This window comes from Castanea sativa, chromosome 2 (assembly GCF_040712315.1).
Source record: "Castanea sativa cultivar Marrone di Chiusa Pesio chromosome 2, ASM4071231v1".
Classification (NCBI taxonomy): Eukaryota; Viridiplantae; Streptophyta; class Magnoliopsida; order Fagales; family Fagaceae; genus Castanea; species Castanea sativa.
The window spans coordinates 4,742,587-4,814,675 of record NC_134014.1 but is presented as its reverse complement, the minus strand read 5'-3'; the positions used below and the strand labels follow the sequence as shown (position 1 = coordinate 4,814,675).

Sequence of the window (72,089 nt, the reverse complement as noted above, 5' to 3'; positions counted from 1 at the left end):
TTTTGTGCTAATGTCTTGCATGAAAACCATGATGTTGTCTAACTTCTCATCATAAGAGTGTGAGCTAGAGCTTGTATCACCTTAAGGAGCATTACTCTCTTGCTTGGCATTTTTTCGGCTATGGCCTATTATAGCATTGAGAGTGGTAATGTTGATTGGTCTTTGCTTTGATTGAGGATACTCATCTTCCATAGTGGGTACTACTTTTAGCTTCAATATCTTTGTGATGAGGCAACAAAATGGAAGGTAGTTCCTAGACGCAGTCCTCTCAGCAATTTTGACCAAAATGTGAAAGATATAAGAACATATATTAATTTTTTCATCAGTAATCAAGTCATGAAGAAATAGAGTCCGACCAAGATTCATATGTCTGGTGCTTAAGAGAGGACAGAGATTATGGAACATTATTGTTGTGAGTAACCTTAACTTAGGAGATAACGATGATAGACCAATTCATTTCCCATTTGAAGACACATCCAAGTTTTCTTCGAAAGCGTTCCGAAGAATGTCAAGATTCGGTTCCATCTCATCATACACCGATGGATTTGTAAACACTAGTCAGTTGATGTTCAGAATGAGAGCAAGATATGAAGGCGTTATAGTCAAGTCCTTTCCTCTCACCCAACATCATAGCTCTTTCCCATCAAAGATATCATTTGCATAAAACTCTTTCATAAGCTTTTCATAAGGATCTTCAAGATTCGATAGAAGGTAGTTCCAATCCTTAAAAGCAATCCATTTAGGAATGTTCGTATCAAGAAGAGTAGCTTGCTCAACAACCCGTTCAATTACCATGGGGGCATTCTGGAAGTAGCTGAAATATGCTTGAAACGCGGTATAGGATCTGAATCAAGTGTCATCGAAAACTCCAACTAAAGATCGAGTTTTCTTTGACTTAGGGGAGAAACTACTGAGGTCAATGATTGGTTCCTACCCTTTGCTGCTGCTTCCTTTCACTGCTAACTTTTTGAAAGGAGACATCTTCAAGAAAATATCATGAAATAGCAAAGAGTAAGATGAAAACAAACGGCAACAAACTTGATTAGCTACAAGTTAGTACTAAAAACATACACTACGAATTAAACCCTAAAAATTGAAATTTAAAGAGCAATTCAAAAATAACTTGACATGTGAAGATGCTAAACATCAACGCATGATATAATCATGGCATTAGACATACAACATGTCAAAGATTGTGTGTGTGTGCATCATATGAAAAAGTGTGCATATAAGGCATGAAAACATGCAAGGGGCAAAGTGTGAAAGCACATAATCATTAGTTGTTCCAAACATGGAAACATGATTGTCCCCAAATTTTGTACTCAACGGAGTCCAAAGATACACACAAAAACATCTAAATAGACATTTTATCAATAGAATGGTATGCACAGCACAACACAAAACATAGTATAATGCATGAGCATGTAATAAAAACATGTAAAACAAGCATTATACTATCATTCTCAACAAAACCCATATATCAATTTCATCAAAAACAACAAAAACCCATGTTCATCAACCATATCTCAATATCTCAACACAAACAACAAATCCATGAAAAAAAAATGCTTTAAACTTGAAACAAAGTAAAATGGAGTGAAAACCCATACCTCTTCTAGGATTTTGAGTGAAGATTGAAGATGAAAATGGAGGTTTTTGGATTGAAAATGGCGGTTTTGAGAGAGGGAGAGGAGGAGAAGACAAAGAGAAAAACACATGATGCGAGGAAAACTAAAAAGTCTTGAAAAACTATCTGAGTTTTAACCCTATTTTTGCAAAACACATGTTTTTCGTGACTCAATTGACTCGCAAGTGAGTCACCAAACTAAGTCACCAAAATCGCTTGAACCCAAATTTTGATAAATTTCTCTCAGTCTTTTTCGCTACTGGGACTCTCACTCGCCAGTAAGTCACGAACGCCTCTGGATGGACTCACTACTCACGAATGAGTTGCCAAAATGAGTCGCCACAAAGTCTCCCAGATTTTGAAAAAATTTCTTAGTCTTTTTCGCAACTTGACCTTTTACTCACCAATGAGTCTCAAAGCATTCTAGGTAAACTCGTGACTAGAGCTTTGAAAACTCGCGACTCGCAAGTGAGTTTCCAAAAGGTAGAGTTGAAAATTTTTGGATTTTTGTGACAATTTGCAAAACAAAATACTTTCCAAAAACAACTAAAATACTCAAAAATCTTTTTGGGTTTGATCAATAGATGCTTGAGTATGTACATCACATTTAATCCAATACAATCACACAAATGAATAAGGCATTCATTGAATATAACATGTATGATGTGGGTGGGTATCAAATATGAGATAGTTTTTAGTTTAACGTGAAGCTTCAATGATCAATTCAACCAATTCATACACAATTAGTACTAAATAGAATGACCTATCTCAATTGTAGAAATGAACATATATGACCTCCCACATAAACTTGATTACATATCTTTGAAGCTTTTCATTTGGGAACCTTGTGTCCTCTTTCCCTTTTGTTGCTGACCATGAAGGACCAATTTCCAGCTAAAGAGTTTGGTTAGACTGAGAGTAGTGGGTCCGAGGTCAGTATTGGTCCCTTTATTGAAGATTCTTAAGCTGCCTCCCAGGCCAGTGAAGACAGTGAAACTCCTTTTGCTCGGCATGGCCCTGTTCTTGAAGCTGATTCTAAAAATATCAACATGCAAAGGGATTTCTGGGGTCAGTTTGCCATTGGGTTCATCTTAGACTATAGGAAGCTCTCTGTTCATCATCTATAGCTGATAATCAATTTTGCATGGCGAATCAGAGGTGTATTTTCAGTAGTAGGAAAAGATTCCTTCTTTTATCTAATCCATTTTGAGCTCCTAGAGGATCTTACTCACTTTTGCTCGAAAGGACCATGGGCAATGGATGGAGCTTTCCTAGTATTGGAGAAATGGAGACCAAATTTAGTCCTGAACATATTGCAACTAAACTACGTCTCTTTGTGGATCCAATTGCACAGGTTACCCCTAGAGTACCAGTACCCAGAACTGACAGAATGTATGGGTCAGATTATGGGTATCTTTGAAAGGGTTGATTGGGAGGATCAAATACCCAGATATATAAGATTCATGCACAACAGAGTTCGAATTGACCCATGGATGCCACTTACTGCAAGTTTCATGCTGTGTCTTGATGATGGTTCTCAGACTTGGGTGTAATGCAGATATGAGAGGGTTCATAAACTTTATGTCAGTTGCGGATTGATTGGTCATACAAAGCCAATGTAGTAAAAGAATGGATGAGATTGAAAGGATGCTTATCCATCAACGACATTGAATTCAATGCATTCACTGAGTTAAGTTTGGATTTGATTCATTGGAGCCACATTTTCACAATGAACTCAGAGCCTTCTACAACAAAAGATGCCGCTGGACAACCAAAGTAAGGTATGGGAATCTGCAACCTTCTCACCATACACATACTCACATCCCCCATGTCCACCCTAACCAATATCAGCATCACTCCAACTCTTCTTCTCACTCCCAAGAAGATGGTCACCAAGCTTTTCCAAATTCCGAAACAACTAATATCCCTAAGCCTAATAGTCTTCCCCCTCCCCATCCTCTCCCTCCTACCTCCCAGTCTGAAAATGAACATGCAACCCTAAACTCTGCAACATTTTCCCTATCCTTAAGCAATCCCTCAATCCCACCCACTCCCTTTAACTCCCCAGGTTCATCCTTTGGCCATATCCATAACTCTAACCTCCCCCCAATCCCACCCTTGATCAGGTACCTCTTAATTCCACTAACCATTCACATAACCCTAATACCACTTTAAACAAATTCTTCTCTCCAATGGACTTGGGTTGTAGAAAATGGTCTTTTTATGACTAATGGTGTTTTGAGAGAAAATTCGAGGTCTGGTTCTGAAACAAATAGTGATGACACAGTGGTCTTGTTCAATTTAGATAGGCTTAATAAGGAGCGCCCTAAATGGGTACGTAGGGATGCATGGAGTAAAGGACAGATTCCTAAGGCTCCAGAACCCTTTATTGAATTTTTGGTCCAAAGGGTTGATAGAGACAGATTTAGGTTTGAAGTGGGTAGTCCCAGTGATGGGCCTCAAATTAGAAGATCTCAAGCTATGGGCTAAGATCATACATGGACTCAATAATTGGTAGAACCTGAACCAGAGGAGGAAACTACACATAGCCACACTATTAGCTTGGATACTGGGCTTAACAATATCATAACCATAGACCCTACTAACTTTGGCCCAAGCCCACCTTCCCCAATTTCAGTTTCTTCAGACCCAGGGATTTTAACTAGCCTGCATTGTGAGGAATGGCTTGAAGGAGGTCATGTGCCCTCTAAGAAGAGAATCAAATAAGAACTTGGGAGGGTAGGAAGAAACATTCTCCAGAAACTCCTCTGTGGCTTCTTCTCAAAGGAAGGTAGCAACTTCAAAAACTCTTGTTAACTTAATGCAATTTGTGACTATTATCTTGCTGGGAAGCTAACCCAAATCAGCATCTTCTGCAACCATGAGGATCCTAAGTTGGAACTACAGACGTTTAGGCAAACCCTCTGCAATTCTTCAATGCCAACAAAAAGCCCAAGAGTTTAAACCTGATTTTATGTTCCTTATGGAAACAAAGCTAGTACAAGGTAAAGGTAAGGAAGTTTGGACTAGGTGTGGTTTTACTGATGGATAGGAGGCCCCTAGAGTGAGTCTTTAGTGGGGGTCTACTTCTAGCCTGGATGCCTAGACAAAGTCTTAAGGTTACTTTTGATTCTACTCACCTTATTCACATAGACCTCTTGGATAACAGGGGTAAACCTATCTCAATCACCTTTGTGTATGGTCACCCTGATCAAGCTAAGAGGGAGGAGGTGTGGCAACAACTTTCCTCCCTCAAAGCCACTACTCATCCCAATTGGCTTTGCATTGGGGATTTCAACCAAATATTGTTAAGGGATGAGAAATTTTCTTTCACACAAGGTAGTATTGCTGGTGCCAACCTATTTCAACAAGTCATTTTAGATCTACATTTGTGTGATCTCACTGCCACAGGGCAAAGGTTTACCTGGATGAATAATAGAGAGGAGAATGGTTTGGTTATGGAAAGACTTGATAGGGCTTTTGCCAATGTTGAGTGGATTAACATGTATCCCTCATACTCTCTTAGAAATCTTCCCATCATCAGGTTGGATTATGGTCCAGTTATTTTAGATTTTGACTACCAAACCCCATTTAGGAAAAGGCCTTTTAGATTTGAACATATGTGGACTACCCATCCATCATGTAAAGATATGGTCCAACAGGCCTGGGTTTTTAATTCACATGGTTCTAGAGTAGAACAATTAAGAAAAAAACTCTTAAGTGTCAAAAGGAAAGCTTTGGAATGGAATAAAAATGTGTTTGGGAAAGTTGAGGGAGATATTAAATTGAAGCAAGCTCAGCTGCAACAAATCCAAAACTCCATCAACTCTATTCAGGATGTTATAAAGGATAGAACTCTTAGAAATGAATTAGAGGACCTTCTGAATAGGGAAGAATTAATGTGGGCTCAAAAAGCTAGAACTAGATGGATTCTCCAAGGAGATAGAAATACCAAATACTTTCAAACAGTTGTAAGATAGAGAAGAGCTAGAAGTAGAATCCTTCAAATTAAGGATAACCAAGGGAATATTACAGAAAATCTAGGGGAAATTGAGATCATCCTGGCAGACCATTTCAAGACCTGTTTTGAGAGTAAGAACCAATCAAGTTTTGATAGTATAGTTCAAGAACTTTAGTCCTTACCCATTCCTATACTATCTGCTCGCCATCATAGCTCTCTCAATAGACCCACTACAGCTTCAGAGATTGAATAAACTATTTTTCAAATGGGCTCTCACAAAGCTCCAGGACCTGATGGAATTCCTGCCTTTTTCTTTCAAGAATTTTGGAGCACAATTAAATCAGATGTCATTAGCACAGTCCTATCTTTCTTCCATTATGGGTCTCTTTTTAAACCTCTCAATCATACCTTCATAACCCTCATTCCAAGAACCCCTTTCCCTAACAAGGTCTCACATTTTAGACCTATTAGTCTTTGTAATGTAATATACAAAGTCATATCTAAGATCCTAGTTAATAGGCTGAAACCTCTGATGGAGAGCATCATAACCCCTTATCAGAATGTTTTCATCAAAGGGAGGAACATTACTGATAATATCCTTATTGCTCATGAGATCCCTTAGGAAGAAGAAAGGTAGGAAAGCTAGCTTTGGAGTGCTTGAGATTGACATGAGTAAGGCCTATGACAGGGTTAACTAGACCTTCCTTAAGGCTGTTTTAACAGTAATGAAGTTTGAGGCAAAGTGGATTAAGTGGATAATGGAATATGTCCCTTCTATTAGCTACACTCTGCTTATGAATAGGAATCTAACATCTACATTAAAGCCCTCCCAAGGATTAAGATAGGGGGACCCCTTATCACCCTACCTCTTCCTTTTCTGTGCTAACATCCTTTCCATTTCCTTATCACATGATGAAAATCATAAACAAATTCAAGGGGTGAGGGTTGGAAGAAATGGTTTCTCTTTCTCCCATCTTTTGTTTGTTGATGATTCACTCCTCTTCTTCAAAAAGGATGACAAATCAATTGAAAACATCCAACTCATCCTGGAATGATACTACTCGATCTCAAGACAAAAAATAAACCTAACCAAATCTGATCTATATTGTTCACCTAATATGCCTACTGTTGTTCAGGAAGCCCTTGCCCAAGCCTTCCATGTTAACTCAGTTTAAAATCCTACCAAGTACCTTCGAATAAATTTCAAGCTTAGAGGTAACAGATGTGTTGAATTTCAGTTCTTGGTTGATAAACTCCAATCCAAACTCCAAGGATGGAAAGCCAAATTGCTATCCCAAGCTAGCAGAACCACCCTTATATCCTCTGTTCTCCAATCTGCTCCCCTTTATACCTTCTCTTGTTTCAAGGTACCTAATGACATTTGTAACAAAATGGACTCTATAATCTGGTCCTTTTGGTGGGGGCTTGATCAAGGGGAGAGGAAACTGCACCTATTGAGTTGGGACAAAGTTTGTCAACCAAAAAGGTTAGGAGGACTAGGCCTAAAGAAGTTCAAAACCATGAATCAAGCAATGTTATCCAAACAATTTTGGAAAATAAACCACAATCCCCAATCCCTCCTGGCTAAAACTTATAAAGCCAAATATTTTCCTAAATACTTCATTCAGGATTGTTGCCCCAAGCAACACCATTCCTGGTACTAGAAGAATATCATCAAACAAGACAATCCAACCTTGAGGGAAGGAAAATGGTGGATTGGTGATGGTTTTGATATCTCTCTTCAACACAATTACTGATTCCAATGCTTATCCCTAAACCTGGAGGACCCTAGGGTGCCAACTAGCACAGTTAGGGACCTAATTGACCACAACACTTCCTCTTGGAAATCTGATCTAAACAATACCCTTTACCCTCCTCCTCAAGCTAGTGATATCCTACAAATCCCTATCCCAAAAACAAACCCAGTCTAAGACAAATTAGTGTGGAAACATTCCAATAATGGGGAATACCAAGTCAAAACTGCCTATGAGCTTCTTAACAATGGGACTTTGAACATATCTAGGCACCCTCATCTAAATCAAGAAACTCAGAACAAGGTTTAGAAAGTGAAGGTTCCTCTTAAAATAAACAATTTTTTTGGGAAGTTTGCTTACTCACTACCAAGTGCAGGAAATCGTAGCAAAATAATTCTCAAAGTTCCAAGGTTGAACCACAAGGAGCAAGATAGATTCAAAGACAATATAATTAAACAACTGTAAGGACACAATTTGCACTTAAGCCGAATTATAGAAAGGGTATATGCCCAAAGAGCCCAATACAATAAATTTGTAGAGAGTGTGTTCGAAATCTATTTTCTTATGAGCTTAGATAGCAACAGTAGTGGCCCAAGATCACAAAATGATAATGATGGACTAGTTTGTATGGTGAAAAATTGTCCTCGGACTCAAGCCGAGGAGCTGGTTCTTTTATTTCTTCTTTCTTAAAAACAGATTACAAATATTTAGTCTACAGTGTTTTCTCTTCTTCTTTTTTTCTCTGATCCGCTTTTTCTCAGGGACCTCTCTCTATTTTATACCTCTTTCTTGTTCTCATTCCCTTCCTCCACGTGTAGGTCTAGATTGCTAGTGTTGATATTTGTCCCATCAGCGGCTTCCAGAAGTCTTTGGGTAGTAGCTATAAGGTTGAAAATCACTGTTCAGACATCACTTCCTCATGAATGCAGCTAGAGTTTTGGATGCAAAGCATTCAATGCGGTGGTAGCAGCTTTCTCTTAGATATTTTATAACTGTTCATTTACTCTGTGCTTCCATGAAACATATCTTCATCAATGGGACATTCTCGAAAATTGTTTTGGACAAAAGGTAGTAACATCTAGCTGTTGCTTTGTTTAGCCTAGGAGACACCCTTCCTCATATGTCCTCGGAAAAAGCCCATGGCCCAATATGCGTTTTTGGGCCTTTTACCCCTACAACAACAATTTGGGTGAAGAAGAAAAATACTTTTGCTTGGTGATTGTTAACAAGAATAATAATTAAAACTTATTTAAATCAATAATGTAAATACCAAGGCATCGGGTTGTTTCCTTATATCGATATCAAATTCTTTGTGATCGAAGAAATTATATATTTCATAATTGATTGTTCTTTTACAATTAAATACTTATGATTCAATTAAACTGAGACAATTCAAAAACGCATGATAACCTAGATTAATAATGCGAATAAAAACGTTTTCAGAAAAACTCATTCACTTTAAAACCTGATTTCTATTTGAAACTATTAGAAATTCATCTAAACAATAAGAAAAACATGATTAAACTTATTGAAAGTATGGAAGAACTAATACATCAAAAGAAATCTAATTGAACAATCAAATATGTTGTTGATAAAACCGTAGTAAGAATCACATTGAATATTCATACCGTATAGAAGAAACATAATCCCTAGCCCTAGCAAAGAGTTTAGGCTGCCATTAGAGAAATGAAAATACAAGGTTTTCTCTACCAAATTCATTCTACACAACCTCCCTTCAAAACCCTAACGTAAAAAAGTGTCCAAAGAAAATAAACCTTTTACTATTTTAATTTCCGTCCAAGTTTTTTTTAGTAACTTGTGAGTTAATTTCGGCCTTCAAAAGTTGAGAATTTCGAAAAATTCAAAACTGGAAAGTTGTAGATATTTAAGTCATGGTTCCAACTCATCTAGTCTTGCATCAATTGGATTTTTGAGAAAAGAGATACACCCAAAATACTGATCAGTACTCAAACTTGATTTTTTTGTTTTCAGATTCTGCCTCTTTGATTTCTTTCCTTATTGAAGCTTCCAAACATGGTAGACAACCCAAGCACTCCAGCTACACCTCCTTAAACATTTAAGCATGGTCCTTTAGCTCCTCTTTAATTCTCGTTTGGCCTCCATTCTCTCACAGACTCTTGTAAACTCATCTTTTTCACATAATTTCTTGGAAGTAGAAAATTACACGGAATGAGTGACATCTTATTTAAGAAATTATGTAAAGATAAATAATAGGGATCAATGCAAATCATAGCTTAATTATACAAATTAAGCATAGTAATAAGGAGATAACACTCACATAAATATATAACAAGTATATATTTGAAGTCATTATCACACCCCCCCCCCCCCCAAAACTTAAATCTTCCCAACTTAAATCTTGCTAGTCCCTAGCAATCCACAAAGCACCCATGTCTACTGAAAGTGAAAAATTAAAACTAAAACACAAGCCACTTTCGTAGGCTACACAAATGCACTTCCCATGTGCAGCAAGTCTTTGAACCCCTAGGTCATCCCTAGTGGACAAGTTTACTCTCGTGAGGGTTTGTAGTGACTCTACCCACAAAAGTCAAAGGTTTCCTGAAAATTCCTCTAGCAAATGTTAGTCTGCTTTATCATTATATCATACAAATGAACTTTCAATTTTTGAGTTGGGATACTATTCTTCATATTAAAGAGTTTTCACTTGCTTCACTTTTGGAGTGTGTGTGCATAGTCCATCCAATCAAACTGGCTTATCCAAACATGCATAGACCAAGAATAATCTAGATTAGAGCCTCTACTCCAAAACCTCTCTAAAGTCATCAACACTCTAAAAGAACACATAGAAGTAATGGCTATTTTTTCTCTCTTCAAATCACACTTGAACAAAAAGGAAAGAAGAAGTTTTAAGAATATCACATGTGTATACAAAAACAGCCGCTAAAACTACGGAAAAAGATCTCTTGGAAAGGATGTTGAAATCCTGGAAACATGAGGTTAACACCATTCTCATCCCTAATTTTTATCCCAAACACATACCAGTTATGCACTTTTAGGATCAAGTAAGACTTTAAGCTCAGTGGTAGTATAATCTTATGGTTAGGTAAAGGCAAAACTGCTATCTTTGAAATATGAGATATATGAATCAAATGCAGAAAATTCAAGCCAAACCCAACTCATAACAATAACAACCAACTTGAATCAAAATAACCTTTACTCAGCCATATTACCCCTCTAAAATACATGAAAGATGTGTAAGACACCAATGATTTATTGATTGATTATGTATGTCTCCTCTTTCTTTTTCTTTCTTTTTTTTTATCTTTCTTTTCTCTTTTTTTTTTTCTTTCTTCTTCTTTTTGATTTTTTTTTTTTTTTTTTTGAAGAAAAGAGAGACAATGGTGGTATCTGAACACATCAATTGCTCAAAACTTGAACCCCCAAGAGAATACCCATAAATAAAAATGTTTTCTGATATTGTAGAAGCATTTCTCATGGCTCAAATGATGGTGACGATGGTTAGTATAAAGGTAGGCTGAATATTTGTTTAGCTAGTGACAAAAAATTGGTGGTCTTAGGCACTCATCTCCTAAAATTCCACATAAACCAGCATGCCTAAGGACAAAAATAAGTAGGATCATGGTATATCTCCCCATAATGTTTCCAATAGTCAACCAAAAAATATAGAGATCTTTTACAAAAATTGAAGCATTGAGAGAAATTTAAGAGTTCAAACAAAGATAAACTCTCACAAAGAAAAAAAAGGCTCAAGAACTCTCCATATGGGTTGAGTTTTAGCTTATATCTAGCTTGTTCACGATCCATGCATATCCAACATCCTACCATCTGCTAACCCAACTATTGTGGTCAAAAGTTTCCAATTGTGCTCCTCATGAAAGAGTCTTAATATAGCAAATAATATAACCAACTTAGCATTATTCATTCCATCACATGATATAAAAATAAAGCTTATAACTCTTCTGCATTCAAATTCAAGTTTTTTTTTTTTAGAATTGAAAAGTTGCAACCAAAAAGAAAGAAAAAAAAAAGTCATGCAAGGTGCAGCAAAATGCGCAGACCTCTCCCCCCAACTAAAATATTGCATTGTTCTCAATGTATCAAAGCCAAAATAAATTCAAGTATAAAGGGAAGAAGTTACCTTAAGCATTTAAATTGTTTTTTTTTTCCTGAAATTTCTTTCACGCCTGCAAATGTTAGCTCACAAAAAAAATGATAACAAAAAACAAAAACAAAAGGCAAAAAAAAAACAGAAAGAAAAGAAAATTAAAACAAATATGGTACTTCATAAGGCTCTTTCGAAGTTCACGTAGCATCCTAATAGGCAAGGATCTCTAGTGACATAGTCTCCTCCTCTGGTATAACTTCCCTTAAGAATGGTTTTAACATTTGTTCATTTACTTTCAAAATCCTACCATCCCTAGGGTCCTCAACTACTACAGCTTCATGGTTAATCACTTCCCTTACAATGAAAGGGTCATCACACCTATGTTTTACCTTACCTGGGCCCAAATATGCATATTTAAGACCACCAGGCAGCAGCTTAAGCTCTAGCTGTGGTGCCTCTTCACTTGAATGCACGAGCTTTTTTTCATTCTCTAGTAGCTCCTCAAAGCAAGGTTTCCAGCCTTCATTAATTACCATCATCTGTTGCTCTTCCAAAACCTATGAGGAATCCAACAAAGAAAAATTTTTAGATACATGACTATCACATTCTAAATCATAAGAACCGACAGAATTATTAAGAAGAGTTTCAAAATGATCAAAAAAATAATTCTCATTCAACTCTTCTTGAACCACCGCCCCAATGAGGTTCACATAAGCATAGTCATCATCCTCATGTGGTTGTTTCACCACATGAAATATGTTTAGCTCCAAAGTCATGGAACCAAAAGTGAGTTGCATCCTTCCATTCTTGCAATTAATTAAAATATTAGTTGTGGCAAGAAAAGGTCTACCCAAAATAATAGGGGTATGAGCACTAGGATGTAAAACAAGTTGGTAATCTAGGACAATAAAATCAACTAGATAATAAAAGTGTTCAATTTTTACCAACACATTCTCAACCATCCCCCTCGGCTTCCTTACAAAGCGGTCAGCCAACTATAAAGTTACTGAAGTAGGTTTTAACTCACCAAGTCCAAATTTTTGATATACACTGAAAGGGATCAAATTAACACTGCCCCAAGATCTAGCAATGCATGCTCCATGATGTAATCTCCAATAGTACAAGAGATTATAGGACAACCTGGATCCTTATACTTTGGTGGGGTCTTATGTTGGATAACTGCACTTACCTGTTCTATTAGGAATGCAGTCTTCTTCACATGATGTTTTCTCTTGATGGTGCATAGGTCCTTAATTACCTTGGCATATGCAGGCACTTGCTTGATAACATGCAATAATGGCAAATTTATCTTAACTTGATGCAAATGCTCTAATAGCTCAGATGTGGTGTCCAATTTCCTAGGTAATTTTAAGGCTTGTGAACATGGTGGAGGGATTGGGAATTGTTCAATGTCATCAAGCCCAAGTGACTCAGTTTCATCCTTCTCTTCTTCAACTGGGGTCCCCTTAAATTTCTTAGTTATTAAAGGAGCACTTTTATCAATCTCTTTACCACTTCTCAAAGTGGTCACAGCTTTTACTTCATCAAGTTTATCCTTAGAGCCAATTTTTAAATTTTGGTTCATGGGATTGGGTTGAGTTTGGGAAGGAAACTTCCCTCTCTCTGTCCCACTCAATGAATTTGTAAGCCTAGTTATATGACTCTTGGTCTCTCTCACCTCTTCATCTAGCCTAGTGAACATGGATTCAAACTTTTGATTTTGCTCACTTTGTCTTTGAATGAAAGTACTAAGTGCATCCTCCAAGGAAGGTCTAGATGATGATGATGCATGTGGTGAATTAAAATTCCTTGGAGCAGGAGGATTCAACATATGTCACTCTTATAACTCAAATATGGATGGTTTTGCATATTTGGGTTATAATTGTTATAATTGTTAGAATATGAAAAATTATTTGGCTTATATGAATTAAATGCATGTACTTGTTTTTCTGGCACATTTAAGAATGATGAAAGTGATGCACATTCATTTGTAGCATGGTTTATCTCATAACAGATTTTACATACCTCTATTGGGTCCTCTCTAAAGGTAGCATTAATACTCTTACTTCCTTTCATTTTGAGTGCCTCAATTTCTTTAGTTAATATGCTGATTTTTGCACTCATGTTATCATCTCCCCTTAACTTGAAAAAACTTCCACTAGAAGTGGTAGTGTTAGTTCTAGTCCTATCAGTGGAGCCCATAGGGCTAGGTCCAATCCATGTGTTAGAGTTTTTAGCTATCTCATCAAGACAATCCATTGCATCTTTGGGTTCTTTTTGTAAAAAGTCCCCTCCACATGAGAGTTGAACAAACTGTTGGTCCCTAGGTGTAAGTTCTTCATAAAAATAGCTAACCAACCTCCAATCTTCATACTCATGAGTTGGGCAGAAATTGAAAAGATCTTTGTACCTATCCCAAGCTTGGTATAAGGTCTCATTTTCTCCTTGGAGAAAACTAGCTATTCTTCTTTTTACTTGCTGGACTTTGTTTGGAGGAAAATTTTTCTTAAAAAACTCTTGGGCCATCTCCCCCTAACTACCTATAGACCTAGGTTTCAAGGTGTAAAGCCAACTTCTTGCTTTATCCTTAAGAGAAAGAGGAAAGAAACGTAACTTAGCAGTCTCAATAACATTTTGTGCAAAGAAACTACTTATTACCTCTTCAAAAGCTTTACCATGAACATAAGGATTTTCATTTTCTTGTCCTCTAAAGTCAAGAAGTATTGTTAATAAACCTTGTTTCAGTTCTACATGAGGTGCATTAGGTGGAAACATGATGCATAAAGGAACAGAATTTTGTGTGGGATGCAACAGTTCATACATAGTTCTTTTATTCTCCTCATGATTATTAAGTATTTCATCACAAATGATTGACGAAGAAGGTGAAGGTGATGGTGTGTCAAAAAGATTACCAAAGTAAGCTTCAAAATTTTCTAATCTGCTTTTCTTGTTTCTAACCCAAATGTTCATGCAACAATGAATGCATAATAAAATAAAATAAAAACAAAATAAGGGAAAAAATGGAATGAAGTTACCAATAGAAGAATTTCCACTAGATATGCTTTGCTCCAAATAAAATTGCCTCTGAATACACAGTAGCTCCCCAGCATCGGCGGCAAAATTGATTGCTTACTCCCAAGTGTAAGAGATTGTAGCAATATAATTCTCAGAGTACCGAGGTCGAGCCACAAGGAGCAGGATAGATTCAAAGACAATATAATTAAATAACAATTTAGGTGAAGAAGAAAAGTACTTTTGCTTGATGATTGTTAAGAAGAATAATAATTAAAACTAATTTAAATCAATAATGTAAATACCAAGGCATCGAGGTGTTTTCCTATATCAATATGAAATTCTTTGTGATCTAAGAAATTATATATTTCATAATTGATTGTTCTTTTACAATTAAATACTTATGATTTGGTTGAACTAAGACAATTCAAGAACTCATGATAACCTAGATAAATAATGTGGTTAGAAAAGTTTTCAAAAAAACTCATTCACTTTAAAACCTGATTTCTATTTGAAACTATTAGAAGTTCATCTAAACAATAAGAAAAACATGATTGAACTTATTGAAAGCATGAAAGAACTAATACATCAAAAGAAATCTAATTGAACAATAAAATATGTTGTTGATAAAATCCTAGAAAGACTCACATTGAATATTCATACCATATAGAAGAAACATAATCCCTAGCCCTAGCAAAGAGTTTTGGCTGCCATTAGAGAAAGGAAAATACAAGGTTTTCTCTACCAAATTGGTTCTACACAGCCTCCCTTCAAAACCCTAACATAAAAAAGTGTCCAAAGAAAATAAAAATTTTACTATTTTAATTTCTGTCCAGGTTTACAGCAGTAACTTGTGAGTTAATTTCGGCCTTCAAAAGCTAAGAATTTTGAAAAAAAATAAAAACTGGAAAGTTGTAGATATTTAAGTCATGATTCCAACCCATCCATCTTTGTATCAATTGGATTTTTGAAGAGAGAGATACTCCCAAATTACTGATCAGTGCTCAAATCTGATTTTTCCTTTTCAAATTCTGCCTCTTTGATTTCTTTCCTTATTTGAAGCTTCCAAACATGGTAGACAACCCAAGCACTCCAACTGCACCTCCTTAGACATTTAAGCATGGTCCCTTAGCTCATCTTTAATTCTAGTTTGACCTCCATTCTCTCACATACTCTTGTAAACCCATCTTTTTCACATGATTTCCTGAAAGTAGAAAATTACACGTGATGAATGACATCTTATTCAAGAAATTATGTAAATATAAATAATAGGGACTAATGCAAATCATGGCTTAATTATGAAATTAAGCATAGTAATAAGGAGATAATGCCACATAAATTTATAACAAGTATACATTGTAAGGCGTTATCAAAGTTGTTGCATGATATTTTGCCTACCTATTTTAACTTAAAACACAGAGGTATTTTAGTTGCTACCACCTATCCCCTCTGTGATGAAGAGGAAGAAACTACTACCCACCTCTTGCTTCTTTGCCCTTTTGCTAGAGCCTGTTGGCATGGATCCATCCTTGCTATACGTTCATCGGATTACAACAATACCTCCCTTCAACAGTGGTTGAGCATGATTCTTAACAAACATTACTTTAAGGATCCAGCCTCAATGGATTATTTGAAATCTCTTTTTACTACACTATGGACCATTTGGAATCATTGAAACAAAGTGATACATGAAGGGATAACTCCTAACCCTTTGCAAGTAATTCTTATAGTTCAATCTTTGTCTTGCAAGTACAAGGAATCATTCTCTGAACAGTCAAGTCCCAACTGGCTCTCAAGAAGATCAGCTGTAGAACCCCAATCCGCAGCAGGACCATGACAACTAATCATAAAGGTTGCTGGTTTCAAAACAAAAAGAAGAAAAGGTGTGCCTATGTATATGAAGTTGTTAATCCCCAGGGAGTTAGTGTGTTTTTTGGGGTCAACAATAGCTTAGCTAGGACAGCAATTGGGGGTCTGCTTGAAGCTATGGTGGAAGCTAATCTCACTGCAACAAACCATGGCCTCTAGCAAGTTTTGTTCCTAAGTGATAGCAGAGGACTGGTCAAGGCTTTCAATACTAGGAGAGCTCCAGATTGGCAAGATATCACTAGACTTGCTGACCTCAATTGTCTTGTATAGAATGGTCTTCTCTGCAAAATGATCTTAGCCCCCCTCCCCCTTTGCTTGTTAACCCCTTATGTGATGTAGCTAAAAAGGAAACCCAGGTGCCTATAAACCAATGCTGGTACAATCCAACTTTTTTGTGAACTCCTATTTGTTTGTTCCTTCTCCCTGATTTTGGTATAAAAAAAAATGATATGAAAAATTAATTTTATTATAAGGACATAAAAATGAAAGTAAGAAAAGGGGATGGAATGTTGGGTAAATAATTGATCGAGTCCAAATAGATGGCCGTATCAAGACCACTTGCTAGACAAAGAATGAGACAAGATAAATATAAAATCTAGGAGCCCAAACTTGTGTCATTTCACAAAGCTATTATTTGGGCTTGAGTCTAATCATCATGTGTCCAATCCTACATGAAAGCTCAAAGTAAAAAAAAAAAAAAGTGGAAGAGCTGTGGCTGGGAGGCAATTAAAAGGTTTTTTTTTTCAACTCACTTATTTTGGGTTCCATGGAAGGACTTGCAACTAGTTTGTAGTGCTTTCAAGCCCATTAATCCATGATGGGTAAATTGTGTATAGAATTTTTTTTTTTTAATAATTACAATAATTAAAAAAGGGAGACACAAACCTTGATTCTCCTTATAAAAAATAGCTTGCAATGTTACTAAATTACAAAATTCTTAGCTTGTGTATAAGAGTTTTTTTTTTTTTTTATAAATGTGTGTGTAAGAATTGAATATACAAGGAAGACTCACTAACCTCTTGAATAAACACATGCATCCAATGTCTCTTATAAGGTCCACATTCTCCTTGTCATTAATGGACTTCTTGTTAGGTTTTAGACCCCTTAACACAATATGTTTAAACTAATATTAAGTCAAGTTAATTAACAAGTTTGTTATTCAAAACTAGGTTAAACAAATATGAGTAAAACAAATATAATGCAGAAAGTAAAGAACATAAAAATCTGATGACTTAGGAAAACCAAACCGATAAAAAACCTGGGGAGGATTTAACCTAACTATCTTCAAGGTAAAAATAGATTCACTATGAAAAAATTGAAATTTGTACAATAAGACTTAGACCACTAACATCCTATTGCTACCTCGTGTAGAAAATTTACTACCACGACCTCGTGTCAGCTCCGAGTCCACGAACTACTTCTTTCTTTGATCTGCAGCAACCACAAGTTTTCCTACTTGTGACTTTAAGTCTCCACTCAAAGATTTTATATCTTCTTGAAAGTTCTTTATGCAACAACTGAAACAACCATCAAGTTCTTGATGTGAATCTTGATCTTGATAGCTCTATGTGTGTGTTTGAAGGTAAACACATCTTAGATCTCACAAAAGATTCAACACACAACTCAACAAATACCTCTCTAAGACTTCTAAAACGTGGCTAGGGATTTTCCTTTTATACTTGGAGTAAAACACTTAACCCTACACGTCATATGGGCTTGGGCTTGGGCTAGTTTAGAAATTTTACAGAAAATTCTTGATCCATGATTCTCGATCGATCGAGTCTAATTTTCGATCAATCGAGCCTTGTAGAAATTGAATAGTAATTTCTTGCAATTACTCGATTCCAAACTTACATTAAACCAAACTTTGAGCAAGTCTAAACCTAGACTAAATGTTTTGATCATGGTTTGCCAACATATACAAATTAAAGTTCTAATACATTAATTCCTAAAGTCTTAGAACCTATCACTTCTTAAGAGGTAATTTCATGTTCTCAACAAAAAGAAAAAAAAGAAGAAAAAAAAGTGGTAATGTCATGTCCTATTAAAATTACATTAAGCTAATAGAAGCCGATTTTAAACAAATAAATTAACTTATTTAAAAAAATAGAATTCTACAATTTATAACTATTCATATTAATTGGTATATCCTAGCAAAAAAATATTACTTGGTATATCCTATCAAAAAAAATTACTTGGTATAAGTTTGGTAAATTTATAAGTTTTTTAGTCAAAATTGTTTAGATTATAAGCTCTTATAAATTATGGAGAAGTGCTATGCCCAAACACTTCACAACAAATCATAAGTGGTAAGTTTTTATTAGTTCTAATTTGAATTCGCAACTTAAATTGTCTTTTACCCACCCATAACAATCAATAACAACCTACCACCTAAAATTTGTTGTAAAAATATTGTAAACATTCCCTTTCTCTAAAGGGAGGTTATCATCTCAATTGCCATTTTTTTAATAAATTGATCGTTACAAGTGGGTGGGAAGATTTGAACCATGAATATTGTTGAAGTACAATTTTTTCACTCATGCTAAGTGCCCCAATCCTATTTAATCACATTTATTTATTCACAAAAAATACCAAAATATCACTCATATATTATTTTGGGCCTCCATGAATATTTCTCATCCCATTGGCCCACAAATATTTCCTATTTCATTATCTAAATTGGGTCACAATATAAACCATCACAAAAGCCCAATAAAATCATATCTTATTCAATTTCATTATCATTACTTAGCTAAGCCCAAAATCGATCCTACGAGCCCAATGCACACATCACATTCTTTTTAGAGCCTAAGGCTACTTATGATTGACAATATTTCAAAAGCTTAATTCTCATTGGAAATATCAAAAGTTCAATTTACATTGGCACTATTAAAAGTCCAACCTAGCTACTTGGAATTATTTAGTAAAAACCCAAAGGTTATCAATACTTGGCAAAATACTATATTATAAGTATTTCACTTAAAGTCCAATGAAGAACAATGCTTTAAGTTATTAAACCTATTACAATAATATTACAAGCCCATGAAATCTATTTATATTATAAACCCATGGTAACTATTTATGTTACGTAACACTATTCATTTTTCCAAAACCCATGGCAAACATATATCAAACTTATGGAGAATTATGAAATTGTGTTACTAATATAAAAGCTCATAGAAAGTTATGATTATTTATCTTAAACCGATGACATTTATTTATTTCGTACCATATTATAAACTCATGGAATTTATATAAGAACTCATGGTCGCTATTTATCTCATATCATAACATTTATAATATTTATTTCCAAAACTCATGGTAATTAATCACCTTACAAGCCCATTATGATTATCTATAGAAATACCCATAAGAATATCACATTATTCCACTATAGTGGTTGTTAACCTATTTTATTTGAAACTCATGGTTATTGCCTCTATTAAAACCCATGGTAAATATTATTCACAAGAAACATTGGAGGTTATGATTTAGCCCCAAAGAAAATATCATTACAAAATTATCCATGACAAAAATTATGAGAAACTATACAAATTGTTATTTAAACCCCATGGAAATTGATACTTGTAAGGACTTGAATTTGACCTCCTGTTCACTAATAGTGGATGAGGGCCCAACAAACCCAACACAATATATTTGTAACAGAATGGGTTAGATAAGAGTGTTGCTCAATAAATCAAATATGGGCCTTAATTGTCCGAATTCAAGCCAAGGAGACAAACACAACATTTAAGGAAAGCTTACCTCAGTCGTGTCCGAGGAGGAAGTGTTCTTATATATAATCAAGTTATTTCAATACAAGGTGTTCTTTTCTCTTTTTCTCTTCCTCTTCTCTCTCTCATTACATGCCCCATTTCTCACGGGGGCCTTTTCCTTATATAGTTATATTCTTTTCAATCTCAGCATTTCACTTGTTGATCATGTAGGCAAGGTTTTGGTTGCTTGTCCCATCAAAAACCTCCTGGAAGTTTTGTGAGTAGATGTAAATTAAGACATCCTTGCTAAGGGGTCATCTCCACATAAATGTGGCCAGTTAGTTAGGTGCAAAACATTTAATGTAGTGATAGCAGCCTTCTTCTCAAATATTTCCTAGGTTATTGTTGGCTCCTTTCCCTAAAAACTTATCTTCAGAAGTACGATTGCTCCTTGCACAGTATCATCTAGGCATCCGGGTTCCAACCTTCCACAATGCTTTCCTGAGGAAGCTTAGCTCCTCAGGAGACACCACCAGCTCGCTATCATTTTTCCTTCTCCTCGGCTCATTGACCTCAATACTTATTAAACCTCTTAACCATTCTCAGGTTCCTATAGGTCCTCAGGCATGGCCCACAGTCTAACACTTTTACTCGGCTCATTTACCCTCACAATACCCAAACCCTATCATAAATACTTATTAGAGCTCATGAATATATTTCATTTTTACTAACGACTAAAGCTCATATGAAATAAAAATCCATGGCAATATATGGTTGCTTTGTCCATTTTGTAGAGGTCACAATGAGAAAGTAAAAGGATGGGCCTAAGTGGAGAGAACCACCAAATCAAAGGCTCATCGAAATACTCAGCCCTTATGGCCAATCCCAACATGAAATCTTAGTCAAAACAACTCATGTGTGCAAACCAACCTAGTTGGAGAACTCCCTTTAGTTTTGCCTTCCGCTAGAAAACACTTCAAGAAGCAACAAAGCTCCCAAACCAAATTAGGAGCTGACCACCTGTCTCATCATCCTCGCTGCCAATTCTGACATAATCACTACCAAATGCTGAGATGACACCTAAAATCCAGTGGGCAATAAATACCCTTCTTCTCCAAGTTTTGGTCACAACTCAATGAAGCCATAACCAAGACCTCCAAGCTCATGAAATCCTCAACTAAATAATTTGTTTTATTATTAAAAACATATGCAATTGATTCATGAACCAAACCCATAAATCCCAAAAGGGAAAGATTTGGGAAAAGTGTTTTGGAGAGCATAAGGGGGTGTCCAGTAGAAGCTCTCAACAAAGGCATCAATGGTTGACACTTGGCTTGGAGTGTCAACCAACCCTCTTGAGCTCTAATCCTAGTTGCAACAACCAAGATCTCTAGTTCTCATACATACTCTAATCCTATTAGACAAAATTAATCTCCAAATCCCATCATTTAATGCCTAGATTAGGAGCATTTCAGCGTCCAACTGCATTACCCAAATAAGCAAAACACTCTAAAAGCAAGTCTCACTATTTTGGATCAAATCTCAGAAGAGATATTCTGGAATTTTGCCGCGATTAGACCTGGTCCCCTCTAATTTTTTCTAATCAATCTCTTAAGCTTCACTATAAAAGGGAACTACCATCAACTGAAGAAAGGGAACAAGATTTTTTCATAAAATTCTTCATCTGTCATGTCATTTTCAATTCATAAGTCAGACCTTTAGTTCATAAATTAGCTTTTGATCCATAAATACTCATGTACACTTACCTATAAACGTCTCATTCCATCTCAAAATCTTAGCACCTTAAAATGGTCATAAACAGCCCATTTTTACACCATAAGTGAAAATGGGTAAACACCACTCCATCTCTCTTCCATGCTTCCATATATTCACTCATACTTTCCATAAATCATTCCCACTACTTACTATACACATATATTCATCATTATGGGCATAATATGGCGTATAGAGATCTTGTTTAAACATTTACTTGTAATAATGAAGCTTTTAATCCTTGTTTATTACTATTATAATGAAGGTCATAATGTCTTAGATATTATGGAAATTTTTCCTAATGATTTAGTTAATAATAATGAGGAAAATATATGATTTGTATCATGTAAACACATTAATTAACTTATCAGACGTTACCAATGGAGGTTTGTCATATTCACTGCTGGATCATTTTCCTCTTGTCTACTTGTTCTAATGGGCCCACTTTTTATATTAACCGACTATGGAGAAAATGCATAATTTTTACTGTGCAAATACATTTATTAATTTTCCAGACATCTATCACTAGACGTTCCTCCTGTTTACCATTGGACTATTGTTTAAACACTTATTGTGGTTTGTCATCCTTTGTGCAAGCTTATCTCTGCAAGAGATATTTTTGGGTTTTATTATAGTATTTGTTGGATGCACCCCGGACCTTGAGCAAAGTGGGTCTTTCACATTTCACCGATGGCCTTTGGATTATATTCTAAATTCAAAGTCGAGTCTTGATTTTGGTTTCCAAATATCATATTGGTAACAAAAAAACTGCCCCAACAAATATCTTCATGATAATCTTAATTAATATTTCCTTTAAATAAGAAAAATATTATGACTGCAACATAGGTTGTTATTGGCTATTACAAGCAGACAGAAAGGTAATTTAAATTGTGAATTCAAATTAGAATCAATAACAACTTACCACCTATGATTTGTTATAAAAGTGTTGTGAAAATATTATAAATATAGCACTTCTCTTTAAATAATATCTTTAAAGCACCATAATTCTATTTGAATAATTATAATTATGGTGTTTTAAAAATAAGAAATAAATAAAATTACTATTATTTTTAAAATTTATTATTATTAATTAAATTATTTATTACTTTGATGTTTAAAGGTTGGTGATGTATATATGTGTCGAGCTCTCTATCCATGGTTTTTGTCTTTTACATCGTATAAGCACTTATACCTGATCATTACATTAAAGATGTGCAGTGATTAATTTTGAAAACTTAAGTTTTCTAGAAAAAGAAAATCTTAAAACCGAAGCTCTAAATTTAAGTAAAAAATTTTATCTTTAATATAAAATAAAATTTAAATTAAAAAAAAAAAAAAAAAGACGTCCTGATCCTGATCCTAGGCGTAGCATATTCCAGTTAAATAGTTGTTTTCATGTGGAGCCCACGTCAGCAGAGGAACACAAGTAGACGACCAACTCGAACTATGGAAGTTCAAAACTCAAACTCAAACAACAACTGATAACTCTCTCCACTTCCTTAACCTCTGCGAACAAAAATTAAAAAAAAAAACCAAAATAGATTTCAGATTCAGAGAAATTCATTGATTATTATTTATGGTGATGAATCAGAGCCGTTGATTATGAATCTCTCGCTCTCTTCCTCCACTTCTTTATCGACCTCATCAACCTCCTCCTCCTCGTCTTCTTCTTCTTCTTCTTCTTCGACGTCGTGGTTCTCTGGCATTGTCAGAGGCCGCTCCGGCTCCGCCAAGATGAGCAGCAACTCCTCCGCCGCTGCCGGCTTTGGTGACAGTGTTTCTCCGATTGTAAAGAAGAATCACTGGCGTGGTGTGCTCTTCAAGTATGGTCCCAAGCCTATTCAGGTTCGTGTTTTTTTATTATTATTAAAAAAAATACTCTTTCTTTTTTAGTTTTTTTGAATGACATTGATGGGAATGAGAATTCGATTTCTTTTTTTTCTTTTTTTTGGTTTTGGGTTAGGAGATTTTGATTTTAATTGGGTTCTTGATTTTGTTTGAGTGCTCGATCTCAGTCTTAAATTTGGTTATTTTGGATTCTGGGTAGTAAAAATTAAGTATTTTTAGTCAATTTTCTGAAATGATTCAAGAATGAAATGAATTAGGAAATTTGGATTCTGTAATTGATACAGTACTTGGTTGGTGCAAATTTTATGTTTTTTTTTTTGGCTGGGGGTCATGTGATGGTGAGTTGATATGATGTTGAACCCAATATTTGGTGAGAGAGATAGAGATGTTAAGGTTTCTGCAATTAAATCACTTTAAAATCAAAATAAATGTTGAAAATGTTTTCTTTGTTACTGAATTTTGATTGTGTGTTGGTTAAGAATAGTTTGTCCAGGTAGTTAATTTTGGAAATTGATGTGAATGCTGGTGAAAATTTTAATCATGGTAAACCGTAATATATCTGTAAAAACAAACAAACAGTGACTAGCTCATGTAATGACCCTTGCCCATATTATTTTCACATAAAATAGTATCACTAGAGGTGGGGTCGGGTGTTGGTTTATGTTACACTCAAAACCCCAAAGGGGTTTAGTAGTGTACTACACTCAAAACCTCCAAGGGGGTTAAGTGTTATACAATTGACGGTTTACACATCAAACAATACTACATGGGGTTAAGTGTTACACTCAAAGCCTCAAGAGATGTTTTGTGTCTTATAGGGAAGCCAAAGGGGGTTTTGTATATTTTTTACCTAATTTTTGGGATCATGGAAAACCTAAAAATGGTTCATTGCATCAACTAGAACAAAAGGTCAATGTGAAGACGCGTCTTATGGCTCTCTAATTTTGCGAACAATATGAAGGTGTGTCATGTGTGCGTATGCGTGAGCCTGCTTTTATGTCTGTTTTGTTGTTGCTGTTTGTGGCTCAATTGCCACATTTGAGCTCCCCCGGAGATATTAAACTTGTGTTTGTGCATCTATTTTAAAACTTCATGATTTTGTGACTGTTTTCCTCACTGTGCAGGTTGCATTTAAAACAGGTGATTATAAACAACAAGTAATTTTTATTGGTGGATTAACTGATGGCTTTCTCGCCACAGAGTATGTTTTTACTTTGCTGTTTTTACATAATTACTTTGATTGAAGTGAAATATTGCTGATTCCTAAAGAACTGATGTCTCTGTCTTTCTTTGCGGTGAAAATGAGATAATATCTTTTTCAAGATGGTCATTGAGAGACGGTTCTTTTTTTCTTTTTGTTTTGATTAGTACTGAGAGGCAGTTCTTTAACTAATTAACAAAGACCCCAGCTCTTTTAAACTATTCTGAATATTCAAAGCTAAATTTGAAAACTTGAAATTCCTGATTCTTTCTTCTTTCATATGATTTGCAGATACTTGGAACCTCTTGCAATTGCATTGGAGAAAGAGAAATGGTCACTTGTTCAACTACTTTTATCATCCTCATATAGTGGATATGGCACCTCCAACTTGAAACAGGTAACTTCTGTTATGCTTTTGAATGTTAGGTCTCATGTGTGTTATTTCCAATGTTTTGTCATGCCATAGGGAGTTACAACTATTCCTGTGCTTAGTTGGGTGGTTTGTTCTATTTGAATTGTAGACATTGCAAATTTGAATATCTAATACTGTTTTGAAAGTACATTTAGAAGCTAGATGTGTTTTTTTGTTGATGTAAAAATTCAGTTCAATTGGATTTTTTACACCATAAATATTGTAAAAATTCACCTCTCTAATTGTAAAATGTATAGTGCTTGTGTAAACCCTAAAGTGAGAAAGAGATGGTAATTTTCCTTTTTTACAGTTGCATTGACCTTGGACATGGATATTTTACATTGGAACTTACTATTCAGATTTTAGATTATTTAGATACTGAGCTTAGGTTTACTTTCATTCTGTGTTGAGTCAGGTATTAATGTATGGAACTTGGTCTGGCCTTTTTTTCTTTTAAAAGGGAGGGGGGATGGGGGTGGAGGGGGTTGGTTCTTTTGAAATTATCCATGCTACTCTGGTTTTATGATACTGTTTCATCTACCTTGAAGGATGCAATGGAGCTTGATCAGCTGATCAGTCATTTAATCAACAAAGAAGATTCTGAAGGTGTGGTACTACTGGGGCATAGTACTGGTTGTCAGGTTAGTACCAGTTGCATTATTATCTAAAAACTGGATCATAATTTCATTGGATCACTCACAAGACTGTCTTTGAATATCTAGGATATTGTGCATTATATGCGTACAAATGCTGCATGCTCCAGAGCAGTCCGTGCTGCCATTTTGCAGGTACTCACCTATCAATACCCTGCTCTGCTCCGTGTAATGTAAAAGCTTCAAAGATCTATATATCCATTCCTAAATGTAAACCATTAGTTGTGCTTCTCGATGTTAGAATGAGTTTCTGCAGTGAATGGCATGGCTTTTAGCTGATAACGAAGGCTTTTTTGTGTGTCCTTGTTTAATTTTTGAATCTGAATCCTGGCTCAATCCACCTGGGTAGCAAATACTATTTAGCGGTACTAGTATATCAGCTGTATACAAAATTTCTCAAAACTGGTGTATTATATTAATATATACACGGGGGGTGAGATATAACCTCCTGCTATAAATGACATGAAATTTTTTACATCAAATCAAACAAATGCCTTCCCTTGAACTTTGGCTGGAGAAGGGCTCCATGGTTTCAATTGACCAGCCCTCTAGTTCTAATGATCCTGCTTCCATGGGAAATCCCTCCTCTCAGTCCTACCTACTGAACATTGTGATAGAACAGTTTGTGGATGTCTCCAAGTGCTGCAAAGCCTCTCACTGTTGTTTTTTTTAATTAAATGAGAGATGCTAGAAGTGAAGTGCCTGGTGTGAAATTAAATAATTGAAGTCTATCTTTTCATCTAAGTGTAAGTTTGGCTTCCAGCATTTTCTTCTGTACTAATCTTGATTTCCAATTAGCGGGATACAAATTAGAATTATATTAGAATGTGGTCATAAAATGTTTTGTTTTCAAATAAGAGATGTCTTCTTGGACAGGTTTGGAAGAAATATTTTTAATCAGTGTGGTAAACTAATTCTGATGCTAGTCCTGTTGGCCCCCTTCTGACAGCAATGTTGTTTTACTTAGGGAATGTATTGGAAGCTTGACAATTAGGTGTTCTTTGAGGTACTCAGATGAAGATATTATTTTCCGTTTAAAACAAATATGGCCCTCAATTGAATGCAATGGCAATAAAATCTTTAAGTAGCTGCCTGAAATGGTAGAGTCTCAAAGGTGCGTGGCAATACATCATTGATGTAGCAAAGTTGAAATAGCTGGGATGAGCCAATTTAACTTGTTAATAGTGTACAGTGGACTTCTATGAATTACCTACTTTATTGTTTTTTATTTGAAATATTTTGTAGATATCATATTCTTTTCAAATGCAATTTTTTTTCTTTTCTATGATATTTGATTCGATGATCCATTGATCTGTGGATTCTGCCATATTGCCTAGTGAGTGCCTTGTCAATGGTGGTGGTGCATGATGATTTTTTTTTGGATAAGTTACACAAGCACCCTATGGGTGTTGAACCCACAAACTTACCCTCCATCTCATTATAAAGAGGAAAAGGTGTCAGATGAGCTAGAGCTCATTGGCAGTCAATTGTGGATGATGAATTATATGATAAGGATGACCTTTATCTACCATCCTCTCTGGTACATAGGGAGAATGGATTCTTTTGGTAGGGAAAGAAAGAACCCTTTATCTACTATCCCTACGCATGTGGCCAATAAAATTGAGAAGTTACAAAGAGATTTCTTGTGGGGATTCCAAGACACATTTGGTGGGGTGGGATAAGGTGTGTGCGCCTATGGAAAATGGTGGGTTAGGAATAAGGAAATTAACTACTTTTAATAAAGCCTTTCTAGGAAAATGGTTATGGCAGTTTGGGGTTGAGGAGACAAGGCTTTGGAGAAGGGTTGTAGCTTTGAAGTTTGGGGAAGAGTGGGGGGATAGACTTTTAAGCTAGGTAGAGGTGTACATGGGTGTGGTTTGTGGAGAAGTATTCGAATGGGTTGGGAAGTTTTTAGCAAAAATATTTAGTTTGAGGTAGGGGTGGGGGATAGAGTGAAGTTTTGGACAGATTGGTGGTGTGGGGATTCCTCACTCCAACTGACCTTCCTGGTTGTGTTTGGGATTGCTTCCAATAGAGAAGCCTATGTGGCCTCTTCTCTTGAACAGTTGGGGATAGGGGAACGGAGAAGTTAGGATGTTCGTTTCATTCAGAGACCAAACGATTGGGAGATAGGTGTTGTGGATGAATTTCTTCGTACTTTGGATTCCAATTTACCTCTAACTGAGAATGGAGACCGTATGAGATGAAAATTGACGAAGAATGGGGATTTTGATATGTGCTCGTATATAATATAATAACTTACGAGGTCCTTTGCACATTATTTTTCCTTGGAAAGGTATTTGGAAAGTCAAAGCTCCTCGGCGTGTTTCTTTCTTTGTGTGGACTGCAGTTTGGGATAAGATTCTTACAGGTGACAATCTGCAGGGTAAAGGGTTTGATTTTGTTGTCTAGTGCATTATGTGTCATTTTAATGGGGAGATGGTGAATCATTTGCTACTTCATTGTGAAAAGGCTTATCAGTTGTGGAGTTTGGTTTTCAGATCTTTTGGGATTTCATGGGTTTTGCCAAGGTCGATTGCAGATACTCTTTTTAGTTTGTGGAATTGGTTTGGAAAGCACTCATCTAGCATTTGGAATTTAGTTCCGTTGTGCTTAATGTGATGTATTTGGAGGGAGCAAAATTGGCGGACATTTGAGGACATGGAAAGCTTCAACGATCAGCTGTTTGCTTCTTTCAGTGGCTCCCTTTTTGACTTGTCTAGGGTTTGGAGACTCGCCTCTAGTGAATCTCTCCCTATGTTCCTTAGTTCTCTCATTTTTAATTAGAATTTTCTTTGATTTTTTTCTGTTCTCTTTCTGTACTTTTTGATTTGCTTTATGACCTTTTGCATGAGGTAGTTTTTTTTTTTATGAATATACATCTTTATTACTTATCAAAAAAAAAAAACCCTTTCTCCCTCTGTAGCAGACAGGATACATAAGAATGGGTTCTTATATATGGAATGAGAAGAACAATTATCTTGTTTGTTGTTTGACAGTTTTGATATGTGTCCAAATAGATTGTGAAGGCAAAGGATATTAAGCAATTTTTTTCATCAGTAAGCCATTAAAAAATTCCAAGGCACGAATTCCTTGGGAAAAGTTATGATATTATCACACAAGTGATTCGTCCTTGGTAGATTTTTAAGACTTATCATTTACATGTACGCATTGAGGGATGTGTGGATTACAATTAGTGGAGACAGAATGTATAGATTTATGCTTATACCAACTCATTGCTTTTGATGTTTGACATTGAAATTTAGAGATTCTTTGTTGCCTGTGGCAACATTTTAATTCCTGAATTGCCTACATGCTGTGCATTTAATTGTAGCCTTTTATCATAATGGCAATTGGAATGTTCAGGCTCCAGTCAGTGATCGGGAATATAGAGCGACCCTTCCAGAAACAGCTGCTATGATTGACTTGGCTACTACCATGATAAGCGAAGGCCGGGGTTCAGAATTAATGCCAACGGAAGCAGATTCAGAATCCCCAATAACTGCTTCTAGGTTGGTATTTGACCATATTGTTACCGTGCTTTCTAACTTGATATAATTGGAATTTTTTATTGGCCGTTCAGGGTTGATTCTTATCTTCATAATATTTTCTTTGCTTATTATTGTTTTCGGTCCAAAACATTGATTCATTCAATTGAAATTTATCACGATTCTTCCAATAGTGTAATCATGTTTGCAATACTAAATCTTCTTGATTTTCACATTTGTGTTGTGTTTATACTTGCAAAACTGTCCAAATGAATTGAGTTGAGCTGGTTGTATTTTGGGTCTGAGGGCCTTTTACCGGAATGCTTCATATTTACATCAGATTTTATCTTTAAAGCCCTCCCCCAACCTTTTTTCTCTTTTTGTCTTAAATTTTTAGAGGTTTTGAGCTGTCCAAGACATCATCAAGGCTTTCCTTATAGTGTACTAGCCAATAGGTGGTCATAACTCTGAAACAAAACAGTTCAGCCAAAAAAAAAAAAAAACTTTAAACAAAACAGAATGTCTTGATTCAGGCTTCATATGTAGAAATAATTAAGAGGTTGGCCTTTGTTTTTTCCTTTATTGTTTAAGATTCAAAATATTGGGAGTAGCTTTTTAAGTAATTGGTTAAACAGAAAAATATTTACAGGTCAATAGTAAGGATTTCTGCTAGTGTACTTCCATGTCAAGAGCTTTGTTTATTTTTTATTTTTACTTTAACTCTCTTTTTCACTATAAGCATCAAAAACTTCACTGATCATTTGCTGCTGAACATGGTTTGAAAACCTAATCAATGCTTGCAAGAAAAGAATTTAAACTCCTAAACCAAATAGGAAAAGAAAATAACAAATTACATAAAAGAAATACTAATTATCAAATGATTGGGCTTAGTAGGTCTTTAGACCAATTATTAGCAGGCTACATCTATAAGGCCACAGGTTGGGGCATCTTCTTTTCACATCTATGCCCATAAGTCTCTGTAATTGGAGGCCTACATCGTGTGTCCTCACCAACTACTTTGCTCTGACCCAAAAAATATAAATTCATTGCACTTATCCTGTCTTGATTATCATTTTTGGAAGGTATATGTTGGACCCCTGAACCTGCGCATTAGATACTAAGTTTTTATTCTACTGTTTAGATTAGATATAAATGTGGTTAATATTTACTGAGAAGATAGTGAAAAAAGAGTCATAGATTGGCTTAAACAGAATATTGGTAGTTGGGGATTCTAGTCATGATTTCCCTTTTGCATTTTAAATAAAAATCCTAAGTCTTATTGTAGGGACCAAGAATGGCAAACGTGACAAATTTTTAAAAAAATTAAAACAATTGTGATGTGCCTGCAATTTTTATCATCTCATATGGAAATTGATCAGTCTTAACACTTTTTTCGAGTCAGCAAATTAGTAAGTCCATTCATTTTTAGTGGAGTTGTGAACTAAATATTGCTACTGCATATTAGAGTTTTTTTTTAATTGCTACTGTTTTCTTTGCTAAAAAGTCGCTTGCTTTGTAGGTATCACTCCCTCTGTGCATATATGGGGGATGATGACATGTTCAGTTCTGACCTTAGTGATGACCAGCTGAGAATGCGACTTGGCCACATGTCTAACACACCTTGCCAGGTATGCCTTTTTTGAATTCTTTTGTTTGATGCACAAATTACTATAATGTATACCAGTAAAAAGAGACACTTTATACAATATGTTATTTTCGAAAAAGAAAAAAAAAATTGTTGGTAAGTGATTTTTTGGCCCAAAGGGAGGAGGGGGAAAGGGAGATTTAAACTAATGACCTTCGCCTTATGAGGCGTGGTTCCCAGCCTACCCCTTGGGGTTACTTCATCCAATATGTTCATGAATTAAGTAAAGCAAATATTCTGACATATTTGGGATAAAACAAATTCTTTTCTTACCTATCCTAAAAGATAACACACCAAAATAAATAAATGTAGAGGAATGATTCTTAAGCAGTCAGCTTAGTAATTAAGCCTATATAATCAGCCTCTGTGATCCTTGCCTCTAGCAACAAGCCTAAGCTGTTTGCCTTAATACCAGAAGGATGTCATTTCTTTGTTTAGTGATGGTATGTGACAATATATATAATTAGGTACGTCTTCTGTTCTCTGCAGGTTATCTTTTCCATGGCTGATGAATATGTGCCAGAGTATGTGGACAAGAAAGCATTGGTTGAAAGGTAAGAACAAAACTCTTGCATGATTAACTATGGTACGCACAATTTTGTTATATGTTTTATCTTTTTTTTCCACAGTTGAAAACTTGGTGCGTTATGGTAGTAGAGAGATTGATGATACTTGTCTGAAACAATACAACAATACTATTGTCATGTCAATATTGTGTGTGCGTGTGTGAGAGAGAGATCTGAGATTTGATCAAATGAGCTTGACCATACTTTCAAACTTATGTAGATTGTGCAGAGCACTGGGTGGTGCAGAGAAAGTTGAAATTGAATATGGGAATCACTCCCTGTCTAACAGAGTTAGCGAAGCTGTCCAGGCCATAATCGACTTTGTTAAAAGAGAGGGGCCTAGTGGGTGGGATGATCCATGGCACTAGTGTGGTGCCTTTTAATCCTCTTCATGATCTTCATTTTCATTTTTACCCTTTCTATTATAATTTTCTTTTATTTTTCACTTTCGGTTGAGCCTCAGCTTTGTTTTTCTGTATATTAGAGGGTGGGGAATTTTTAATTTATCCAATTTATTGAAGGTATGATTTTAGTTTGCTTTATTGAACTTTAGTTAAAAGAGAAAACTTAGTGTTGGAATTAATTTGTTAGGGAAAATTTTGAATTTTTTTTCTTCCACCATTCCATGGCTTTAGCTTGTCTGGTGTCAAAGTTTTCACTTTTCAGGTTTTGTTTGTTGTTTTTGTATACGCATTTCTAGTCTTTTTACACCAACGGTTAATGATAAATTGTTATAAATGGACATTTAGATTATTGTCATTGTTTGTGCTTTTAAGAAACGTTGTTCACATTTTTCTTCTCTGGTACTGCTTTACTTTATTCACACATATAGTACCTGGAAATTAAACTAAACCGTCTAAGTTTTAAGCATCCTTTATACACATGCATATATAGTCCGTTTGGATAAAACTTATTGCTGAAAACTGAAAATTAAAAATACTGTACAAAAATAATTTTTTAATGTGTAAAAATTACTGTTCATCCTAAAAAGTACTGTTCATTGGCCTAAAATCACTGTTCATGGCCAATGAACAGTAATATATGCTCATGAAAAAAAAAAAAAAAAAAAACATGGACTTAGCTGGAAAACGCTGCATCCAAACGTATTCATAGTGTCAATCTGTTAGATAGCAACTTAGCTCTAAGCCCCACTCAGCAAAAGAAATAGGGTACGGTTAAAAGCATGCATTAAGTCATCTATTTTTATAAAAAATTTTCAAAAATTAAAAAAAATTTATCAATACTTTTTTAATTTTCAAAAAAAAAAAAAAATAATTAATTATTGTGTGCGTGCAAAATATCAAAATCCAAAGAAATAATAAATCAGGTCTTATAAATACTGTTATATATGGAAAGTAAACAAACAGAACTTACTTCTTTTTTTGACTAAACACTTATCAATCCGAACGATAATGATTAAAGGCTCGCACATCATTGCCGACTCTAGCTATACCTAACCTTTTAAGCTGTCATTTTACTTGGAATAGACTTAAAAGCTTTCTTTCAAGCATCCTAAAGATATAGGACTCCTTTAAGAATCAGGAACTGCCTCCAAAGAAAAAGGAATGATAAACCACATTTTTACAATAAATCGTGAATTGCAAGTTGTTATTAATTGTAATTTAAATTTATTATTAAAATTATTTTCTTCTTCACTTAATAATTTGTCACTTAATATTTATTAAGAAAATAGTGTTAAAATATTATTTAAATAGTTTTTTTTTTTGAAATAATGAACAATTAGTCAGAAGCGTCCAAAACATTCATTCATCAATATCTATTTTGACTTTTGACATTTTTGATCCATATGAATTTTTTCTACAAATAGTGCTAATAAAAAGATGGAAAAGCATGGTTGGTGGAGTTGGTGCTGTCTAGTAGCTAGTGCCTCCAAAGGATGTTCAAAATTTTCCTCTTAAGTAAGGCCATAAACCACAATAATATCTCCAACTTTTGCTAATGAAATCATTAGAAATCTATAAAAATTTCAAAAGAAACCAACCAGCTGTAGTCAAGCAAATAGGCTCACACACTTCAACATCACTTTTGCCTATAGATGTCTTGTCAAATGGGCACAAGTCACAACTTCACATTCAGGCACCATCCTTGTTTTTTTTTTTTTTTTATGGGACCATCCTTGTTGTTGCCACTTCCTTTTCACATAACTAAATGCTTTGCATGGTATTGTTGCTTTCTTTGGAGATCATATCAGAACCCCCATCCATGGTTAATGTTTCCACATCTCCAATTAGCCTCCCCAAGGCCATGGAAAATTCATTTAATGGTGGTTTTGTTTTGTTGCTTTGATATGTGTGATGGCATTTAATTTTTATCCACCAGCTTCCTACTGGTATATATATATTCACCTTCATTTATAGCACCCTGAATCCTGACAAATCTGGAACCAATTGGTGTCCCCTAAGATCTTGATTTAAATCATGACAATATTTTTGGTGTTCCACAACCCAAAAAATCCTACTTCAAAAGTTTGTGATCATTGTACAATATGATGGTACTATCAAAATCTTCAAAATTGAATTTGTGTTTGGCTAGCTTTCATTTGAGAGCTCATTTGCTTAAGAGTGTGAAGAAAATAGACTAATGGATAGAGGTATTTTTTAAAATAAAATTTTAAATTTAAACTATGACCTAAAAAATTTTAATTAAATAAATTTATGAATAGATTTGAGTTTTATTAATATATGAATTTGAAATAACTAGATATAAAATGTCATTTCAAATTATTATACAATAATTTTTTTGTATTCACAAAATCTTTAAAACTCAAATCGTTTTATGTTGTTTAACTCAAATCAAACAATTTATATTGATAAGAATTCTTCAAATTTATTATTTTTAAATTCTTAACAATGTAACATTAATTTCTTGTTGCTCTCTACAATTTTCTCTTGAACTATTTACAGAAAGTGAATTAAATTATTCGATGACAGCTTATTAAACTTTGTGCTAATGGATTCTATCTAGCTCAACTGGTAAAGTTTCTGATGGTTGAATAAGAGATATGTGATTCAATCTCCGTCTATACCAGAAACTGATTAATGTCTTAATCTGATAGTACAGAGCTATCATCGAAAGCGGACCCCATAGATTAAAACTCTCTCTCTCCAAAAAAAAAACTTTGTGCTAAACTAAATTGTAATTAAATTTTTTTTTTTTCATATATCCCAGATTTTGACCAAGAGTGACAACGGAATACTAAGTTCAGTTCCATTCTTCCATATGAACAAAAAAAAAAGTTCAATTCCATAAATTCAACTACATACAAACAAAAAAAGTTCAATTTCATTTTGACCGTTGATGTTCAAGAGTGTTCTTTTACTATGTCAATGGAAAAGTTGGAGGACAAAACTGAAAAAGTCAGACAAAATTTGGCAAATGTGTTGAATTAAACAAGAGTTCATCAAAAAACAGATGAAAACTGTTGAAGCTCAACTGTTATTTATTCCTTCGGGCGTGTGCAGTTTCCATCTCACATGCATCGAGTTTTTTTTTTTTTTACAAGATAAAATTTATACTCTAATCTAATCTAAGTATATATCAATATATGTGTGTAAAACTCCTTTCTGGAGACTTGAACTCCGATTCTTTCTCCCTCATGCTCCACAAGCATTTATACTTGTGGAGTGATCACAAACATTTATGCTTGTGAAGTGACTACCGTACCAAAAGTGCGCAGTAGTCACAAACACCAAGTTATTAAAGATAGGAATCATACGAGAGTGGACTCAAGATTGGGGCAAGAAGTTACAAACTCAAGATTTCTTAAATATCATGAGGTTTTAAAAACTATTAAATCAACACTTTAGAATTAACTTAATATTGACAAATTTGGGCTATTAGTACCTAAATATTCATTCAATTAAAAAAATCCAAGCATATGACTAAAAGAGAAGTATGCTTGCGAAAGGCATACTTTCATCTTCATGTGCTTCTCTTTCTCGTATTAAAAAATGGTTGGTGAATTGTGGACTGATATTTAGTCAGATATTTGAGTTAATTAAACCCTAAAAAAATGTAAGAGAAAAAAGTCACAATAGACATTAAAACTTGCTCTGCCATTGCCGGTGGGTGAACATTGAATGCCCATAAATAATTTAAGTGATAATTATTTGATAATACAAAAAAATTAAATAACTTATATATTCATAAGAAATAATAATAATGACTGAAACTAGTGCCCCCACACACACACACACCAAAAAAAAATAAAAAAGGACAGTTTTCAGGTGAATTTTTGTTAAACAATACATCTTCATATTTTGAAACAAAAGGAGACAACCAAAACCAATAAAAAAATTTCTTGACATGGTGAAGTCATTTTACTATTTTAGAAATATTTGACAAATACTTCCATTAAATTCACACAATTAGCCATAATCTTCCACCATCCATTGAACACTTCACTGCCATCCATGATCCAACTACCAAGATAAACTCATATATATAATTATATATATTAATATATATATATATATATATATATATATATGCTATTCAAACACAATTCATAAATCTCTCTGTCTCTCTCTCTCTCTCATCAATCTTAGCAAGTACGACAATACCAACATCGTACTATCTCTCTATCAATGAAACACCCTTGAATAAATTTTGTTTTAAATTTATATTTTGAAAATATTTAACTTTTGGATTACATATTCTCTAAGTTATTGATCTATGTTAAATTTTGTGTCATTATTCCATCCGTAATGTCATCTTCTATATATAAATATGTTTGTGTGTGTGTGTGTGTGTGTGGGAGAGGGCGAGGGGGTTATTAAGATTAAAGTATACGTGATGTAATTTAACTTTAAGTAATGTTACACCATCTAATAATTTTTTATTGAATTAAAATTTTGAAAATTTCACCGTTGAATTCATGTTCTCTATGTTCTTAAAATGCATGACAAATTTCGTGTCAAGTGGATTTTATTTTCTATTCCCCTACCCATTTTTTTAATTTAACATTTTTTTAAACATTTGATAGATAATATAGTTATTAATCTTTGATAATCTTGTAATTTTGTAAGCATAAAAAATATATGAAGAAAATATAACTCAACCTTGAAATCTGGCAATATTCACATTCACTTGAAAAAAATTGAGTTATCTAATATTACTCTATTAACTTGAAACCAACCCAATTGTATACGGATATATCTTCCGATGGAGTTTTATAAAGTACACCACCATGACACATATGAGCTCATGTCCTTTTTAATTTTGGTATCACGTATATGCTTGAGGGTAGTATAAAATAATCAATCAATCAAAAAAAAAAGGTATTAGAAAATGATCCAGGACACTATAGATAAAATATTACTTTCATGAAAAAAAATTATTCTTGACCATATTAATTTTGGTATCACGTATATGCTCGAGGGTAGTATAAAATAATCAATCAATCAAAAAAAAAGGTAGTAGAAAATGATCGATCCAGGACACTATAGATAAAATATTACTTTCATGAAAAAAAAAATGATTCTTGACCATACGAAAATAATATTATATCTATAAACTATATGAGATATCAATACCAAGATCTTATCATTATATAAAAAATAAAAAATAATAAAAAAAAAGATCTTATCAAAGGTGTATAGTCCATTTATATCCAACTTCTTATAAAAAGACATTTATATATCGCTTCTAAAAAATAAAGACATTTTAGTTTCTCAAAAAAAAAAAAAAAAAAGACATTTATATATAAATCCATTGTAATTATAAGGACGACTCCTCTTTGTAAAATTTGTTCCATTTTCTCAAAATTAAACTTTTCATAATTGAGTTGATAACAAAAATCCTCAATTATTTTTGTCATTTTTGCAATGGAGTTGAAACTACAAGCCTTATTTGTGAGCAAAAATCATGTTAAAGAATTAGTGAGCTTTATTTCATTGCGGAACAATGAATCAAATATGTAACACTAGTTGCGTCGTCAACATGTTTTTTTATTTTATTTTATAAAGTTGTCAAATTTTTATTGTAACAATAGTTCTTCCTACGATTTTTGAGTGACCGTTCATCTAATATAGGATCTATATTTTTTTTTTAAAGTGTACTAGAAATAAATGATATAAAATATATATATATATATATATATCCGTTAATAATATGGAGTTTTTTTATAGGAATAATATGGAGTATTTGGATCAATATTAGGTGTATTACTATTACCTTTAAGCTTTCCTAGAACTCTGCACTATTTTATACTGCTATATAAGAAAAACTAGTACTTAATTTGTCTTACACAATGTAATTATATGAAATTGAAATAGATGTTTTTCTTTTATTTTATTTTCTTTATATCACAGGGACCTTTGTTTTAAGCATTTAGAATTTTATCTTGATAAACAAAAGAGTCCTCATTGCATATAACTATTAATTACATTCAAATTATCGAACTAATTATGGCATTTGTGAACTTTTTATCAAAATTCCTAAAAAAATAAATTAATATTTTAAATAAAATTATTTCACTAACAGTTTGAAAAAAATTTAAAAAAAATTATCGGTTATTTTAAATTATTTCAATCATCTATCAAATTTTATTTTTAAACAAAATAAAAAAATTGATCTTACACTATGTTTTACTCCTATAACTTCAGGTAAAATGTTCTCTTATTTTCTTAAATATCTTATTACTTAATTTTGAATGGATTAATACAAACTCTTTAAAAACAATTTATAAATTATTATATTTACCTTAAATATTGTGCATGGAAGATATCGATTTAGTATTAAGGTATGGTTTACGGTTGCACACCTATGCCAATTTTTAAATGGCAATGGCATAGATCACCATGCTTTGTTGGAATAGGATGTTTCATAATTCATAGTGACATAGCTTTCGATGTGTCCCCTGCAACTAAAATCTCCCTTGTGAACAAGAAAATTAAAATTGTGGCCCTAATGACAAGTTTGGACAACAAGAAACATCATAAGTACGAATCACAAAGCGCCTAATTGATGAATAGGTCTTCTGGTCTTGTCAATAGATATCCATAGTTTTTTTTTTTTTTTAAGAGAACTCTTTGGATATTTGTTAACATATTATTATAAGAAAATTTTTATCACTTTCATTAAAAAATATATATATATAAAGATTTTAAAGAAAATTAGTTTTTTTTTTCGGATAAAAAGTTTTAAAAAATACTTCTTAAACCAATGCCTTTATAGTATTTATTAACTATTCTCATAATGAATTAATGGTTTAAGGAAAAAGTTTATAAATCATTACGTAATGAGTTAAAAAATATAGTTTCATATCAATTTATAACCAAACATTGTTCTTTGCTATCTTTGCATACTATTATATTATTTCGGTATTATTAACACATTGTGAATTTCAAACATTGAATAAAAAACCATTAATATAGGTCTTAAAATAATATAATCTCAATTAATTACTCTCTAAACATTCCATAATATCATAACATTCCCTTTGTATACACTTTTAGCGTGCGTTTGTTTTGTGATGATTTATGTTTGTGTTTGCGTTTGGCTGTTCCCATGGTATTATTCATAGACCAACCAAGTACTAAAAACGCGTTAAAAGTTTTTGCTACAGTGTTTTTAGCAATAAATTTTCTGTTTTTTACAAATAAGCAGTATCTAAATACACCCTTAACCCTTTATATTTTAAAATTTTCATTTTTACCTTTTATTTTTGGTTCTTTTTCATATTGGCCATTTATGTTTCAAAATTTTGATACTGCCCCTTCACGTTAGATTTAGCTTTCTATTTTACTTTTCAATTTTTTTTTTTCATGAAGGGTTGAAACGTAAATGACCAAATGAAAAATTGAATCAAACAAGAAGGCACAAAATGATAATATGCAAAATACCAATATAAAAATAGAATAAAATGTGAACAATCAAAATGAAAATTTTAAAACATAGAAGAAAAAATGAAAATAATCTCGACTTTTAATAGCTATGATTATACTTTAGTCTTTTATATATAAAAAAACATGAAGACAAAATGATAATTTTAAAACGTAGAAAACCAATATAATAACAAAATGATAATTTATTTACAAAATTGACTGTAGTCTAAGGTTATAATATTATTCAATATCTTTTTATTGGTAGTAAATTTTGACAAATCCACCATTGGATTACATTTTTTTCTTAGATCATCCATGTTTGCAAAAATTCTAGAAAATTAAAGATTAATAGCTATGTCATTAATAAAATTGTTTAAATTACAAGTTTTTGTAGTTTAAAATTATGTATAAAATATAAGGTTATAGATTATATAGTAAATAATATCCGACTGATACAAAATTTGACATGTGTATTAGGAGTTTAAAGAATATGCAATTTAATAGTTAGATTTTTAAAATATGTAGTAATATTTATTTTATCAAATAAAGTTGTAGCCCAGCCCTAGGTTACAACTAATTTTATAGCTTAAATTTGTTCATAACAAAATCAAACATGAAATATTAAAATTAAAATTTTAAAGCATAAGGGAACAAAATAAACTTTGAGCTTGAGAATTGTTAAAAATAGTTTCATTTTTTACTTCTTGTCTCGGTTTTCTTCCAAATAAAGTAGCTTTTAGCTGTTTGGAAATAAAACTATTTTTAGTTTTTCATAACACATTTAACTTAAAAACTACCAAAAAATTATATCTAACTCTTAAGCTATCAAAAATTATAAATACTATGTAAATAAGTTATGGAATACTATTATACTAAACTAAAACAATAAGATTTAAAAACAAAAACAAACCAACAAATTCCCAAAACAATTCTAACTTTTAACTTTTTAAGACCCAAAATATATTTATAGTCTTTTATAATATTAAAATTTTTTAGGTTTTGGATTCCTGTCTCTTTTTTTTGGTTTGGACCCACACTGCCTAAAGCCACCTATTGGAATACTTTATTTTAAGCACTGTTGGTATCTTTTGTCATTTTGTGATGGGTCATTGCCACACCACACAAAATGATGAGAACACTGCACATGCTTACGTATTACAAACCACCATGCACATTCTCCAACAATTAATTTAATGCGCCCAAAAAGACATAAATGCCACCACCGCAATCACCGACGAAGGGGCCTTTCCAATCTAACACAACGCGGCTTATCTTTCTCTGTCCTCCATTATTCCTCCGTACATTCCTGCCATTTCCTCAACACATCAAGGGCATTTTGGTCCAAATACTATAAAAATTGTCGTCCTCTCACACAAGTCTCTTTCTTTCTTTCCTAGCTCCCAAAAATAAAATAAAATACTTCACCTCATTCCCTCCACTTTCCGTAACCATCTATTAATTAATCTTTATTGTGTCTAAAAATACAAAAAATCTCTTTTTTGTTTTTCTATTAATAAAATAAAATACTTCACCTCACCCTCTCCATTTTTCATAACCATCTAATGATTAACCTTTATTATGACTAAAAATACAAATATCTTTTTTTAATCAAAAAGTACTAAGTCAATAAAATTTCACAACAAATATTTATAGGGCAAAATGTTATAGGTATTTAATTTAAATTTACCAGTAAAATTACTTTCTTACCAACTAATAACAGTAAATATCTATCACATAAAATTTGTTGTAAAAATATTATGAATATAACATTTGTCTTTTTATTATATGAAAAAAATTGAAAAATGTTAGTTCATAATGTTTTAACAACATTTTCACAATAAATTTTAACTATCAATAACAATCTTTTACTTGAATTTATAGTGAAAGTACTGAAAAAATATTGTGTACATATTATTTTTTAAATTAATTTACCTCACACCCTCCATTTTTAATAACTGTCTAATAATTAATCTTTATTATATCCAAAAATACAAATATTCCCCCCCCCCCCCCTTTTTTTTCCAATTTCTGTCTTTGGCTACACTATTTTTGAGAAAACAAATTTATTGCTAACAAACTTTTGTAATTAACTAATCATCATGTTAAAAAAAAACATTTGTAATTACTATAAAAAGCAAAGAGAGCTTATAAAAAAAATGAGCAAAGAGAGCAAAAATAAAAAGCACCATTTCTCTCTCTGAGTGTCTCTCTGAGTCTCTCTCTTTCTGTTGAAAGTTGAGACCATAGGAACAGAAAAGAAAGAGAAAAGTCCAATATTTGAGAGCTGCATTGCGCTTCTTTTTCGGGGCATCCCTTCTCGGAGGGATTTTATCTGTTAGAGAAGCTTAAAGAAACAAAAATTCCTACCTTGTAACATAACCTGTAAGTTAAAGTCAAGTTTTTAACTTTCTGTTATTTTCATCTGTCTTTTAATATCAAAACTTATGTTTTAATCCAACAAAAACAAAAAGATTCCATTTTTTTTGTTTGTTATTATTTGTTTTTTGTTTCTGGGCATGTGCATGTGCCATGTGTTCATTTTTCTTGAGAAAATAAGTTTTTTTTTTTTATTGTTTGTTGGTTTTTGTTGAGAAAGAAATTAACTTGTTAACCTGGCTTTCTTTTTTTCTTTTTGCATTTTCTGGATTTTGTTTTTTAGATTGGTGCTTTTTTTTTGTGGTGGTGGTGGTGGTGGTGATTAGAGATGCCAGAGAAGGCAGTGAGTTCACCACCTTGGAATCCATGGATGTCAAGGTCAGGTCCCTTGCTTCATTGGCGCTTTGGGTTGCTGACAGCTTTTGTTTTTGTTGGGATGGTTGTCGTTTGGAGCGTAGATGGGTGCACCATTAAGAGCTTTCTTGAAGCTTGGAGGCTCAGGCAAGAATACAGAAACGTGAAGGTCAGCACTCGTCCTGTAAATCTCACACAAACCCATCAAAAATTGCATCTTAACGCATCAGACATTGTATCTAATACGACCCACTTCAATTCCAACATTCTTGAACCACTTGTTGTTAAGAATTCAACTGGGCCTCCTAAAAAACCAGCCAAGAATCAACTGCACCACATAGCTTTATCAAATTTGAGTTGGGTTTCAGCTGAATTGGAACCCAACTTGACCTCCAATCTTCTGGCTAGGTGGTTAGCTCCAGGAGGTGAACCTTGTAAGGATTCTAAGACACTGAATATTTCAATTCCTGGTTTGGATGATAGAGGTGGGAACTTGGTTAGTTTGTCAGCTGGTGAAATCCATGAGTTTGGTTTTCAGGCACTGGATGAGTTTGGAAATCCTAGGTGTTTAGGTGGGGATTACTTTGAGACAGATCTTTTAGGGGATTCTTGGAAATCTAGGCCTTTAGTCAAAGATTTTGGCAACGGGTCTTATTCTGTTTCACTTCAGGTTCATCCGGATTTTGTTGGGGATTACCATCTCACTGTGATCTTGCTTTATAGGCACTTTGAGGGTCTGAAGTTTTCACCTTGGCGGTTTGCAGTTGACCGTGAGCTTCGTAGGATTCCAATCAGGTTTTACAAAGGTTCAAGTCATTTACCTGAACTACAAACTTGTAAAGAATCTGATTTTAGCAGGGATATTTGGTATGGGAGGTGGACTCGGCATGGTAAGAATGATGATTGCGAAATTGGTAATGATGGGCGGTACCGATGCCTAAAGCCTGACTTTCCATGCCAGAGTCCATGGTGTAGTGGTTCATTAGGATTGTTAGAGAGTAATGGTTGGGTCTACTCGACACACTGTACTTTTAGATTGTTTGTAGCCGATTCTGCTTGGAATTGCTTGAAGAATCGCTGGATTTTCTTCTGGGGTGACTCGAATCATGTTGACACGATACGGAACATGCTCAATTTTGTTCTAGATTTACCTGAGATCCCCTCAGTTCCTAGGCGGTTTGATATGAACTTCTCAAACCCAAAAGACCCATCTCAGACAGTTAGAATTACTAGCATTTTCAACGGGCATTGGAATGAGACGAAGAATTATGAAGGTTTGAATTCGTTGCAAGATGAAGGGTTTAGGAATTTGTTAAAACAGTACTTCTCAGAAAACACTGTTCCAGACACTATGATCATGAACTCTGGATTACATGATGGTGTTAAGTGGAAAAACATAAGGGCTTTCTCTGCTGGGGCAGATTATGCAGCTTCGTTTTGGGCAGAAGTTTTGGAGTCAGTGAAGCGGAGAGGGTTGGCAGTGCCAAAGGTTTTTTACAGGACCACAATAGCAACTGGTGGATATGCACGGTCACTTGCATTTAACCCCAATAAGATGGAGGCATTTAATGGGGTATTGGTGGAGAAATTGAAGCAAGCTGGGGTAGTTTCCGGTGTGATTGATGACTTTGATATGACTTTTCCTTGGCATTTTGATAACCGTTGCAATGATGGAGTGCATTATGGCCGAGCTCCTGCAAAGATGAAGTGGAGAGATGGGCAAATTGGGCACCAGTATTTCGTAGACCTCATGTTAGTTCATGTGTTGCTCAATGCACTCTGTGCAACATAGCGCGTTAGAGAGGTTTGACACGTTCAGAGGATGAATTTTGGGCAATCTTCCTTAGCAGGTGGAGCGCTCAGATAGCAGCGTAATGACACTATAGAGAGAATGTGGATTGCAGGTCCTTTCTGACTTCATGCCAAAAAAAAAAAAAAAGAAGGATTGAAGGCCATTGTTAGAGTACTGATAGAAATTTGAGTTGCTACTGGGGAGGAAAAAGTATGAGGTAATGAGAGTTATATATATTGGTTCCTAATGTTCATTAGATCAGATGGCATTCTTTATTTGTTTATAAACTTTTTTTTTCCATATAAATATAGATAAAATATGGTTATCACGCTTGTAGGGTTTGAGATGTCCAGAATTTCAGAAATAGAAATAAGTACTGGCTGATATCAATATAGGGCATCATAGTTGCATATTTCTGGTGTATACTTTGCCGTTCTGTTACCTTCTTATCTGCTTGAACTGCATCTTAACTTAATAACAGAGTATTGTTTTTAGGCATATACATACTTCTCTCTCTCTCTCTCTCAAATTTTTTTTTGAGACATATACAACTAACAAAAGCTTTATATTTGGCAAATTGCCAAGTAAATTTACAAATTGTTTTATGTATGTACTATGTACTATGCCAGCTCTTGGAGCCGCATGAGTCAATGACTACAAATTGCATGTTCATGCTAATTACTGCTACTTTTATGAACAATAAGAAAGATTCTTGCTTTGGAGGCATGGGGCCAAAGCTCACACACATCATTGAAAAAAGAGAGTTTGTTGGGGAATCCAAACCAATTCTATTCATTCATTTTATATATATTATGGGTTTATATGCATCCTCGTCATCTTTTTTCACAATCTACGCAAAGCAAAATCTTGACTAGCAAAGAGATCCTAAATAAATGCTAACTCTTTTTCTTCTTGCTAAAGCTTGGTTGCAAAGGATTTTAAGTAGGAGTAATTAATTTTCTATTAGAAGTAGTTCATAAGATATTTAGCTTAGGTTTTTGTTAACTAGTGTTCTAAGGACATAAATTAAGTTATATTTAATGCTCTATAAAAATGATGTTTTATACAAATTTTTGTTTTTCAAAAAATAAGGACATGAACCATAAACTCATAAATCTTATGAAGTCTGAAAAGCACTTAACCAAACTCTTAAGTTTTACAATTAATTGTTAAAGAAAATCTTATTCTTTTTTAATATAGGATTGTGTTAATGATCCACAGGGTTTCACTTCCCACATTGTTTACCTAAAATAAAGAAAATTTCCACATTGTTCATTAGATTCGGGTTTTTCAGTTTTAAACTTAGCAGAAGATTTTATTTTGTCTAAACCTTTTTATGTAGTGTTGTAAGAGGTATGGTTTATTTATTTTTATTTTTTGACACTAAAAAATGTCAAAAGAGTTACAAAACTATTGACAAAAAGTATGGTCCGATTAATATTAAACATTTAATTTGTGTAAATTATATGTATTATTTGTTCTTTATGTTCACAAATTAGATGCTCTATTTGTTCTTTTTTGTAATAATTAATTTTCTGATGGAGAATTTTTTTAATTTAAAAAAAAAAAGTTTTGAACGTAATCAACGGCAAAAAAAGAGAGAAGAAAATGTAATTATCCCTGGAAAAAAACGACAACAAAAAATCTATCCTTTTTCCACAGTAGGCGGCAGCCAGAAAAGGTTGTTTCCTACTTTGTACCGTTGTAAACGATTGCAAAAGGAGTGTCGTTTTCTGCTTTTGAAGGACATTGCGGTCAACTTCTTGTCGTTTAATGCAACTTCTTACTCTTCCGCTGGCTCTAAAGAATCTTCCCGGCCAAGTTGTCACTTGCCACCTCAAAACAATCTAAAATATGAAATGAAAGGAATAGTCGGTATAATCAGTAGGCTTAGCTAGAGTTTTGAATTTTGATTGATAGGGATAGCACTGGTTTGTTTTATTCAAAAATAATTTGGATGAAAATATAGTTATATCTTAAAACAAAAACAAAACAAAAAATTTGTACATAAACAAATATATTTTTCTTAAAAGGTCAAGTCAAATTATAATTAATACAAAAAAATTAATAATTATTACAAATACTGGGATGTACATATATTCATTTAAATTTATATAAGTTTCTGATAAGAATAAGAGATTTGAGTTTTAATTCTAGTCTAAAAAAAAAAAGATATATGTTTATCCATTTCAAAATGAAGGAGATTATTATTATTATTATTATTATTATTTTATCAAAACCCACATGATTTAACACATTTTCTATGTATTAGCAAAAAAAGGAAAAAGAAAAGAAAAACACATTTGCTATGTTTATTGAGTCTATGTATAAATTACAAATAAAAAAAAAAAAAGCATTTTTGTCTTTTTATTTTATCATATTTTATTTATAGATAAGAATAGGATTTTAGTATTTCATTATTTGAACAGCTCGAAATATTTTCCTTTAGTTTTTTAGTTTTTTTTTTTTTTAAAGATTCATTAGAAAATCAATGTTTAAGATGATAAGAAAGAAAATCAATTGTGCTCTATTTTGGTTGGAATGAGAGAAAATGGTGAGGATAGAAAATATTTATGTTTTTAGATGTGTATTTGCTATATAGTATAGATAAATAAAAAGTGAAAGAATAAAGAGTAAATTATTATTATGTTCTTATTATTAAAAGTATAAAGATGAAAATATCAGGGTAATTTTGTACTTTGAAAATTAAAAAATAATAATAACGGTGGGCAAGATCTTTTAATTGATAAATGAACTATTTCGAGAGAGCTTTTAGATTCAAGACCTTTAAAGTGAAAACTAACTCAATAATAATTTTTCTAGTTTACTTTATTAATCAACATCAAACCATATATATAGATGGCAAAATAACTCAAATGAACCCTAATCTATATCTATTATAAACCCAGAAGATTTATTCAAGGACAAACCTTCTTTTTGGTAAAAAGGACTAACCTAACAATCTATCATATTCTAATCTAATCGTCCAACTCCTAAAAAAAAACACAACCTTGAAAAATTAAATAAAATAGGGATCCTAAAATTTTTCTTCTCCCATTTTCTGTCTGACCTAAACCTGCCAGCAGCCTTTTTCTTTATTTGGTGAGACCTGTCTGTGGTTTTAATTAGCAATCTCATTGGGCCAAGATACTCCTATTGGGTCTCAAACAGTAGGATTGGATATGCTGGTTTTATGTTTTTTTGGGCCATGAATTGTCTGGATTACATAACAAGACTTCCACAAGTTTAGGGTGTTCTCACGAACAATTCTTCAAAACTTTGCATTGGTTTCTGATGGCCAAAATGGGAATTTAACATTAATTTTTAAACATTATAATTAGTAAGTACGGTTTATAAATTATATTTTTTACTAACATCTCGAGACTAAGAGACTTGATTTTGGGCCTATAAATCGAGTCTCAAAAACTCAATTTTCATGGTCGGATCAAGTCTGATGTGACATTTTTTCCACGTGGAGTCTACCTGAAAATCAAGTATCTGAGACTCGATTTATATCTTTCACTTTGTTTTTTCTTATTTTCCTTCTCCTTCTTTTTTTCTGCGTTTCATTTCCTATGTGCATCTGTTCTCCATGTCTCTCTCCTCACTGCCTCTCCATCTACTTCTTTCTTCCTCCATGTTGATCTGCACAAGCCCAGCCATCACAGACCCATCGTCGCTAACCCAACAGTGCGATCGAGGCGGTGCGACCCAGGCGCGCGACCCAAGCGAGGTGAGGTGAGGTGAGGTCTGATCTGATTGCTGTGAGATTGTGCTGAGAGGTGAGCTCTGATCTGATTGTGCTGAGATTGAGATTGTTGTGTTTCTGGGATTTCTTTTTTTTTTTTTTTGGTATTTCGTTGTGCTAGGATTTCTGTGTTTCTGGGAGAGACTTGAAATTTTTTTGATTTATAAAATGCCACGTCAGACATGATAGACCATGGAAATCGAGTCTTTGAGACTCGATTTTGGCCCCCAAAATCGAGTCTCCCAGACTCGAGATGTTAGTAAAAAATATAGTTTGTAAACAGTAACTACTAATTATAATGTTTAAAAATTAATGTTAAATTCCCATTTTGGCCCTTTCGGCCTGATTCACACCACCATCTTCGCAAATGTGAAATATCATTCAAATATATAATTACAAGTATTTAGAATTCTTGTTTGGCTCTAGTTATCGGATAATAAGATTTGAAAATTCAACAGTGAGTTCTATAAATAATTTCGCAAAACATCATGGTGATCAACTAGTGGAAACTTTGATGCCCAAATCGTCCAATGACATACAACTGAATTTGGTTACCCAGCTAGCTAGGAAAATAACGGGAAATGGGACACAACAAGAGTGAATTAGTCAATTGTCACTTTTAAGGTTGAAACATATCAATAATACTAGATTTGAGCTGGACTAAGGTTGAAGACTTTATAATCCCAACTTAACTCATAACCCACCCCCATAATTAGGGATAAGTCAAATAAGAGATTTGAGGTTTAATTCTTATTTACGCTAAAAGCTTATTGAATTTTTGGTTTGATAATAAAGAGCTATCATCAGGAGCGGACGCTATAAGTTGAAATTCTCTCTCAAAAAAAAAAAATCATAACCCACCCCCATAATCAGACCCATAGTCTAACCTATAATCTGATATATCAATCAATTTATATATTAACAAAATTTACTCTAATACTTTCTCTAAAAGAAAGAAAAAAAAAAATCTAATATCAATTCCAACTATCACACTTTATGTCTATCTATGATATAAACTTATATATTCCTTTTTTAAAGATACATCAATAAATATATGAATGTATCATGTATGGTTAAAATCCACTCAAAAAACACTTTATTTTTTAATGTGTATTTTTTGGTGTAATTTTATACACAATGAAATATTTTCTATTTTCAAAATTTAAATATCTTTTTTAGGTAGCCAAAAATTAGCTCTCTCAATGGAAATGGGATTCATTCAATGAACTTCTCCAACAAACATCTTCTATTAAGTTCTACTACCGTAATGGACATAAACCAAATGCTTTAAATCACATGCATAATTAGTAACAACATGAGTCAAATGACATGTAGAAAAAGGAAAAAAAGAAAAGAATAAGAAGAGGAACACCTATTACCCTATAACAGTTTGAAATATATGCGAGAAACTCTCAAATTACGTCTTACCATTCGAAGCAAGACAAGATACACAACCTACTCCAAATGATATTAAAAATATCATGGAACAAAATAATTTCACAAACCAAAACCTAAAAACATTTGGTAACCAACTAACAAGAATAGAATCTTCTCAACAAAAAAACTAACAAGAATAGAAAATCTAGTAAAAAAAGAACAAATTTTATAATTTTGGCAAAACTACAATGTTAATCTCTAAAGTTTGCCTATTATGCATTTTTTATATTTGAAGTTTCAAGTGAGCGTTATTGGTTCTTATAATTTTTTTAAAAATGAGCACTATTAATCTTCCTATTAACTTTTGTTAGTTTTTTTTTTTTTTTTTTGCTTTTGTCTAACAGAGCAATCACATAACTTATTTTAACTTATGTGACAACTCTTTTATTATCGAAAAATTACATATAAGATATTCACGATATACACATTAGAAACACCAACTAATTAAGTATTTATTATGTTTAGTATATATTTGTTTTCCAATTTGGCCATGCTTTTAGGTAAAATAACAAACAAAATGTATATTCACATATTGTTCTAATCCAAAAACAATATTGATCTTTTATTTATTATACATACATCCGCATCATGTATGTAAATATAACACACATGATATTAATATCTAAATAAAAAATTAAAAACGAGGTTAAATACCAAAGAGTATTAGGTGGTGCCAAAAATTTAGCAATTTGACACCAAAAAAAAAATTACTTTATCTATTTTACCCATGGTTTTAAAAATCGGATTAGGGCAAAACCAGATTTGCCTCCAGTTCCCGGTTTTGATTGGTTTGGGCATTTTTACCAAATTGGACTCATACTGATTCTTGGTTGAACCAGTCTGACCAACTGATTCGGTCTAGTTTTCAAAACCATAATTTTACCACTTCACTTTACAAAACACCCAACCATGGTTTTAAAAACCGAATTGGACCAATCGATTCAATCGGTTCAACTAAGAACCAAGTACTAGTTCCATTTGGTAAAAATGTTTAAAATCGGTAAAAATTGGGAACTAGAGGCAAATCCAGTTTTGCCCTCGGTTCGGTTTTTAAAACCATGCACCTAATATCAATTATATATATATATATATATATATATATATATTTATTTAGCATTTAACACAATAAAATAAGATATCCACTACAATAAAAAGTACCTCATATGGTCAGGATATAACTACGACATGACCCAAACACCGTGTGCTCACTAGGGAAGAGGAAACAGAGATCTCACGCAGCAAAAAGAAGGTCAAGGAAATCCACCACGTTGATTTCAATGACGGAGCTAGTAAGGTGGTCACTCCCAGGGTCAGCAGAAAGCATGGGGATCTCTCAAGACGTCCTTTAAGGATAAGCTAGTGGGAGAAATCCCAAGAGCTTTCGCAAAAGCTTTTGATTTCACTGATCTCATGGAAGATGAAGCTGAGCCAGACAATGAGGTGTTAGAGCTCCGAGAAGGCTTAGCGGCGGTGAAACTTTCCAGGGAAACCAAACTGCGAATAAGGGGACCTTGGGCCAACACGTTGATTATAAAGCTATTTGGTAAGGCAGTTGGTTTTAGTTTTCTCCAAAGCAAACTTAACCTTCTATGGAAACCTTTTGGGAGGATTGATTTGGTGGAACTAGGACATGATTTTTACTCAGTCCGTTTCTCGTTAAAAGAGGATTGAAACTCTATCCTAGAAAAAGGCTTGTGGTTCATTGGTGGACATTTTCTATCAATCAAGCTGTGGGAACCATTTTTTAAACCAACAACAGCCAATGTCACCTCTATAGTGGTGTGGGTTCGACTTCATGCACTTCCCATGGAGCTTTATGAAATAAAGGTCCTCAAGCAGATTGGAGATTCTATTGGCAAGGTTCTTCGAATAGACTCTCAAACTACCATGGAAGCAAGAGGGAAGTATGCTAGACTATGTCTACAGATAGACATGAACAAACCACTCATCAACACGGTTCTCATTGGCAGGTTTAAGTAGCCGGTGACTTATGAAGGTATTCAAAAGTTATGTTTTTCTTGTGGTAGGATAGGGCACAAGAAGGATGTGTGCTCGAACACAATCTGTAATCCAAATTCGCCGGCGAAAGGGGCTAACGGCGAGCATGAGAATCAACCCATTAGCTCACGTGAAGCGCATGTTACAGATAGTACAATTTCAAGTACTGGTACATCAGACGATAATGGAGTGGATACGGACAACGACTCGTACAGTCCGTGGATGATTGTGACATGTAGGAAGGTAGGACAAAGGGTGTCAAGGAGTGCTACAATGATGGAGGGCTCCACTGGTTCTGTGAAGGAATCATTGAGACATAAAGTTGGGAAAGGGATTAGTTTTAACTCCTCCAAGATGGGCTGGGTCAAAGATCCCAATACCCTCTTAAGAGTTGATGTCAAGACCAATGGGAAGTTTGTTTAGGCTGGGCCATGTTTTGTGGGTCACACAGCAAACCAATATGTAGCTGTTGGGACTAACATAACAGAGTCCAACATGAGAACTAGTCCATCAGTTAGGGGCAAAAAAGGCATTGCAAGGAATAGGGCTTCCTCATTTAACTCTAAGACAGCCGCAGACTCTAACTGTTATCCTTCAAGTGTAATTTCTCAAGTTTGGTCTTGGAAAAACGCTGATGGCGCTAGAGGAGAGGCTTCCACTCCATTCCAATTCGCAGCACTAACCCAATCCGAAGTGGGTCATCAAGCTCAGAGGAAGGGTAGTGGTGATACAGGAGCTGGTGATTGCAGTAATCAGAGCGAAACCCACGCAGGTATTGGGTTGGTTCGACAGGAATTTGGTAGAGGCGTGGAAATTATTAGGTAAGATGATAGAAGAAAGTGTAAGGAGGGGGTCTCTTCCTCGCCTTGTAACCAAGCTTATTCAAATTTTCAAGCCGACCCTGCAGTTCAGCTTTCACTCAATAGTAAGAGGGATGATTATAGGAGCTTTGAAGCTCTGCCTGACTCTATGTCCAGGGAAGGGGTGGACAAAGAAAGAGTTAGCGAAGATAGGATGGAATTTAAGAATAGAGGTGGAGCTGATGCCCCCTTTTGATAAGTGCCCCACCCCAATCCTTCAGTTAATCATGAATATCATTGTTTGGAATTGTAGAGGGGTGTTGAAGCCCAATTTTCAGCAACATGTGAGGGAATTGGCTAGAAACTACAATCCTGGTATCATGGTAATCATGGAAACCCGCCTTGGGGGAGATAGAGCTAGGGAGATTACAAACAGGCTCCCATTTGACGGTGCAATACACACTAAGACAATTGGCTTAACTGGAGGGTTATGGCTTTTATGGAATTCAGATTTGGTAGAGGTCGAGCAGCTTGCCAACACGGAGCAAAAAATTCATGTTGAAGTCAAGGTACGATCCTCTAACTTTTCTTGGATATTTACTACTATATATGCCAGTCCTAGAAGTGCAGAAATATGTGTTTTATGGAATAATTTGTCAAGAGTAGCGGATATGCATAATAAATCGTTGGTGTTAGCTAGGGATTTTAACGAAACTCTGGTTGATAAAGATAAGTTTGGGGGTAGACCAGTGAGCATAAATAGGTCCCTTCTCCTAAAGGATTGTTTAGATAAGTGTAGTATGGTGGACTTGGGTTTTAATGGGCCAAGATATACGTGGACCAACAAGAGGGAAGCCAACTACTTCATCCAGGAGAGGATAGATCGATTTTTCATGAACCCAAGCTGGTGCCTCCTGTACCCAGAAGCTAGAATCACCCATCTCACGAGATGCCATTTCGATCACTGTCCGGTGCTGCTTGAAACAAGGCCTAGTAGGATGACCCATCTTAATAGGCCTTTTAGATTTCCAAGCTTTTGGCTTTCAGGGCCATCTTTTCTGAAGGTGGATAATTAGGCATGGAAATTGTCAGGAAATTTGCCGGAGAATATAAAAATTTTTGTTAAGGAGGCTAGGTCTTGGAACAAGAACCACTTCAGAAATATTTATGCTAAAAAGAAGAGAATTATGGCTAGGCTTAATGGGATTCAAAGGGTAATGGCTACTAATCCCTCCCCTTCCCTGATTCAGCTGGAATCTCAGCTTCTTAAGGAGTTGGATGTTGTTTGTGGTCAAGAATCTGAACTTTGGGCTCTAAAATCTAGAATTAACTGGCTGGTTCTAGGAGACTGAAACACATCCTTCTATCACATTTCGGCTTTGACTAGAAGGAAGCGGAACTTGATTACCTCAGTTAAAAATGGAGTGGGTGATTGGATTTTGGAGGAAAGGGAAGTGATGAATTACTTCAGGGAGGGCTTCTATACGCTATACACCACATCCCAAGAGTCGACTTCTTGGGATTTTAACTACAATACTCACTGGCAAGCTAAGATTCCAGAGGAGGAGAGTGTCAGTATCAGCCATATGGTGACTGAAGAAGAAATATCCACTGCTCTATGGTCCTTAAAGGCTTTTAAATCCCTGGGACCAGATGGGCTGCATGCGGGGTTCTTTCAGAGGTTTTGGATCATTGTTGGTGATTCGGTCAAAGAAGAGGTGAAGAAGGTTTTTAGGGAAAGAGAAGCTCTAGATTATTTAAACAGTATCAGCATTGTTCTAATTCCAAAGGTGCAAGGTCCTGAGTCCATTGGGAGCTATCAACCTATTAGCCTTTATAACACTGTCTATAAGATAATCTCTAAAGCGTTGGTTGGAAGAATTCACCCTCTCTTAGATAAGATTATATCTCCTCATCAAGTTGCTTTCGTGCCCGGAAGAAAGGGGGTGGATAATGCAATTATTGTTCAAGAGATTGTTCACACAATTGGTAAAACTAGAGGAAAAGCGGGTTATATGGCCCTTAAGATCAACTTAGATAAGGCTTATGATAAGCTTGAATGGAGTTTCATTAGAAGCATGTTGAAAAGATTTAATTTTCCAGATATTCTTATTGAGATTATTATGAGTTGCATAACTATGGTTACAACATCCATTATCTTTAACGGAGGAAGCTTGGAGCCCTTTGAGCCAACAAGAGGGATAAGACAAGGAGACCCCCTTTCCCCCTACATCTTCATCATGTGTATGGATTTTTTAAGCCAATTGATCCAAGAGAAATGTGAAGCGCGGCTGTGGAAACCAGTGAAAGCCTCTAGAAGTGGACCTTCATTCTCTCACCTCTTTTTTTCCGATGACTTAGTTCTCTTTGCTAAGGCCACTCCTGAAAACTGTGAGGTTGTTAAGGAGGTGCTTGATATGTTTTGCAAGGTTTTAGGCTAAACTATCAGTGGTGCCAAATCAAGAGTCTTCTTTTCCTCAAACATTGATTAAGAAAACAAGGAGGACTTGTGCAATATCCTCGGGTTTCAGTCGACCAATTGTTTGGGCAAGTATCTTGGTTTTCCTATTAGTCACAGTGGAGGACCGAACCAGGACTTTACCTTCGTCTTGGATAAAGTCAAGAAAAAGCTGGCTGGTTGGAAGGCGAACCTATTGTCCTTGGCAAGGAGGGCAGTGCTCATCCAAGCATCATCCTCAACTATACCAGCTTATGTCATGCAATGTAATATGCTTCCTAGGAAGGTTCTGGAGGGGATTGACAGAGTTAACAGGAATTTCCTTTAGGGGTCTTTAGAAAATAGCAAAAAGATGCATTGGGTGGGCTGGAGGAAGATAACAAGACCAAAAGAGTATGGGGGGCTAGGAATCCAGACGGCCAAAGGAAGGAATACGGCTTTGCTGGCAAAGTTGAATTGGAGATTTCACACTGAGAAAAATGCTTCATGGGCAAAGTTTGGAAGGGTTTGAAGAAAGGGGAGGATATATTCAAGAAGGGTATTAGATGGATCCCTGGGTTTGATAGTAATCTGGATTTTTGGCAGGACAATTGGTAAACTCTTGGCCCCCTAAGACAAGCCATTCAAGGCCCTTTGACCCATGATTCTTTTCAAATCAAGGTGAAAGAATTTGGGCAACTAGGTGGGTAGGATTGGTCTAGAATCCAGATGGAATTACCAAGCAGCATAAAAAGGGTCATCCAAGCCACCCCTATTCCTCTAGTTGCTAGATTTGAAGATAAATTGGCCTGGAAGCTCTCCCTTAAAGGAGATTTTGATATGAAATTAGCTTATATATTGTCTTTAGATTCTGACCTTGAGATTCCCTTCAGGGGAAAATGGATTTGGAAACTCAAAACTTTGCCTAGAATCCAAACTTTTGTATGGAAGTGTATGCACAAAAGTATTGGTGTCAGAGACTGTCTCTCAACAAGAGGGTTGTCAGTGGATACTAATTGTCCTCTCTGTCAGACAGATGTTGAAACGATTCTTCATGCGCTGCGGGTCTGCCCCTCGGTTAAAAACATTTGGCAGCAACTCGGTGTACCCCCAGCAGATCCATCCTTTTTTGCGGGTAATTTAGAAGATTGGCTCTACTCAAATTGTAATGCTGGTTCTAAGACTAATGATGGGCAACCCTAGTGGCATCAAGTGCTCTTATTCGCTATCTGGCTGATCTAGAAAAATAGAAACCAAGTTGTCTTCAAAGAGAGATCTCAGTGCGCAAATGTCGCTAAGGAGATAATGGCCCGAGCTATTGAATATACTCACTGTGCATGCAGTTTCACAGCTTCTAAAAGAATGATCTTAAAAGTATTAAATAGGAGAAGCCTAATACCGGATGGATGAAGCTTAATACAGATGGATCATCATGTGGAAGTCGTGGGTTGGCAGGAGGAGGAGGTGTAATCAGAGATGAGGAAGGAAACTGGGTTATTGGCTTTGCTAAGAAGATTGGATCAGCAAACAGCTTTCTAGCCTAGTTGTGGGCCCTTCGGGATGACCTTTTTCTATGTTTACAAGCTCATGTCCAAGCTGTGATGATTGAAATGGATGCTAAAGCTATAGTTGATGCCTTTACTCACTAGAATAAGCCTAATGCTATTATTTCCTCCCTCATGGATGACTGTAGGCATACTTACTCAGATCCCTCAGTCAAGATTTAGACATGTCTACAGAGAAGCGAATAGATGCATGGACTACCTGGCGAAGCTTGGCGCATCCATGGATGTTGATTTTGCTGTTTTTTCTTGTCCACCTGTGGACGCCTTTTCTATTTTTGAGGCTGATTGCCGTGGTTTGTATGTGAACAGGCTTTGTCTTGAATCTATTTTTGCTGCTTAGTTTTATTTTAATATCTTTTTCTACCCAAAAAAAAAAATATCCACTACAATAACCAACAACCAACACCTCCAACACAATAAAATAATATATATATATATACACACACACACATATATTAACATATGAGCTTTTATGCACACGTAAAGATAACTATGCACTATAACTTAACAGCAAAAAAAATTGGCTTTCCCTCCACTGATGCAGGAGCATTTTGTTATATTTGGTTGGTAAATTTAGCATTTTAGCAACTTGCCTCTACTAATACTAATGATCACAATCAAATTTTGAATCAATTTTCATTACACAGAAAAAAAAAGAAAAAGAAAAAGATGTTAGGTACCACCTAATTTAGTATTTTACTAATTTAAGTTTTTAAAAGTATAACCATTTCTTCTTCTTTTTTTTATGGAAAAAAGTTTAATCATATTCATACATAGAAAAAAAAATCAAAATTTTAAAAATTGTACCTAAACAAATAAACTAAAAAAAAAATACTAAATTTTATTAATTTTGATCTAAAAATAAATTAGAAAAAAAAAGTACAAAGAAAAAACAGCAGTGCTCTCTCTCTCTTTCTCTCTTATGGGCCCATTGCAAACTTTTCATGTTTCCATGTTTAAGTCTAACCCAACAAACGATCACACGCAATGCAAACGGATGTGTGTATATATATATATCTGAGTCAGAGACGCAAGGACTGAGAGACAGAACAAACGTTTTTGTTTGAGGCCTCGCATTATTGTTGTTGTTACTTGGAAAGCCAAATTACCCAAATCGACTGTGCATTTTATTTTTTATTTTTTTTGAGTGTTAACAAAAAAATCTCAAACAAAACCAAATAAAAGGTGAAAAATCTGGCAAACCTTGGAGGATTGAGGGCTCGCTTGTCGCTGAAGCAAGCAATCTCCGACTACAGCGTTGACGACGAAGAGTGTAGGCCTTGGCGTCGCAGGCTTTTCATGGCGTTCACATGGGGTTCAGCGCTCAGGATCACACTTCTCTTTCTCCTCCTCGCTGCGGTGGTCACCGCTTGTTTCACTTTCCCCATTGAAAAGGTACAATTTTTATTCATCTGGGTCCCTGTCATTTTTGCGTTTTGAGGATTTTTTGTGCATTTCCTGAGATGGGTTTCTTGTGTTTGTGTCAGATTTGGTGAAATTGGTTAGTGGGTATTTTTGTTTAGATTTGTTGTGTGGAAGCATTTGTGATTTTTTGGATTTTGGGTTAGGATAGGTTGGGGTTTCAGGTCAATTAAGGGAGTTTTTATGACTTTGTAAGCAATTTGCTGGTATTGGATTGAAATCTGAGCTGATGCTTCTGTCCCTGAATGTTCATTTTCTGAATAACTGCAAATCAAAATTTAGAACAGAAAGAAGATTAAAAAAAAAACCCCAATTTTATGGGGGGTAGAATTTACTTTGAAGTAGGCATGTAATGCTGTGCTCAGTTTGAGATTTTAATTGCAAAAGAGTTCTTTTCCTATCATGAAAAATTGTATAGCACTTTGGTATGCTGTCTACAGATAAAGATATCAGCTTGGTCGTAAAACCTAGTTCATATTCTTATGCTAGCTTCAGTTTCTAAGTTTGATATAATTTGGATTCCTGAAAAGGATAGTGCTTTGGTACTATGTAACTATATCAGAGCCTGCAATCTCAGTCTACAGTCTTGCATTTAATATCATATTTGACAAAGTAGTATGTTTATGTCAGTGTGTGTTCTTCTACTCTATAGCATCTGTGGATCTCTTCCTTGATAAACATTATACCCTGAACATTCTGGAAAATATTTTCTTATTATAAAAGCTTTACATTATTTTTTGAGAAAGTAAAAGGTTTACATATCATCTGCTTGCTGCAGATTCTGAAGAACTTCTTATTATGGGTTGAGCAGGATCTTGGACCTTGGGGTCCACTTGTGCTGTAAGTCAATTGCAAATTTCAAATGATTAGTGATTCACTATTCTACTTTGCATCAAATGGTAATCTTGATTTTGGCTCCTGTCTTTGGGAATAAGGTTCTTAACTCTGATATAATTGCAAATCACATTTTTATTGTACTCATCTCTTAAGTGGGAATCCCTGTTATAGATGACACATGTTAGAAGGACTGTTTGAAGAGTTCAATTAATTATTGGCCTAAAGTATATTCTTTGTAAATTTTTTCCTAATAGTTGTATGCAACTATATGCTTGCAGAATTTTAATCCTATTTTTATGTTTTATGGACTGTTTGACAGGCTGATCTGGCCAGCTTAAAAATGGTAGATAATACATGTTCTGAAAGTTGTGATTAACCAATTTTGCTTCCCCTCCCCCCTTTAAAAAAAGTAGATACTATATATGTGTGAATGATATTAATGAGTTCGTAAATTATCTACTTGTTATATCACATAGATATCCAAACTGAAGTTGACCACTTATAATACTAATGAAAAAACAATTTTGAACTAGATTGCTTAATCGAACCCAACTTGAACCAACCTGCTGATTTTCTTATGCTGGGATTATGGAAAACTATATTATATTTGGAACATATATGCTGATTTCGAACTTCATTTAATTTATTTGTCATTGATTAATTTGGTTAGGGATGTTCAGAAGACAGACTCGAATCTAACCCTTTCAATTGGAAATGGTGCTATAGAATGAAAAAGTTATTTTGCTTAATTGGAATTTTTTGAGAGACTGGCCGTTTTTGTTATTAAGATTAATGGTTAAGTTTAAGTTTATGATTTTGTTTCCTTGACAAGTCTGAGCACAGATGAGTTCATAGTTCAATAGGTTTAGGAATTCAAGTCTTATGCGGACTGGATATTAATAAGTGGTTTCTCATTTGTTTCTTTGATTTTCGATTTTGCTTCTTGATTTCTCTAAACTAAATTAAAGAACTTTGAATTCTCTGTTATTTATGTTATTAATTTAAAGGGCATGAAGTAAAAGAACCCTATCATCGAGATCTCTATGAAATACCTGATATTTTGAAATGGAAATATGCACATTTTTTATGCAAAATCTTCTTGATTTCTCAGCCTTTTACTCAATCAGGAAATATTTAGGCATGGTGGATTGCTTACTCAAGCATGAAACTGGTTCTCTGAATAATGAATAACTTAATGCTGAACATTGATTTTTGTTAACCTTTTAACTCTACTCTTTTGGATAATTGGCAGGGCTGTTGCATACATTCCCCTGACAGTCTTGGCAGTTCCAGCATCAGTATTAACTGTAAGCATTATACCCAATTGCAATGCTTTAGCAAACCCTTACCCAACTTCAATGATACCAGTATCTTTTCTTTCATTTTTATGTTAATTTTGGAAGCATTACGATTTCTTTAAAAAAAATTGAATATGCTCAAAAATAGCAAATGATGGTATCGACTTATATTTCTCACAAGCATTTCCCTTTGCAGTCCTGTGTCATTTTCTGTTCATTTCTGAATTTTTCTAATTGTGAAAAGCATTAGTTAAGCTACCCCCCTTCCCCTCCCCCACCCAAAAAAACAAAAAGAGTGCTGACTTATCTGATATTCTCTCCATGTTTCAGCTTGGTGGTGGTTATCTTTTTGGGCTGCCCGTGGGCTTTGTGGCTGACTCGATTGGTGCCTCTGTTGGTGCAGGGGCTGCATTCCTTCTTGGAAGAACAGTAAGTCTTTGACTGTTAAGGTGGCACATATTTGCTAGTATTTTAGTTCCACTGAATGGTCAGTTGTTTTATTAAAATTTCATATATTGTTTGTCAATACTACAAATTCAAATTATAAGATCCCTAATGAGTTTTAACTCAACTGGCACCTCCTCACCTTATAAGTTCTAGGTGGAGAGTGAGGTCATGGGTTCAAGACCCACTGGGGGCATTTGTAACTTACCTATCAAGGTCATGAAAGGATCTTACCAAACTATTTTTTTGTTATTTTCCTCTAATGTTCAGGTGTTTTTTTTTTTTCTTTTTTTTTTCCCCCTTGTGGTGTTTTATTCTGTTTTTCAGCTGTACAATTTATTTTGGAGTTATTTGATTTATATTTATGCATATGGGGTAAATATTTTTATCTTGATTCCTGCACAGATTGGAAGATCATTTGTTATTTCCAAGTTGAAGGATTATCCACAGTTTCGGTCAATTGCGATTGCAATTCATGCTTCTGGATTCAAGGTTTGTAAAGTTCATATATCTCTTAGAACTGATTTTTGTTTCTACAGGAAAACAGACAAAATAAAAGTGAGATAAGTATAATCATTGATAAATGTATAAAAAAGAAGTTGTTGAGGTTAGGACTTAGGAGGATGAGGGATAAAGGTATGTTAATAATACTTGTCCTAGGAGAAGAAAAAATTAACATAATTAGTGCGTATGCTCTTCAAATAGGATTGGAAGGATACATTGAGCAAAAGCTTTGAGAGTACATGGATAAATTGATTCAAGGGTTACCAAATTGGGAAAAGATTTTTATTGGAGGAGACATGAATGATCATGTTGGAAAATTGGATAGTAGGTGTTGTAAAGGTTGTAAGGTGATACCTGGAGGGAGCGTAGCCATGCAACATAGGGTGGTGGTACTAGATATTTGTATTGGAAGATGGAAAAGAAGACGTATTAGACTAATAAACTCAATGATTAGGTGGTGGGGTTTTAAGGGAGAGAATCAAAAATGTATTTAAAGATAAAATGACAAAAGAAGGCAATTGGAATTTAGGCGAAGATGTTGATTAGATGTGGAATGAAATGGCTAGTTGTATTAAAAAAGTGGCTAAAGACATACTTGGAGCATCAGAAGAATGTAGGCGATCAACTAAGGAGACTTGGTGACGGAATATGGAGGTTCAGGCAGCAATTAGATTAAAGAAGGAGATAGTTATAGAAGCCTACCTAGATGTAGAGACAATGTTGCTTATAAAAATTATAATGTGGCGAAAGAGGGAGGCTAAAAAGGTTGTCCAATAAATGTAAGTCTCATGATAAATTATATAGCAAGTTGGGGATGGAGGAGGGAGAAAAGAATATTTATAAACTTGCTAAGACGAGGGAAATGAAACCAAGAGACTTGAATGGTGTTTGGTGCATTGAAGATGAAGAGCAAAGAGTCTTAGTAAAAGTAGAGCATATTAAAGAGAGATGAAAAAGTTATTTCAATGGAAACTATATAAAAGGCATGAAAGATTGGAGCAATATGGGTAGCCCAATGGGGGATAGAAATCATAGATTTGTTTGATGAATTAGGAAGACCAAGCTAAAGGATGGGAAAAAGCTATGGTACCAGATGAAATCCCCATTGAGGTTTGGAAGTGCTTGGGTGACGTTGGTGTATGTTGGTTGACAAACATTTTCAATAAAATCTTAAGTGCAATTAACAAAATGCCTAGAAAGTGGAGGAAAAAGTACTTTAATACCTATTTACAAGAACAAGGGGATGATCAAAACTGTACAAATTATCACGAAATTAAACTTATCAGACAAATTATGGAACTTTAGGAAATAGTGCTTGGGTGACGTTGGTGTATGTTGGTTGACAAACATTTTCAATAAAATCTTAAGTGCAATTAACAAAATGCCTAGTAAGTGAGGAGAAGTACTTTAAAACCTATTTACAAGAACAAGGGGGATGATCAAAACTGTACAAATTATCATGAAATTAAACTCATCAGACGCATTATGGAACTTTAGGAAATAGTGATTGAACATAGGTTAAGATATGAAACCACACCCTTATTTCCAAAAAGAAAGGGGGGGGGGGGGTCAGAATATAAGAATTACTGTCAATTCATACATTTTGAAAAGTTTTATAAAAGGATGCCTAATGCCTTTTTTTTATTAAAAAGAATACGAAGTATTTTTAACACACACATAGGGAGAAGGGAGAAGGTCTTAAAGAAATTAACAGTAATATATATCCAAAATGGCCTAACTCTTGATAAACAGCACAGTTTTTAAATCTTTTTAACTTACACTCATTTTTTAATGTGGGATTAACCCATTGTTTTTTCTTTTGAGAATAATGCTTTGTTGTTATGGTAAGTAACTTTGGCTTAAAATAACTCATCTCTAGAGTTGCTGCCTTGTTTTGTAATTTATTGTAAATGCACTACTGTTTTGTTCAAAATCATCTTTCCTCACTCTGCAGATTGTTTTGCTGCTTCGGCTTGTTCCCTTACTGCCATTTAACATGTTGAATTACCTCCTGTCTGTGACTCCCGTTCCACTAGGGGAATACATGCTGGCTTCCTGGTTGGGAATGATGGTATCTTTTTTGCAATTGAAATTTTACTTCTCATTTTTCAGTGATTAGCCGAATGATCTTTATTTGTTAAACATGCTTTATGGTCATCAGAAATTTTGAATATAAAGTAGATCTGTTATTATTTGTTATCTTTTTGTTTAATATAGCTCAACTGGCACCTTCTTCTCCCATAATAATGGGATGGAGCATGAGGTTGCAGTTTTTAAGACCCCATTGGGTGCATGTGTTAACTTACCCCTAAAAAGAGTCATCCTTTAGTTTAATATATACCACAAGGGAGTGTATGGATATATTTTGGCGATGGGGGGATAAATTTTTTTATGGGCCAACATGCCAACTTTGTGAAGTACAGAAATTTGGTTGGGCAGAGGGTGGCACTGCCGCCTTTTATTCTATTCCTTTTTTTGTTTGTGTTTGTGTGTGTGTGTGGAGAAAGCTTTGTTATTGAGGCAATGCAGTCATCTCCATTGATTGTCCTCCGGGTCACACAACTGAATCATGCAATGCTACTTTTAATCCTGGTGTGCTGGGCGTGCTTCTCTACTATGTAACTGTAGTGATCATGCAACACTATTATAGATATTAGCCTTGTAGCTCTCTTTTCTTTCTTTTAGGGTATCTCATTGTATACTTCCTGTGCACTCAGGCTATGCCCCTCTTTTCTCTTTAATGAAATGTTATTTTACTTATCAAATAACAATGTAGTATAAAATTATTTGGGCACATAATATTTGAATCAAATGGATGGGGATGATATTTGGCATGTGGACAATTCAAAAAGAGTTAAAGCTGCCTTGTTTGAGGGGTGCTGCAAATGCATGCAATATGTCAATCAGCTAAGTGATGCATATGCAATTTTTCTTGTGTCTCAATCAACTAATTTGTTTATTTTATTTAATGTATATGGTCATCTAGGACAACTAAGTATTTTTTTATTGAATCTTAGTTTTTCGAAGGCCTGTAAATTTAAGTAAATATAAATACTTGTCTAAGTTTAACAATTGAGACATGCATACATGGAAGAGAGTTTGTATGTCCTGATATTGAAGTTATGAAGTATACTATCCAGTTTAAATGGTTTGTTGATGTGTTCGATATGGTTTCTGTTGCAGCCAATAACACTTGCATTAGTTTATGTTGGAACAACTCTCAAGGATCTTTCTGATGTAACACATGGATGGAGTGAGTTTTCAAAGACTCGTTTGGTAAGAGACTTGACATTTTTCTTTCTCTCTCCCCTCCCCCTGCCCCCTTTTATTCCCAATTTAGGCATGTTAAGTTTTTATCCAGCCCAGCACATGGCTACTGAAACTAGAACCATAGCCCATCTGATTGCCTACTGGCAATTCACAGAGGTATATATGTTCATAAAGGGCATGAAAGGTTCTTGCAGAGCACCTATCAAAAAATAAAAGGTTCTTGCAGAGCAGATTTTATGTCTTAAGTGAGATTTAGGAAATGATGATGCGCGCTTTCTCTCTCTTTTATTTATTTATAATTTCTTATAGCCTATTCTGATACATGTTCATTCTTTATTTCTTTATACTATGGATGCAGGCATTTATCATATTGGGCCTTGCAGTCTCTGGTAAGTTGCAATCTTCAAAACTCATGCATATGCACATGCCAGGGATACCTTCTTATTTACAATGTCTATGAAAAAGCCCCACCTTTACACTTGTCAGTACATGTAACAATCCAAATAAAATCATCAACTTATGTTTGTAGTAACTATGATACTTAAGAGGGTTTCAGCTTTCAAGGGACTAGCATGAGAAATATGAAGTGTACATTACTGGAACAATCTATAAACATTCAAAGTGACATCACAAATGAATATTCTGGTAAGAGGGAGGAGGGAGGAGAGGGGAGGGGTGGTTGGGGGGGAGAAGAGAAGCGAAGGAGTTAGTCGTGTTGGTGAATGCCTGAAACATGTCACACAACAAGGTCCACCACACATGAGTTGTGGGGAACGCGAGGCTGGTGGGCCACATGTGCACATATTGTTGTTGGTTTTTATTTTTTCAAAGAAAAAGGAAAAAAAGAAAAAGAAAAAAAAAAACTAGTATTTGAATCTTCCCACTTCTTTAAGTCTTATTTATTTATTTATGGCTTGTCTGCAGTGGTTTTGATGGTTTGTGTTACTAAAGTTGCAAAGGCTGCTTTGGAAAAAGCTTTGGCTGAAAATGAGGATATTGACGGCGTTTTAGCATCACCACAGCTACCCATCGTAGCTGAACCACCCGTAGATCTCAACCAGCCCCTCATAATCAAGATAGACCCGGCCGAAGACAATCATGAAAAATGAAATTAATGTTCTATGTAAATTCTTCCCCTACCTTCTTTTATAAGGCCATGTCTGTTTTATTATTTGCAGCATTTGGAGCTTTTGATCCATGATCTGTATAGTCCCTTCTCTTAGTAATTTAGTTTCAACAGAAATGGCCGATTTTAAAATTAAGAATGTACTATAACTCAAGTGTAGCTCATGTCTGAAATTGGAAAATAAAGGTCGAAGGAATTAATTAAAGTATTGATTTGAACTTTGAATTTTATTTGGTATTTAGCTTTGTTTTGATAAAGGTCTCTCTCTCTCTTTGTTTTGATAATTCACACTCTCTCAAAAGTACCTATAACATTAATCCAACCGTGCATTTGTCAATAGCAGAACATATTGCTTTGGTCAGTCCACGTGAAAGGAGCAGGTTCTGTATTTGGTCATTATGGGAAATAATATCTATTTCCCCACAATGTTTTATTTTTCGTCATATATCTATAAAAATGAGTAGAATTTCAAATTTCTAAATAAAGATTTAAGTAATAAGATTAAGCAAACAATATGATATCTCGTGCTTAATTAGTGAGGCTTGACATGATTCTTGTTGGGTTTTTGGGTATGATCTTGCGCGATATTCGTAATGATTGGTTTGGATCATTAAGCACATCCAAATTTAAAATGGGTAGCAACCTTCTGTTTTATCAGAACACTATTCTGGATTAAAAGTCCTTATACAAATACTCATTTGTGAACTCATATTTACTCATCTACAATTATTCATGGGAGTCTTGTCAGTTGTCACTTTCGTAGATTGATTACCAAGTTATTGAATTACTTTTGCTTACCAATGGATCGGAAATTTCGTGCTGAATTAATGCTACTGTTGGATATGAGCTGGTTTGTAATGATGTTGGAGGGCGGTGAAGTAGACAGCCTGAAAATTTAACCTTTGGTGGATTCTAAGTTTAGTTAGTGTGAAGTGTTGTATTTCTTGTAACAAACAATAGGAGTTAATGGATGGATTTAGAGTAGGTATGATTGGAAGTATTGAATGTTTAGGGATAACAAAAGGCACCACTTGGTAGACCGTGTGTTGACCAAAATCCATACCTTTTTTTTATTATTATATAACATTCAGTACATGTTTTGTGTCACAAGCTTTTCAAGTTACTGTCACAAGGTTGCATCCTTGGATGCATGCTACTATCATCAACATTCAACAACCATGGCAACATGTTCATCATTCATCTGGATTTTGGTGGTCCAATTATGAACTTGGTGACAGTGGCTCACCGACCAGATGGTGGATGGTGCGGTACAAAATGCAAGCACTTAAATGCTGGAGCAATTTTTCTGGGGAAGAAAAGTCGTCTGTTTGAAACTTGGAATTGGAGTAAATCAAAAGTCACCCTAATGATGAAAGGTGAAGCAACATCATATAGTGTCTCATCATGAACCTTTGAATTGCAAAGTAAATGGTATTAGTTTTTGTTGCTTTTTCCTTTCCAAAGAAACAATGGAAAAGCCATTCTCTGTCATTTTTTCTTTTTTTAAAATTTTGTTCCTACAAGTTACCTTTCTCACTGTCTTCTTGTGTGCAATTTCGGGGGGTTTGGGACCCTACCATTTCTTAGTGAAAGGGCTAACAATATTCCAAACTTTATATGGTACAACTCCCATGTATCATCTTTATCTAGCCTAATATGATCAGAACCACAAACATAGTGACTGCCTCTTGGATGGGCCACAGCCTGAAAATCTCAGCCATTGGTATATTAATAATGGTGCACACACTGATGACTGAACTTTATGGGGTCCATACCTTATTATATATAAGCTATAATTAGTGAGTGTTACACAAAAATGCATGTTGCTCCTAAGTTAAAGGTAGCCAAAAAAACCAAGCCCTTCGGTGGAAAAATGCCAGGATTCAGCATTTTTCCATTTGGTGGTTGCTTTGATGGATGCCGTGACCACACTCAAGCCTCAGGATTTGGCACAAGGATCTGGAACCTAAGTGACCGGCCTGTGGAATTGCAAATAAGGGTGGGATCAATATTGAAGAAGGTTCATACTTTGAAGCCAGGCTTTTCTAAGAGACTGAAATGCAAGAGCATATACAAAGCTTATATGCCTGGTAAGAGTGGCATAAGTAATGGGGGAATGAAGAGTTTGCTGTATTACTATGATGAGACATGCCACCCTTATGTTTGGATAAATGACACTGGTGGTGACTCCTTAAGGATGGTCAAGCAACAGTATATTAGTCTTGATGACCTGAGAGACTACTCTGAGATCAGAGTCTTTAGGGACCATCAGAGAGGCTGCATATCTGTGCGCAAGAAAGCTAGGCCAGATATTTGCTAAATATTCTCTCCAAGTCTCAACTAATGGCAGGTCTGAGTGATATGTGTTGGTAATGACAGTAGAGCCTGTTTTCTTTGCTCTTTGTTGTTTTTTCTCTTTTCCTTTGGATCTTCTTTTGCTTCTTGCTTTGTGAATGTATTTTAAAGGACTCAGATGGTACAGTCATATTATTGTATGTACCAAAGTATTCTGCAGAATGAAATAGTGCAGATGTTGGATCTGGTTTTATTACCAATTCAGTTTAGTCCCAAAAATTAAAAATGTTCCTTCTTGCTCTTTTGGTGAATGGATCTTGCAAAGGCAGTACTTATAAGTTTATGTGAGACTGTATTTGGCTAGTATATGCTGGGATCTTTCTGGCACGTAGAGAATGAAAATGTATACTATAATTTAAAGAAGAAGAAGATTTTTAGGTCTGTAATGCACATTTATCAAAAAATTTCTTCAACTTATGTACGTATGTTGCTAACATAGGCGTCCAGGTAGAGAACTTGCCTAATTTTCAAGTGAGTGTAAGCCTACCATCCCATCACACGCATTGGATAATTTATAGGGAGAAATATCTTGAGGTGGCTTCAAGGTATTACCTAAGAGACTAAAACACAAAAAGTCATGGATCACATGAGGCCTATAAACCACTAGTTTATGAATGGATTCAATGCACTGTGATTTCCACTGGAAATTCCATGATAGGCACACCATAGTTTGAACTTGGAGTTATTTCTGTGAGTCTTTGCTTAATGAAATAATGGAGGTGAGAGCTGTAGAGAATGACATCGGATGTAGCCTACACAATGGATAATTACACTCTACCTAATTTGTGGTTTGGGCCTAATTTAATTTGGCAACTTGTCTTTTCTTTATTTTTATTTATTTATTTATGAGAATGCTATAACTTTATTAATCGGTTTCAAAAGACAATACATCTTGTGGTTTGAAAAGTTGCATTTTACCTTACATGAAGTATAATTTCTTAAATAAAAAGTAGTCTACAAGTTAAAATCACCCTTTGAAACATAAACACTTGACAAAGAAAGATAGTAACCTGTATGAATATATTAAATGAGAGGTGCTACGTCCACAACATTTTCATAACAAATCAGAGGTGGTTAGTTGTTATTGGTTTAAATTTGAACTTATTATTGAAATTACTTTTCTACCTCACCATTAACAACTCGTAACAACCTGCCACATATGATTTGTTGTAAAAATGTTGTAGACATAGCATTTTTCATATTAAATTTATGAATAAAAGAAATACAATTAAAACTCAGGTAGGTAAAGTTCAATCTACAAGGTCATAAATGGAATTCTATTCCAAACTACAAGGGTAAAGGGTAGAGTATGATTAATCTTATGAGCTATGATCATGACTGTTAAGGTGGGAAGAAAGAGAGTTACACTTGTGGCCATAATGACAAATAATGGCCTTTGGATTTTTGAATGATTTAGCGCATAAGATTGATGACAATTAGCATGCAAGTAGGGTTGATAATGGTGCTGCTTAGCCCCTTTTTTTTTTGGCTGAGATTAGCCAATTTTCATTTATATATATTTTCCCTTTTCATTTTTACACACTTGTCTTAGATTAATGTTTTTAGCTATAATACAATTTTTTTTTTTAAATTTTAGTTTTGATCTATGATGTTCGCTTTTGATAATTGAAACCAATTAATTTTGGATGTAAGCGGAGATCAAACTTCAAACATGGCATAAAAATGGTGTAACATATAGTATTATTTGCCTAAAATAAATGAATAAAACTTATGCGCATTTTCTTTGACTTATGACTTATATAGTAGTTTATTTCTCTAATTAAAATCAATCAATTGTAGTGTTTGATGAGATATAGTAGTTTTTAAGATCATATGATTGAGTTTAATTGGAAAGCATATAGCATTAGAAGAAGAAGGAAAAAAAAAAAAACCTTTACCTAAGTTTTATCTAAAATAAAACAACCTCACTTCAACGGAGTTGACTCATTTGAGTTGAGCCTTTCACAGTTGCTGGTGGCCATGTGAATTCTTAGTTAACCAAGAGGTTTTTTTATATTTTTTTTATATTTAGGACATGTTAACCTAGAGTTTTATCAAGAAGCCAATATAGTATATGTTGTACATTCAATCACTAGACAAATTAAGTAGGAACCCACCGTGTGTGAATGGTGATATTCTCCAACCCGTCAAGTTTGGAATTTTCTCCGTACTCGGTCACCAATATATTGTCTCCTTCCTTGCCTCCAATGGATGGGACGAATTGGATCCTTCGGGCTTGCTTAACTTCCACGCTATAATCAAAATAATTTTACTATTTTCATTATAGTTGAGTTAGCGTGCATTTGCGTAGCGGCATTTTTGCGTTTGCATTTCACTTGGCTGGTTCCATGGCATTATTCATGGACCAGCCAAGTGATGAAAAACGCGTGAATAGTATTTTCAGTAATAAATAATATTTTGTTATAGTATTTTCAGTAAAAATTTTTAGTTTTCAGCAAAATAAGTAGTATTCAAACACACCCTTAATAAATTTTTATTAATTCTTATCTCGGTCTACTGTTGACATTACTTTATTATTTCACATTCACAAATTATTAGTTGTGAAATAAATTTATGAAAATTGTTGTGAATCCTAAGTGTATTGAAATTACATTAGGACTGACATGGCAAAACTAAAGGGTGACAAATGGAAGATTTAGGTTGGAGGTATGTGAGGTGACAAATGGAAGATCTAGGTTGGAGTTTGTGATAACGTGCAAAAAGGTTCTTAATGCACCTATGAAATCAGGATCAACCCTAGTTTGAGTTGCCATGCCAATATTAGAAGTCAAGAATTGTTATGTGCAATTACTTTTAAGTTAAAAGGGGATTAGGAGTCAAGTGAAAAAGATCTATGAATAAACTTTGTAATGTGTATATACTCTTTATATTTTCTATACAACTAAAAACATGTAGTAGGTTTGAATATATACGCGTAAATCTAAGCCAAAAAAAGAAAAAGAAAAAGAAAATATAGGCGTAACTCTTTAAACAAAGGGAGACAAATGACAACATTAATTATTCTTTGATTTTAGTTCAATCAAGGGTAGGATTTGGAAATAATATATATATATATATATATATATATATATATATATATATATATATATATATATATATATAAAACCGAAAGCCTTTGAAGTTTTTACAATTTTTCACGTCAGCACAATATTTAAATAAAAATATCATTCTATTTAAATAAAATTATTATTTTTAGTTCAAACTTAACTTAGAGTGAAACTCTATCTCTCTAGTAAGTCCAACTTAAACTCAAACTCATCATTATCATTTTTTTAAAAATAAATTTAATTTTGTTTAATCAAAACTTAATAAAGATTGAAACTCTATCTCTGTAACAAGTCTAACTTAAACTCAAACTCACACGTTGATAATCTATATATATAAAAAAAAATTATGATAGGACCCCAAAAAACAAAAAAGAGACTCACATTGGTAATTGTGGGTTTGGTTTTTGGGTTGAAATTTCTAATAATTATTTTTTTATATTGTACATGGCAGATAAAACATCTTTATTTTTTTGGAGAAAAATTAAAGATGCAACATATGCCTTCCAGCTTAAGGAAAGATAAATTTTTATTTGGTATGTTATATATAAATTTGTTGAATTTGGTTTGGTTCTGAAGTAGAATTTGGAGATTCTATAAAGTTTGAAATTTTAAGTCTTGGAGTTTTTAGTATTTGTATCTCTATAGGTTGATCTTAATTCTTCACCTCAAATGTTTTTTATTTAGGTTCATGTGATTTTTTGTTTTCTTATTAAAAGCTATATTTTTTGTTGGTTACTTATTTGTTTGGATTAATTTCAATTAAATTTTTTTTTTCAGAATGTCTATTTATTTATTATTGAATTTTCTTTCAAAGTCAATAGTTTTTCCGTGTATCGCACAGGTTCGCGACTACTATATACTAATATGTATTATACAAATATGCATACTACGTTACTAACAATTCAGCAAAAAAAAAAAAAATGTATACTAACACACATATGTATTATTTAAACAGGGCAACCCAAAGTCTCGGCAAGTTAGGCCTAGGCCTAAGGCCACACCCAAAAAAAAAAAAAAAAAAAAATCCCTTTAGGGAAAAAGGCTCCACTTCTCACGGGTAAATGCTCAAATTTTTATAAAATTATATATATATATATATATATATATATATATATATGTATGTATATATATATATATATATGTATGTATATATATATTAAAGATTGTGCATTTTTTTTATTAGTGATGTTAAAGATACTACAACTTTTACTATTAGCTTACAAATTGCCATGTTATTAATCACAAAAAAATTTATTTAAACATTCATTAGTTAAATTGATAAAGTTCATCAATGAGAGTCAATGTCACATTATATTTTGAATATTTTATAATACTTTTAGCGCATTTTTCCTTTTTATTTTTATTTTTGATGGGAAAAACAGCATAATATTAATAGCAATCATATAGAGTCTGGTACATCAGAGGCAATAACAATTTCTATGAAACTGGGGGTTTCCTCAACCCATGCCACAAAATCATCAACAAATTTAGCATCATGTTGAGCTAAAATATGGGTAGGCTTGTTCCTTCCCTCCTAATATGTGAAAAATTAAAAGAACAAAAAGATTGAAGGTGGAACAATATGCCATTAAGAACATTAGCAACAACAGGAGGGGCTTTGGAGCTTCCATGTAAACAATAGTAGACTTGCAAAGAGTCTCCCTCAAATACAATATTCTGAATACCAACATCTCTTGCAAAAATCACAGCTGCCTCCATTGCCTTGGCTTCAACCTCAAGAGGACCCTAAAGGAGCAAAATGATGTTGGCTTAAAGTT

At 34.2% G+C, this 72,089-nt stretch overlaps 5 protein-coding genes across 5 annotated transcripts; all 5 read left to right on the top strand.

Moving 5' to 3' along the window:
- The first annotated feature begins 23,234 nt into the window (after positions 1-23,234).
- Positions 23,235-32,249, top strand: LOC142623415 (UPF0613 protein PB24D3.06c). The gene is made up of 9 exons (XM_075796826.1): positions 23,235-23,665; positions 24,793-24,869; positions 25,161-25,266; positions 25,830-25,922; positions 26,004-26,069; positions 29,301-29,446; positions 30,942-31,050; positions 31,557-31,621; positions 31,854-32,249. Exons 1-9 carry the CDS (start codon positions 23,423-23,425, stop codon positions 31,999-32,001), a joined length of 1,053 nt encoding a protein of 350 aa, XP_075652941.1. The 5' UTR covers positions 23,235-23,422; the 3' UTR covers positions 32,002-32,249.
- Positions 32,250-41,638: 9,389 nt separating this feature from the next.
- On the top strand, positions 41,639-44,504 carry LOC142625778 (uncharacterized). The gene is made up of 2 exons (XM_075799491.1): positions 41,639-41,862; positions 42,140-44,504. Exon 2 carries the CDS (start codon positions 42,185-42,187, stop codon positions 44,000-44,002), a length of 1,818 nt encoding a protein of 605 aa, XP_075655606.1. The 5' UTR covers positions 41,639-41,862; positions 42,140-42,184; the 3' UTR covers positions 44,003-44,504.
- A 7,176-nt stretch (positions 44,505-51,680) lies between these two features.
- On the top strand, positions 51,681-53,337 carry LOC142624778 (uncharacterized). Its single transcript, XM_075798530.1, has 3 exons — positions 51,681-51,957; positions 52,163-52,956; positions 53,062-53,337. The coding sequence occupies exons 1-3, from the start codon at positions 51,681-51,683 to the stop codon at positions 53,335-53,337; spliced, it is 1,347 nt and encodes a 448-aa protein (XP_075654645.1).
- A 3,636-nt stretch (positions 53,338-56,973) lies between these two features.
- Positions 56,974-65,122, top strand: LOC142625995 (uncharacterized). Its single transcript, XM_075799752.1, has 9 exons — positions 56,974-57,382; positions 58,188-58,249; positions 59,499-59,553; positions 59,875-59,973; positions 60,394-60,480; positions 62,447-62,563; positions 63,676-63,768; positions 64,121-64,151; positions 64,687-65,122. Exons 1-9 carry the CDS (start codon positions 57,287-57,289, stop codon positions 64,869-64,871), a joined length of 825 nt encoding a protein of 274 aa, XP_075655867.1. The 5' UTR covers positions 56,974-57,286; the 3' UTR covers positions 64,872-65,122.
- A 1,533-nt stretch (positions 65,123-66,655) lies between these two features.
- On the top strand, positions 66,656-67,494 carry LOC142624465 (uncharacterized). The gene has a single exon (XM_075798034.1). It carries the CDS (start codon positions 66,705-66,707, stop codon positions 67,206-67,208), a length of 504 nt encoding a protein of 167 aa, XP_075654149.1. The 5' UTR covers positions 66,656-66,704; the 3' UTR covers positions 67,209-67,494.
- The last annotated feature ends 4,595 nt before the right edge of the window (positions 67,495-72,089 follow it).

Excerpts from the sequence above, each read along its gene's own strand:
- LOC142623415 (XM_075796826.1), top strand. The coding sequence starts at position 23,423 with ATGAATCTCTCGCTCTCTTCCTCCACTTCTTTATCGACCTCATCAACC. Across the intron at positions 23,666-24,792 it reads ATGGTCCCAAGCCTATTCAG|GTTGCATTTAAAACAGGTGA; the intron begins GTTCGTGTTTTT and ends CTCACTGTGCAG. Across the intron at positions 29,447-30,941 it reads TCCCCAATAACTGCTTCTAG|GTATCACTCCCTCTGTGCAT; the intron begins GTTGGTATTTGA and ends CTTGCTTTGTAG.
- LOC142625778 (XM_075799491.1), top strand. The coding sequence starts at position 42,185 with ATGCCAGAGAAGGCAGTGAGTTCACCACCTTGGAATCCATGGATGTCA.
- LOC142624778 (XM_075798530.1), top strand. The coding sequence starts at position 51,681 with ATGAGAACTAGTCCATCAGTTAGGGGCAAAAAAGGCATTGCAAGGAAT. Across the intron at positions 51,958-52,162 it reads TCAGAGCGAAACCCACGCAG|GGAAGGGGTGGACAAAGAAA; the intron begins GTATTGGGTTGG and ends CTCTATGTCCAG. Across the intron at positions 52,957-53,061 it reads GCCATTTCGATCACTGTCCG|GCATGGAAATTGTCAGGAAA; the intron begins GTGCTGCTTGAA and ends GTGGATAATTAG.
- LOC142625995 (XM_075799752.1), top strand. The coding sequence starts at position 57,287 with ATGGCGTTCACATGGGGTTCAGCGCTCAGGATCACACTTCTCTTTCTC. Across the intron at positions 58,250-59,498 it reads CCTTGGGGTCCACTTGTGCT|GGCTGTTGCATACATTCCCC; the intron begins GTAAGTCAATTG and ends GATAATTGGCAG. Across the intron at positions 62,564-63,675 it reads CTTCCTGGTTGGGAATGATG|CCAATAACACTTGCATTAGT; the intron begins GTATCTTTTTTG and ends TTTCTGTTGCAG.
- LOC142624465 (XM_075798034.1), top strand. The coding sequence starts at position 66,705 with ATGCATGTTGCTCCTAAGTTAAAGGTAGCCAAAAAAACCAAGCCCTTC.